We start from the raw sequence: 59,681 nt of genomic DNA, 5'->3' as shown, positions 1-59,681 counted from the left end.
AAAGCTCATTTTTACTAAGCAGCGTCTCCTTCATTATAAGGCCCAGATATGTTTTGCAGCACCTTTTTTTGAGCAAAAACTGTTTATAAATCACTGTCTTCACTGTAAAAGTCGCTCTAAGGAGATTCAACACAGTTCTTTAAATTAAGCTTCGGGCTCTGGCCAGCAGTCATTTCGCTTAGCTTAGCAGCAAGAGTGGAAACAGAGCAAAGAGCTTACCTAGTAATGCTGAAAGGGTGTTTTAATTAACCTTTAATGTGATGCCGACCACTGTCAGTTGTAATACAAGCCATCTTTATGAAGGGAAAACACCAGTAACAGCAAAAAGAAAAAATGTCACATTTTTCCACAATTAAAAGTGAGGCAAGTGTACTTTCTGCAACAGGTTTGATTAGCAAAATCTTAACAGCACTGAAAACGGGGAAGTGACATCAATTCTGCAAATTTCTGAAATTCATAAAATTCAACTTGGATGGTTTTTGTTGTTGTTTGGGGGGTGAAAGAGCAGTACTACGCTCTAAAAACAAAGTATTCATGCCATCGTACCTACCACCATCTCAGCCTTTGGCCAAATTCTTCTTCTTTTTTTTAAGTTAAATGAAGGAGGATCAATTTCTTGGTTCATCTCCGTGTCGAAAGAAAAGTCCTTTCAGCATGATAAAACACCAAAAACTATGTTCAGCAGTTAGTCTAGGATACAATCTCCTTACTGAGTGACAGTCACCATTTTTTCTCGAGCCTGGATGATCTTCTGAGGAGAAAGGGTGCCCTTTTAAATGCTGAAACAGCCGTGTGTAGTGATTTAGAAGCTGCGGGGGTCTTAAAACTGACGTTCCGCTAAAGTCTGGAGACGCTAATCCAGCTCTGTGAGGTTTTCTCGTCCATGATGAAGACATTAAATGCCAAGGGCTGCTGTTCTTTCAGAGCAAAGTCCGAGCAACGTATCTGAGGAGCCCTCCTTGTTGGAACAAGATAACGTCTGTGTCGCTGTCAAACAGGGCGGTGACGGAGAAGGACTTTCCTTGGCTGGTCTGCAACAGAAAACACGAAACACACGTTTCACTTCACCACTCAGCAAGGAGACCCGAACATGACTGGTAAACTGCAGAGAGGGACTAATTTGTGGACAAACACATAAAGTGAGACTAAGAATTAAAATAACATTTTTCTAATCAGGATTTTAGCACAATTTGTGACTGACATGTTTCATCATTTAGTTTAGAGCTTAAAAATAACTTTGGCTTTGCAGAGGCTAAAATGCAGCAAGTGTTGCATACCTTGACGGTAAGCTCCTGCCCTGGACTCAGGCTCTCCGGCAGGGTGATGCTGAATCTTTCCTTCCCGCTGAGCTCCAGTGAGTCAGCGTTCTGGCCTGACAGGAACTGGAGCGGCATGATCCCCATTCCTACCAGCTGGTTCTTGTGCAGCTTCTCAAAGCTTTCAGCAATCACCGCACGCACCCCCTGCAACCACGGCGAAAGCAAGGAAGTAGAAACACAGTGGAACACAGTTTGCTGAACATGCACGGCCATTTCCAAATTCCACAGTGGGTCAACCTACTGTAGGGTAAACTCTGCTAAATTACAACTATAAAAACTGCAGCTTGTTTACCAGCAGGTACGGTCCTTTGGCCACCCAGTCCCTGGAGTTTCCAGAGCCGTAATCTTTGCCTGCCAGGATGATGAGGGGAATGCCGTCTCTCTGATAGCGATCAGCTGCCTCGAAGACATCCAGCTGAGCAGACACAGGAAGAGAGAGCAGTTATCTGTAGGTGCTCTGACACAGCAGAAACAACACAGTACCGAGTCTGGCTTGAGCCTGCAGCAATCAGCCGTGCTAGACACACAGATGCAGCCACCCAAAGGTCACAGACCAGCCCGGGGTAACAGCCAGCTCATGCAGCACGAGTGAGTACATCAGCAAAACCAAAACAGCCCAATATTTGTCAAAAGTTAAAAGGAAACCATTGAGGTTTTGTTGCACTTACTGTCTGGCCTGATGGAATGTGCAAAGTCTTCGGGCCTGGTTTTCCGATGAATCGATTTTGGAGCTTGATGCTGGCAAACGTGCCTCTGGTCATCACGGCGTCATTCCCTCTGCGAGCGCCATATGAATTAAATTCTCGTGGTGTCAGTCTGAGGAACAAATTCAAAGTCAACAATATTAGTCAATATCAGGTTAAAAGGCAGTTTTTCCTTCCTACTGTCGCCAACTGCTTGCTCAGAGGTTTGTCTTGATTGTTGGGGTTCTCTCTTTGTTACTGTAGAATCGTTTTCTTACAATAAAAAACACCTTGAGGGGACTGTTGCTGTGATTTTATGCTATAGAAATAAAATTAAAACAAGTTGAATTATCTTCAATTTTCAAAGTTAAAAAGATCTCACCATAATTCAGGTTTACAAGACTTTCATTTGATCGTCTCTGCAAACATTACTTTAAATTCTAAATGCTTGAGGTTCATAATCTATGAACTGTGCTGAAAGAAACCCTGGATTTCTCTCCATACTCCTATGGTTGATTCAATAATGGTGACGGCTCACCAGCTGAGCTGATTTTTGCATCTCCACACAGTTAGGTGAGAAATAAACTTGTGTTTTACGTTTGTGTGTTATGGAGGATGGATAATGCTAACACAAACAGATGCACGCTAACCTCCTCTGCTGCTCTGTGACGGCGGCGATGCCACGAGTCATGGATGATGTCACAGGGGGACCATCAGACCATGAAGCAGATAACTTAACTACAAATCCCTTTGCACCACTTATTCCTTTAGATTTTAAATATGTGCTGAAATGTTCTCATTTAGAGAGTCAAACATTTAAACCCAAGTTTTAACCATTGCCATCATCTTTGAAAACCTGACTTTGGTTGATTACAAAGCTGTCCAACTGAAGCTGCCTTGAAAGATTTAAGTGTTTGTGTCCACAAGGGCTGAAGGCTGAAACTGACCGTTTGCTCATTAGGTACTTGGCAGCAGCGCTGACCCTTGCAATGCTGCCCGCTGGTGAAATGTGGTCCGTGGTCACTTTGTCCCCAAGGAACAGTAAGGCATGTGCGCTTTCTATTGACTGAGGAGGAGGCACCTCTTTACTCTGAAAACGGAAGCATTCAAACATTTAACACTAGGGAAGTAAAAACATCTCCTCTAAGGTCCACATACAGTCAAAGGATGTGCAGCACAGAGCGCTCACCAGCTTGCTAAAGAAAGACGGTGATCGGATATATGTGGACTTGTGATCCCAGGGGAAAAGAAGAGCGTCTGAACATTCAACATTTTTCCAAAATGTGTTCCCTTTCTGAAAGACAGAAAGAAATCACATTAAAAAAAGAAAAAGCAAAGAATGTTTTCCAGTCATCCGTGTCACGCTTTTAGCAATTCAGGATCAGTTTCCACACTCTCTCTCAGATCGAAAACACAAGGAAATGTTCTACTTCAGATCTGTTCAAACTACTGAATAAAAGCATTTTTTTATGTGCATTGTTTCCAAATGTGCAGACAGACAGAAGGAGCACCGTACTGCTGCTCATGCTGTGCAGCAACTGCATTAGAAGTTGAAGAAAAGTAATAAAGCTCATATCCTGACCTCCATCCTTCCCCTTAGATCCTTAAAGATGGAGGAGAATACTGTGTCCTCTTCAATCTGTTGGACCTCCTCTCTGGACGGCCAGATATCTCGCAGATACACCTCTTTCCCATCGGATGTCAAACCTACTCAAACAAACAAGAAACCAAATTTGTAAGAATTTATTTAAGAATTTCTCAAGTTGTATTGAGAAAATGAAATAATGTAAATACAAACACGAGACCTCAAGATGTCTTTTTTATGCTTTTTGTTTAATATTTCTAGCAATAAAGGTTTTCTTTGGCTTATACAAAACATAGAATCACAACATGCCCCTTCAGTGTAATCTGCCAAATCCTCTGACGATCCTCAGCTCTGAGGTAAAACCCTTTAATAGAGCGCATTTCTTACCTAAAGGCTCCTTCTCAAAGTCGACTCCCACAGTCCCTGCAATAGCATAAGCCACCACCAGGGGAGGAGACGCCAAGTAATTGGCACGCACACAGTCGCACAGTCGCCCTTCAAAATGCCTGTTGCCAGACAGCACGCCGCAGGCCACCAGATCACCCTAGAACAAAAGAGATCATGAAGCTCTGACTGCTCTAACAGCAACAGCAGCAGCTCCTTTCAGCCCGATGAGGATCCTACCTGTTTGATTGCATCCACGACAGCTTCTGGCAATGGCGCCGTGTTCCCCACGCATGTGGCACAGCCATAACCAATCACCTCAAACCTGTCATGGAAATGACAACACAGGTCTGTTTAAAGGATATGAATCATTCCGGCGTCTTTTGCGTCACCACCTTAGCACACAAACCTTGCATCGAACAGGTAGTAATTAACACAAGCTCAAAGTTTTTACTGGTTTAGATCACAATGCTGACAAAGCTCCAAACTTTTTACTTCTAAACCATGCAGCTATCTGGTCATGAACATTAATGCAAGAACTTAAAATGAACATAAAGTCATAAATACATTTATGAAGGGCTTTCGGTAAAGTTGATGTATTGTTTGGCTCTTAAAACAGTAATTTTGGGCAGATTTGTTAAAGGTTGTGTTGTGACAGTAACATGCCTTTTAGAAGCTTATCCTTATGCTTTCATGGTGAACTCTGGATGGGTGCAAAACACCCCGGCTAGATTAAAAGTTGCTATACCCTGCAGCAGTCGGCAACAGACAAGATCAGTTCATTTAGTTATTCATATTTTATTTACATAAAAACAGCGGTTAAACTACTCGTCTAAGATGTTACAGAGCCCGGCCTACAGCACCGCTCTCTCTCACACAAGCAACGTGAACAACAGTCAAACAAATCTACAATAGTAAGTAGGTTTATTTCAGTAAACTGGTACAGAACTGCTCAAATAGAGCAATTTGCAACCACATTAATCTGAAAGGAAAGAGGCCTGCTGGTGCTAGTGCTGATAACCTTAGCCACACCCAGAAAACTACAAACTGTGCTTCACCAAAAACCTCCTTATGATTGCTTTGTTCTCTGTAGGTTCCTCTGTACTACCAGGTTCTCTGTAGTTTGCATGGACGATACCAACTGCCAAATGGTAGTGAAACTTGACAAACTGCAGCGTAGACTGGAAACGGAGACTGCTGGTTCACCCAGTGATATCCAGCAAACTTTAGCAACCACTCGCCAATCAGTTGCCAGCCAGCATTTAGGCTTGTGTGACTGAGGCTTCATGTTTACATTTCTTTTTAACTAGACAAAACAAAGTGCTTTACATAAGACATTAGACTAACTTCACACAATACATACATACACAAAAACTTTAAGTTTTTGTGGAAATACACTTTTAACCATTTAAATAGACTAATTCCTATACAGCGCTTTTCTACTCTCCTGGAGGACTCAAACCACTTTATTATGTGTTTACTACTAGCTGGGCAGTTACAGGTCATCCCTCCTCAGACCTGCAAATACCCGTTTATTCCAGGTTATTGTCTTGGTGCTAAAGAGATATTTGTGTCTGTCTGTGTTCTTGCTGTGTACATACACTTACCCCAGCTTATTAAAGTAAGGCAGGACTCCACTGGCATTGAGGTAGTGCGTGACCATGCCGCTTCCGGGAGCCAGGCTGGTCCGAATATAAGGCTTGACGAGAAGCCCGGCCTCTACAGCCTTTCTGGCCAGAAGCCCTGTCAATCACAAATAACTCTACGTTATGCAGTGCTGCAGACTGTAAAAGAGTGCCAGTGAAAACAGGCAACATGATGCTGATATGGGTGTGCAATACAGCTTAAAAATTATTTCAAGAAATTTACAATAATAATATTCATATCAATATAAAATAATGAACAACATTTTGTTGATGCTTGCAGGCAGCAGGATTTATACATTTAAATAAACAAAGGTATCCTCTACTGAGCTTGCATGAGTGATGACACACCACCTAATTCAAAGTGTGACTATTAAAATAAAGTGTCAGCAGCAGCGACAGTGACACAACAAAAGTTAAATGTAACCACAAAAGTAGCCATTGTTTCCCTAGAAGTTATAAAACATTAATAATGAAGTGTAAAATTACTGTTTACACTTTAGTTTAACATTAACTAACCTTGTAACTCATCAGGAGCTGCACAATATTCTCACGTAATAAAAGAACACGTAACTTATTTTCTGTGATGTTGCATCTTGCGTCAAACTTTCTAATCAGCTGCGCTTCGACCATCTAACCGCTTCAGTAATTTCCATCCACTGTTAGCTCTTTCTATTTGCAAAGCATGGTGCTCTCTTAGAGGGCTGAAGTAGCTCCATTTTTACTAAATATCATTAGAGACTGTCACCAGGCTCTTGTTGTCAGAACATGTCTGGGCTTGTCTTGTTGTGTTCACAAGGAAAAGTAAACACATCATGCTGCTCTGACATTGTGATGTGACACTTTGATATCCCCTAAAAAAATGATACCAACAGCTCCAAGCTTTAGAGCCTTTATGTTAGAATTGAGGGGAAAATGCACTTTTTCTGGCTCTTTCTTTGAGTCAGTCCTTTACCTGCAGTCAACATAACAGATGGATTGCAGTTGTTAGTACAGCTGATGACGGCAGCGATGACCACTGAACCATGGGACAGCTGGTACTCCTGACCACTGTGCAAGAAAGGAACACGGATCTCCTGCTTCTCCTTAGCGATGTGGAAGCCTTTAAAACCCACCTAAAGACAAACCAAAGAAAATATAATTACACTGCAAATCCTGCAGCTTAACTGAAAACCAAAATACACAAGAGTTAACTTGAAAGTTATATTGTTTAGTTTTTGCATCTTACCTTCTCATCAAGACAACTCTGAAAGTCTTCTTTCATACTGCTGACAGCCACTCTGTCCTGCGGCCTCTTCGGTCCACTCACATAGGGCACCATGGAGCTCAGGTTGAACTCAATCACCTGCACAAAGATCAGTAGTTGTAATTTCTTTCATTATGACCTCTACTTCTGACCCCTAGGGTGCTATTTGCAAACATAGCTTCTATAGGGCTTGTCAGAGTGTCATTACTACATTTTTTAACTTCATAAAAACACATTCATATCAACAGAACACCACAATCTATTACTTTTAATTCAAAATCACATATCTCCACATCTGTATTCTTGGCCTCAACTTAACTTTAAATGATTCACAGTTTTACTTTTCATACTACTACAAATATATCTTGCCCCTCGAATCACCCACTGTCTAAAACAACCAGTTTTAGTTCCTCTTCCTCTAGCCAGCCATCTTCTGATTGGCTGGCTAAAGCATGGGTGGGGCTTCTGTGCCAACAGTCAAAATTGTGTTCCTAAAACAATCATATTAGGCCTCGGTGACACAGACCTTGAAGTCAGTCAGTAAGCCCCCCCAAAGGCTCCATTTGTTCCCCAACTGGTTGGCGAGTGGTTCCCTGAGGTTCCCTGTGATTACTGTGGTCTCTGCTAGACTGCAGCTGTTCCCCATAGTTTTCATGGATGAAGCAGACTTCTCTGCTAAACACTGGCCAACTATTTGCTGAGTAATGAAACCTGAAAAGGTGAAGTAAATGTGGAAATCGAACCCGTTTACCTTTCAAGCAAAAGTTGTGCCTTATTGGCACAACCAACATGTTTCAAAAGGCGCAGCTTTAACTTTGGAGGCGGACATTCTCTGTTTCCAGTGTGCGGGGCACGTTTCACAGTTCCACTGATGCTCGGCCAGTGGTCGGCAACTGTTTGCAGACAATTTGGCGTCTTTCCTTCAGACTATGGTCAACCATGGCAAACTGCTAACTACCAAAGCAATCCCAAGGAGGTTTTCAGTGCAGCACAACATACCTCTTTGCGACCAACTTCACCTAGCAACTTGCCAACCAGTTGGAGAATACAGTGGTGGTCTGAAACTGAGTTTTTGGCTCACAAGGATCATTTGCAAAAACAATGACCTCATTATTTCAACCTTTGGCAATGTACTGTAAAGTTATTAAGAAAATTAAATCTCTAAAAGTCTGGACTTTTCAAAAGAGACTTTTAGAGATCACATCTTGGACAAATTACCTCAGAGTACTGGGGGTCTTCTGAAGGGTCATCGTAGCTCCGGAAAAGTTTTACAGCCTTCATGTAAGACTCCAACAATTCAAGTTTTTCCTGGGTAAAATCTGGAATGGTGTAAAATTACATGTTGGCCTGGGAAACTAAAAAATAAAATAAAATAAACAGTAAATAATAAAAATAAACAGAAGCTGTGACTAACTCACTCGTCTTTTTAAAGTGCTTGAGTGTGACTTGGTCGACAGGGAAGAAGCTGACAGTAGCATTGTACTCTGGGCACATGTTGGCAATGGTGGTTCGGTCGGGGACTGACAGCTGGGAGACTCCAGGTCCAAAAAACTCAACGAACTTCCCAGCGATCCCAGCCTGCCGTAAGTGCTGGACAAAAAATTTTTAGAAAAAGAAAGCACAAGAAATAATTACACATAAAGAAACAAGATGACTTTTATACAACAGAATCATCCTTCAGTTTTTTTGTTGATTTCTATAGTTTACAATGATAAAATTACACTTTTACAAACACCTGCCTCTTACAAAGTAAATATGCACCAAACCAGTGTCGAAACATATTCTTGCCTTTAGGCGTCTTACAAAGTACTGACCAATACCAGTGTTATACTGATTAATTGTGTTTGTCACGCTGTATCTCAATGTCAGGTGGCACCTAAATATCACCCTCTTGCTTCATAAAACAAATAAAAGAATACACCATTTTTATTTAGTAAATTAGATAAAGTAAAACATTTATTTAGTTGGTCATATTTTATTTCAGATTTTATTTCATTACTATTTATATATAATCAAATCTGATTGGCCTGTTGCCATTGAAGGTCGACCTTGCTTTGTGAGTCAGGGTCAGAGTTATAGGTGATCCGAGCAGCAGATCGGTGCATCCTCATACCACAGCTCTGCTCTCTCAACACATAAAGAAACATAAGAGAAGACTGACCTTTGTGATACCGAGGACGATGTCTATGGATGTGGTCAACGGGTTAATGGAGCCCACCAGCTTACAGCCCACTACTTGAGGGAGAGTCAGAGATATTGGTTGGCCCAGCATTATGGCTTCAGACTCAATTCCCCCGACTCCTGAGAGAGAAATATGGTAAAAATTGTAGAGTTTTTATCTTAGTTTTTATTTCACTTTGTCTGCACCAGCGGAAAAAAACTCTTCTGATGTTAAAAAGCTCCAGTCAATATTTCCTATAAGGGCGTAGCGTCAATATTGTGAGTGAAAAGTGTGGATATGGATGTTCTTTTAGTGTTTTTAGTTACATTTGTAACTACATTTAGTTACAAAAATTGTTCCACATTGAATACGTCTCTGCATGTCTTTTCTCAGCAGTGCACACACATAGAACAACTTTTATTTTTTAAGTGTGTTAGATTATTGTCTGAATCCTACTTTACACACATGGTACATTAATAATTCTGTGCATATGGATCAGAATCTGACAGAAAATATTTTGTCTTCTTCTTCTGCACAATTGTCAACTGAGATTTGAGAAGATTTAAAGTTTACACAGTGGAACAGTCTAGAATAAAGCAGCACTCCACTAAATCCTCCTAAACAGTCAGATCACACACAGTCTTCAGCAGTTCCTTACAGACAACGTTCAACTTTTTTTAAATCTGAAATGTTGTAATGTTTCTAAAACACAGTGCATGCATAAAAACACACACGTACACTTGATTATTTAGGTTAGCATGTTGCTATATCCCTTAATGCATCTGCTCATTTTTGACCTGCTAATTTGTGCTGCTTTCATTAGTATGCTGGTCATTACCTAAATGAACTAACTGCTTCTGTTTTATGTAAATCAGTGCATCATCAGCTGGAGAACTTTACCCTCCCATCGGCACATGGCTACGATTACAACATCATACCAGTTTGACCTGCTTGCAAAACCTAATCTTTATATAATTTATTATCTTTATATTATTCATTAATCATTTCTCTAAGTGAGAGTCTCCATGGGCTTTCTCAGCCAAAATATTACACGGTGAAGAATCAGGTTTAAACCATCTAAGTGGTGCCATTAATTGTTACATTATCCCTAGAAAATGTTGTATTATTTGAGTCAAAACTTCCACAGATTTCTGACCACGGAATTGTTTAAGTGCCTTAAATACATCCTCCAAAAATATGTTTGGTTTAAGGCAATGTGCCCCACAATTTCTCCAAGAATCATTTCACAGTGCTTAATTTACCCATTATTCCAGGATTTTCTAAAATGTCATAACTACCTTCTGTTTGAATTCCCTACATGTACTGCATACTGATGCACCACTTATCCTCTGTGGTGGATATATCTGTAATACATCTGTATTCATATCAGTGTCCCATTTTGTTTTTATCTAGAGTGTAAATTTAGAAGCAGAGAAGTTTGCATTGCAAAGTTACCGTCTTGGACATAATCCGTTTTTTGTATTTGCTGCCCTTTTAGTATGTGACTTATTTGTGTCTCTTTATCGCCTCCTCTCATTTCTCAGAATAGCTATTCAAACACAGGTGTACATTACAGCCACTGAGCATTTTCTCATGTTTACAAAATTTCAACAACTGTCAAAATATTGGAAAATCTCTTACCCCAGCCAAGGATGCCCAAGCCATTAATCATGGTGGTGTGAGAGTCGGTTCCCACTACACTGTCAGGGTAGATGAAACCGTCACTGACTTGCACCACTCGGGACAGATACTCCAAGTTCAACTGGTGGACTGCACCAACATCCGGAGGAACCACGTTCACATTCTTAAATGCTTTTGAACACCACTGTTTGGAAACAGTATCAAATATTTTACCATTCATTCATTTAAAAATTGTTTCGCTACATAACCCATAACTGTGACTTCTTTTTTACTCGGTTATAAAAACTACTTATCATATAAAAACTGCAGCAGCAGCAGTCATTTTTCTTGTTTTACCTTAAAGAACTGAAGCCTCTCTTTGTTTCTGATCAGTTCCATTTCCTGATTTCTCAAAGCTGTTTCAACTCTGCAGAAAAAAAAGGAATAAGTCATCAGCAAACATGCGAAAGGAAGAATTCAACTTCTACTGACGTATGTCAACTCATGATAATCAAATGTTCTCATGCTCTTTAGGTCAATTTGCAAACAGAAATGCCACATCTGCAAGAATTTCAAAGGCTGCACAATTTTCTCAGCCAGTAAAATCATCTGATCTAATGTATTATCAACACATAAACATAACTGCACAACAGCTCAGTTACTGTATTCATCTGCTGTTTTCATTTAATCATCCTCATGGTGCATATTAGCCCCTCCCCCCAGCATCCTTTAAACTTACTCAGAGACGGGCTGCAGGTGGAAAGGGCAGAGGAGAGGTGTATTCTCAATCTGTTGGACAGAGGCTGGAGATCCACCTGGGGAGGCTCGGGGGTCGCTGCAGGCCACTTTACTGCAGGAGCCCCGCTGGCCTCCACACTGTGCGCCCCCTCTGGACGGAGGCCTGGAGTGTACTGAGCGAGAGGGCCCCTGGCTTGGACCCTCCCCTCCACCAGGGTTGGGAGCATTTTGTATGGCACTGTGAGTAAAAATGTAAAAAGAAACATTAAATTCATGAGGCAAAGCAGCTCAATTATGGCGAGAATATATTTTTACCAATCTGACTTTCCATGATAATCAACAGAGAATTCACATTCACAAAAACTGTTCATATAAACACAAACATACCATTTGCTATAATCAATCTGTAATGAGTGATCTACTATGAGGTCTGTAGGGCATTTAGGATTGACCAGGCTAGGATCCACACCATGTTTGGCCACAGCGTCTCTCATGGCTGCCAGGTCCACCATTGCAGGAATACCACTGTAAAGGGACATAAATGGAAATGTATATAAACACACACACACACACATATATATATATATATATACTTGTTTATGGCAGAAAACAAAGAAAGATGACAAAGGATCTGATAAGCTAATTGCTGGTGGGTCACCTGCGTCACCAACATCTTATCACTCATCTATCCATTCTGCTTTCTCCAACTGATGATAAAGTGATTTCATCTCATGTTTTCCCAACACACAGACCACAGCGCTGATGCAAAGAAAGCCCTGTGAAACTCACGTAAAGTCCTGCAGGAGGACCCGAGCGGGAGAAAATGGCACCTCGGCTTTATTCTGCTCCTGCTGCCAGTGCAAGATGTTCTGGACGTCTTCTTGTTTTGTGTAAAAGCCATCACAGTTACGAATTGCTGCCTCCAGTAAGACACGGATGGATAGAGGCAGCTTGTCTGCACAGAGCAAACAAAACAGTTATTTCCCACAGCAAACAGTGGGTAATTAGGCTTAACACTTTATTAACCGCCCCTGTTAGATAACTGTTAACTGTCGAGATGTGCTCTGAGAATTTGTTGACAAATGAAAGCTCCAACACACCGATGCCTCTTAAGTGTTACTTCAAGACAATCCTTTTACCTTACACAACTATCCTGAGACCCAAAAGAGTTTGCAGTGTCTTTAAAAACATCATATCCTTTAAAAACATTTCAGTCAGAGGGCCTGAACTCACCATATCGGGGATCGTTTAATTTGTATGGATTGAAGAACTTGATCTGGCCATCTTTCAGTGTGTCGATTAGATGGCTGTACGGGTGCTCTGCAGCAAGAAAGGAAAAGAAATAAAAATACACTCATGAAAATAAAACTGATGCCTGAGAAATATACAAATAGTCAAGTAAACTTAACTACCTGCTGACTCGCATGAAATACTCCATCTGCTCTAACCCCATGTTATGAAGGCAAGAAAATTGATTTTTATCTAAACAATAGTTTCAGTTAGTTTTAGTTTGTTTTTGTTTTTTTAACTTAGAAAATTACATCTAATACTTTGATCAGGTTAGGCTTTAGAGTACTTAAGGGACCACTAAGGTTGAAGAACAGTCCCATGCAGAGCTTTGATGACCATCATCAACATGTTTGAGCTGCAAACTCATCAAAGGGGCCGCGTGAAAAACCAGTTGAAAAACCAGTTTGTTGGCTACTATTGTTTCTCGGTCCCTTAGCTTAGCTCCTGCCGGCATGGGAACCAAAAAAAGTGAAGTGTTACAAACAATGAAAATTCTCCACTGAAGCCATTGTCTGTGCTTCTTGTGCTGCTTTTTTGATCTCGTTTTTTCCTATGCTTCCCCACTTAACAGTCATCTCCACTGTTGCTTTCTTTCTTTCAAGCCCACTTTTTAACCAATAAACATCTGCGCATTTATCATTTATATGATGAGTTATTTAAGGACAAGGACACACTCTTTCCTCTCTGGACGTCATATTTCAGACCTTTTTCTAGAACAAAATGACTGTGTGTGACTGTGTGCACAGTAGTTGGAGTAATGTGTACCTACACTGCTTACTCGGGCTACCCTTGTAAAAACCTGGAACTTATTGAATGTTTGTCAGACCACAACTTTATTGACATATACTGTCAAAAATTATCATTAAGAGTACAGGGGAGGTCACCTTTATGAGGGAAAGAATTAAGACACCTGACTGGCAGGAGGCTTACAATTGTGTTTTTACATGTCATGTGATATTAGTGGTCATTAGGCGAGGGGCTGTAGCATACCAATTGCAACATTGTGCAACATACTGATACTGAATTCTCTCCAACGTGTTCATCTAAGTAAATGAGTGTGGTATAAAGTGCTTTGAGTGCTCGAATTGAAAAGGGCTTCAAAAGAACCAGTCCATTCACAGTAGCTGTGTATTCAAACTTCACTTTAGATCAGAGGTGTCAAATTCTTTACATACAAAAAATAACATATTTCTTTTTTGTTTAGAGTAAAGAAATGCAGCCTCAAAATGTTCCCATTTAATGAACCATGAACAACCGGCCTGATGTGTCTTTAGAGCAGTAGTCTTGGGTTTTCCACATGCTGCCAGTCTACTGTCATGAGAAATAAAACATGTGAGCACAGCTCTTTGGTTTAACCATTTACCTTTAATGTGGTATAAAAGGTCATGGCTATAAAAGTGCTTTAATCAATTTTTCACAATTTACAACACTAAGCTTCCTGGCATCATACTTTAGAAAGTGGATCCAGTGGGTCTTGCCCTCTAGCTATATGTTTTACACCCCTGCGTGAAGTGATATTTTACATATGTTTCTTGGTTAGTCTATGACTGAAAAGCCACAGAATGCATGCTACAAATGAACTACATGAAAATGCAGTACAGAAAAAGAGAAGCAGACGATATACATTTAGTTTCAATACTTCTTTTCTCGTCTTTGAGCATAGTAAAAATGACCCCTGTAGAATGTAGTTAGCTGAACCTAAACTAAGAATAAGCCCATTTGCACTTCATGACATGACAAGTTGGGATCAAAATCTTGAGGGCTGTCCACCCTGGATTTACCTGTTAAATATTGATTGAATTTGTGAAAAAATTAAGCTGAACGAGTGGTAAACCTCTACACAGAGAGCATTCTTGGCACAGGATTGCTCAATGGTCACTCAACAGGACATCATGCTGTAACTTTAACGCTCAGATTTCTAACTTTGAAAGCAACATTCTTTTTTTTTTCTTTTTAAAAAAAAAAAAGTTATTCAACACAGCAGAACTACCTCAAAACGATCCACCTTTAACATAAAGACTCCCTTGTAGAATTTGATTCCTAAATTTAAAGAGTATATTTAAGGAATCCTAAAAGGAGTAAAAGGCCCGGCACTTATTTTAAAATTAAATGTAAATAAACACATATAAAACCATTCAGTGAAATCCTACAAATCTGTTTATATACATCAGTGGCATACTGGGGGTTTCTTATCGGGCTTATCTGCAATATTTCCTCTAAATGCATCCAATTGCTCCCGTTGCAGCAAACAAACAAGACGTAACTTAGCTCAGTTTTATCCATGCAGATATTAAAATACTAACACAAGAACAACGGATGGCCATCTCCAACTCCAGGAGGAAGGAAACAAATGAAAATATGTCTAAATATGAAACCCAAATGATTTGAACATCTGTGCTATATCTATCATTTTCATCACAGTTTATTTTTCTTTTTATGCACCAGTTCAGTTCTTAACCTCTAAAATTCCCCTAACAAATGAAAGATCCCTGGGTCGAGCCCAAGAGCAGACACAAATCCCTTGGAGGGGTTGCGTCAGGAAGGGCATCCGGTGTAAAAAACAATAAGCCATATCAAATATGCGGACCCCAACCGTATGTGATTACTGGAGCAGGTCAAACTAGCTTCACTTTTCAGGCCCAGCAGGTATTCTCATCTCTTACAAACTGTATGCAAAAACTGTGAGGATGGAAAATATAAAGAACATATTACAGACTATTAAACTCAAACACTGGCTCATTATGAAATCCTGAGAAGTGGAGACAGATCCTTTTGTAGACTTGTATCCACCGATAAAAGCAGCGGGCTTCCTGAAAGAAATATATTACTGCTACGCAGACTACATAATTACTGCAAAATCAGCCCAAGCTAAATCATCGTCTGGATTTTTTTTTTCTTTAATTGTTTTTTTTTTTTCCATAGGGGGTGTTTGCCGGTCGGTGTCACTGCATTGTATCGTATTGTATTGTATTTATAAAGTCGTTTTCAAAAGATCTCAGCCAAAGAGCTCGCACTGATAATATACCGTGAAATCACACTTTGTAATGATATTATTTTGATGCTAATGTTAATTACTAACGACATAACAATAATGTCTCCGTACATTATGTCACCTTTGCATGCCTCTTGATGACAAGCAGAGCAAGACGGCTTCAATGCTAACAGGCTGCTAACGCTGCCTCTTATCGTGAAGCACACACTTCCCTAACCAACTACTTATCGCTCTACCGGGTGAACATCTTAAAGCGATAAGAAAATGCAAGGTACTTGACACAAACTCTACTGTTATATAGTGCACGCTACAGCTGTTACAAAACGAAAAGAAGAGAAAGACAACACTGGTTTGCGGTATGAGCTAATTTCCCTGTTTAGTTATACACTGAGCATCAACGAGCTAGCTAACGTTAGCTTTTATGTCTCTGACAGTGTGACGCCGCGTACACTGAATATAATCTTAAAAAGCTAACGACAGCAGTTTTCAGTACATGGACGTGTTTATAAAAGCGGCATGTGTGTCTTAGGCTAAACGGTGGATCGGATATCAGCTCTAACGGAAGGTTAAGAGAAGAAATCCCTTTACCTTTGACTGGGGAAGTGTGCGCCATGATGACTTCTGAAATCAACACGACTCGTTCTCACTACTGAGCAGGCAGCACGGAGCCGACCAATCAGATCACAGAGATATATGGCCACGCCCATCGGTCGACTACTGACAAAATTAAAACATTTTTACAGCAAAATCTTATTGTTTGTTTGTTTCTTTTAATCTCATACACTGGTCATTTTTAAAATGTTTGCTATTTTTCTTCCATAGCATGTTTTACAGACAATTGGGAAGCAAGCATTCAAAATATATATTTAGTTCACTGTTTTTCAGTGTTTTTCAATGAGATCCTTTTGCAAATTTGCACTTAATCAATGAGGTCTCATTTGCAAACTTTAACCGTAATTTTAGAAACATACGAACGACTTGTGTTAATGTAAGCACTGAACAGACAGGTTTCACACAGTCTTTTAAGCTACAACATAGTGGTTTTTGAGTTATATCAACATTTATAAAACATATTGTATAGCTTATTAAGTGAGGGTTGTTAACAAGAACATCGTTTTTCACCCATGCAGTGATAACTAATAAATCTGCTTGTAGAGTAATTAAAATAAAACATCCGTAATATATATTTGGTGAATGGTTTTTGGTGTTTACCAATTAAACTGTTGTGTAAATTATGTCATAATTAGTTGCATCATTTGCAAATTTAAACATAACATTTTAGAAAACCTGAAACATAAACAAGTAATTACCTCAATGTTAGTTGTTTCATTGTAATATCTGCTAATTTTATTAGCTCCCAAATAGTTGTATCCAATTAACAGAACAGCAGAACAGATATAGTGAAGATCTCTTTATTTAGATCATACTGTACACAGAACACCTGTGTATGGACTACAGGAAAGCAAGCTTAAGAAAACTTCATGTAACACATAATGACACCATGAGATTGTTGTTGAAGAGACTAAGGTGGCTCAGAGATGTTATACTGCTGAAGCCAGTATATTTAAAGCTTATCAAGAAATGTCATGTATAAATATAACTCCAAGCTTGGCCCTTCTGAGAATGTAATCAATGTGAGCTTAACAGATATAAAGTTTGTCCCTGCATGTTATCAGTCTTCACTGAGACAACAGTAATTTGGGTGTGTTTTATTTGTTATCTTCTTTATTGTATTTTATGTGATTTTCTTCCTATCCACCATCAGTCTGGAATAAACACTGCCTGACTGATTTACTTATATGCGGACATAAACAAGAATCTTGTTAACCATATTCTAATCTTATTATGATCAGCAGCTAAGACAGAGATGAAGGCCATAAAGTTATTATTTAATAAATTTCAATATAGGGAGTGTGTGTGAGAAAGGTGTGGCTCTTTGTGCATGTTTTAACATGGTCCATAAAGTCTTTCCAAATTATCTTAAATGTATCAGGAGCATCGCATACTCTAAATATTCTAAAAGTTGAGATGCTGTTACCTGCCTCAGCCACTGATTCCAGCTCAGTAAGTCAGGGTCAGTAAGAGCATACACTATAAATATTTTATGGCATCATTTTTTTTAATCCCATGCATGTGCATGTGTAAGATGTCAGACAAACTTTTATTTGATGACATGTTTATACACTATAGAAAAAACAAAGAAACTATAAAAATATATATTACTGTGACTGTTTTACAGTGAGCTGCGATAGGTTGCACCCCGGTTGGATGAATCTTTTATAAGCAGTTTTTGTGTAAATTAGCACATAATGATTCATATTGTAAATATTGTAATAATATTATAATGTAATATTGTAATTGCAGTGTAAAAATTAAGGGTGAATTAGCTTATGATTGGCAGACTGCCTATTTCTATCTATATTCTAAAGCATTTTACCTTTTTTAAAAAGGCCCTGTCATTTGATTTGTTTAATATTTCAAGATTATCCCAACTGGGTTTTCCGTTGGGCTGAGGTCATACTTATTAAACAGTTCGGTGAAAACCTCGTGCTTTTTTCCCACTGGAGCAAATTATACAACATAAACTGATATCAATATATTTGTGAAATATATCAATTGTGCTCTAAATTAGTATAAGGTGGGATTTGCGACGGCTTAAAACAAAGAAAAAATGTCCCATATGTCCAACATTAATTATTCAAAATGTATTTCATAGTTAGTTTATATACATGAACTAATGAGGAATTCATTTGTGCACACAGAAGCACTAATATGAGTCACTGTGACTTTAAAAAGCACAGGCCCCACGTGACAGTATAGCGCCACCGTCTCTGTGCCTGCGACCTTCAATGCGCCTCGGACTATGCAAGGATAAAGTTTTAACTGTCAGTTACAGGTGAAAACTTTATTGTGCATTTATAGACTGCCACCGGTTAACACAACAAACAAACAATAAACCACGTTTATGGATTCATTTTGATTGAGTAAAAACTTCTACATTATTAAAATTTTCTCATTGGTTGTGTGTGATTTGTTGGAATTCTAACGCTTTTTTCAGGACCTAAAGGCACCATTATCGTCGTACAAGCAGGTAACTACGTAAACATACCAGGGGTCACCTGAAAGAGCAAACAACTCTCCGTCCCCTGATTTCTTTAGCAGAGGTTTAAGCAGATTTGTAAGAACAGTTTGCGGAAGAACACAGGTCATGACCTATCACGTTTAAGGACATTTGTTCGCAGCACTGATGGACGGAAGATATGACCCTTCTTGTAGCAGAGCAGGCCGTGCGAGTTTAAGAAAACAACTCAGGTTTGCAGCAGTGGCAACGGAAAAGAAGCTTCGTGACCGCCTGCAAGGTTAGTTGGTGTGTTTGTGGGTGATTATGTTTAATCCTTGTTTCTTTAAAAAGGACGAATTCGCACAGCATGGGATCAGTAGCGTTGTTTGCTAGCTAACGAACTGCAAGTGCACACTGCCTTTGCACGTGCTTCCGCTTTTCTCGACCAGCCTTTTTGAAGGAGTTAAAGTTAGATTAGACGTTCACACAGGGCAGTGCTGCGACTCTTGTTGTGGAGGTCGTGTTAGGTCTTAGTGTACATGGCGCAAATAGGTCTATTTAGTTTAACTACCCCCCTCCCCGCCGTCACATAACAGAAAAGCGACGTTATGTACAGGGGCGTTCCCACGTTTTTCTTTCTTAGAGGTTGCACCAGAACAGGGGTGGGCACCATTTGTTTTTCTTAGTGTCAGACTCCTTGAATACTATAATATATGTGATTAATTTGTGTCTTGTCTGGGTTGTGTTTGTTTATTTGTTTAGATTTTGTATGTGTCTGCTGAAATTTTTAGTTTAATGTAACCTGCCCAGATGATATAAATTAGTTATTTTGCCAAAAATCTTTGCATGTTTAAATTTTAGATTTGTTTGCTGATGTGCAACAAGTAAAGTCGATATTAAATAAACATAAATAATTAAAAAAATAACTGTCACCTCAGAGTAATTACACTGCTGCTGTAGAGATCTTTCTCTTATGTAAGCTTCAAAAGGAGTTGAGTTTACCTATGATGAGAATTTAGGTCCCATCAAAGTTTTCAATGGAAAAAGTTGCTTCATCTTTTGTTACTGAGTGAAAGAGATTACTCTTGGTCTTATCTGACAAAATGGCATTATGTTACTGCAGGTTTGAGTCTTGTTGTTGTTATTTTTTTCCTTGGATGGCATCCAAATAGGTGTGATTTACAGTGTTTTTTGTTTTCCCTTTTACACTTTATCAGCTATCACCGAAAATTCTGTGAAAAAACCTCTGCTCTGAAGCAACTACCCCCCCGCCCCCCCACCCCCAGAGCTAGATTGCGTAAGATTGTGCAGCTTACACAAGTTGTGTAAGTTGTGTAAGACTGTGTAAATTAGAACTCATATGTAAATTGTTTTACATTTTTTATTTTTTTAAAAATTTGTCAGAAGGTTTCTTAAGCCTTCCAGTTTAAAAAGAAAAAAAAGAACTCTCTGGCAATTATTTCAATGGTTCAGGCTTTGCAGGGATTAAATGATATAGTTTTGATTTACTGACATTTATGTCCTGGTGCAGAAGGTGCGCTCGCTTATTTTGTGTAGCTTGCTCACTTATAATACAAAAAAGAAACTGCAGCACGCGACAATAAGATGATAGAAGAAAACTCCCAGAGCATTAAAAGTCAGCATTTTATTTTTTAAAGGAAATCACCATTAACCTGTATACAACCTTTTGTGGCGGAGGGGGTACTGCGTTCACCCTGCCAGTCGGGGGGCGTGAACACCCAACTTTATGAACATAATAACTCAAGATAAAAGGATTTTAATATTATAGCTGCACGTAGTAAACATCTTGGTGGGGTTCGAATACTGGTGACCTCAATTTCTAGGTCAAGGTCAGAGGTCAAATTTTCTGAAAATCTCGTGAACACAAAACTCAAGAAAAATGTACATAGATGCATCTGCCAGTAGGCTGAGGGGTTGCACTGGCATCTGCCAGTATTTTTATTTTGGAACTCTTCTGATTGGTTGCCTGTTGGAGGTGAAAGGTTAGAACAGCACGTCAGTGGGATAGCTGCTTTCACAGCCAGAGGCACGTGGCTAAAAGTAGAATAGGTCTCCTTTTAAAGGAAAAAAGTACCTGATAGTCACTTGTTCGAGCTCTTCTCAGTTGATTTTCAGTGGAAGTGTATGAAACAGTCACACTAAAAGTAACGTCCCAAAATGCAGTTGCAGCTTTTGTTACTTTTTGGGGTTTTTTCCCATGAAATTGTGAGGAAATGGTTATGTCTCCTATCAGTAATCTGGGGTCTAAATTCTGAATGAACAAATACGTGTGTTCTTATCTGACTGCAGGACTTTTAATGGTGAGTGGTTCTGGTTCTTGCAGGCAGGATGGTGATCAGTGCTGTTCTGCAGCTTTAGTGGTGCGTCGCTGCCCAGGCCGGCACCATGCAGCAGAAAGGTGCAATCCAGATTATCGAATGGGAGGACCTGGACAAGAGGAAGTTCTACTCCCTGGGTGTCTTCATGACCTTGACCACCAGGGCCACCGTCTACCCAGCCAGCGTCATCCGCACCCGCCTGCAAGTACAGAAGGGAAAGAGCCTCTACTCAGGGACCTTCGATGCCTTCTGCAAGATTCTCCGAGCGGAGGGTGTGCGCGGCCTTTATCGTGGCTTCATGGTCAACACGCTAACCCTGATCGCGGGACAGGGTTACATCACCACCTACGAGTTGGTGCGCAAGTATGTGAACCAGTACTCGCCCAGCAACACAGTGAAGTCTGTGGTGGCAGGAGGGATGGCGTCCCTGGTGGCTCAGACCATCACTGTGCCCATAGACATAGTGTCACAGCATCTAATGATGCAAGGACAAGGGGAGCACCTGACACGCTTCAAGGCCAAACCCAAAGTGGGTCTTGCAACCAGGAAGCACAAACTGAGTTTCGGACAGAGCCGTGACATTACGGTACAGATATTTTCTGCCGATGGCTTCAGAGGATTTTACCGGGGCTACGTGGCATCGCTGCTCACGTACATCCCGAACAGTGCTCTCTGGTGGCCTTTTTATCATTTCTATGCAGGTAGGTCACTTTTTAAGCATCATGTAAAATACTCAGTATGCAAAATAAAAACAAAACCATACAAGAGAGTCAGAAGGATGTCTTCAGTGGGCAGGAAGCTGCTAATGAAGATCGTAGCTTCAACAGTTGGATCAGGAAAACCTGTGGATATGAACCGCTTTGACCTTACGCTGTTTACTTTGTATCTTTTGTGTTCCCAGAGCAGTTATCCCTATTAGCACCAAGTGAGTGCCCCCACCTGATTCTGCAGGCTGTTGCAGGACCGATGGCAGCAGTAACCGCCTCTACTATCACCAACCCCATGGATGTTGTTCGTGCAAGAGTCCAGGTAAACTCAGATAACCCACAGCTGTGCGTGACACTAAAGCTAAAAGCTGTTTCACAGGTCCTTTGCATCCATGAGCTTTTCAAGACATTACCTCCCAGAGCTGTATGCAAGAACACAAATATGCATTTAAGTGTGATCCAAATAAAATGGATTTTACGCTGCCAGCTCATTAGTGCATGGTCTTTGTAATGCCTGAGGCTATGTGGAAATGGTGCACAGTGAGTGAGTGACCAAACTGAGTTTTTCTAGTAGTGAGCGAAGAAAAAGTATGATAAATATGTAACCAGAATCCTTAATTTTTCTCTACTAAATGCTACAAAGACTAGTAAACATTATGGGGTGACTGGTTGAGTGTTCAATGTGGACCAGACTAACATAAAGATTTTGTGTGACACGTTTGTTTGAACTTGTCAGCAAACTCTATGTAGAACTTCATTTTTCTATGGACATGCCTAAAGCACCTCACTAGGAGGTATCCAGGAGGCATCCTTAGGCTTCCTAGTTAGATGCCTAAACCACCTCGACTGGCTTCTTTTTATATGAAGGAGCAGCAGCTCTACTCTGAGACAAAATCTGTGAAATTTCTTTGCGTCTTGTTCCAAAGTTTTCTCCAGAAAGTTGTTAAAGCATGTTCCTCTGTATAGTCTGGGAGTCTGTGAGCTCCTGTACTGATAAATCAGTAATTCTGACACAGTCCATACTGCAGCAGCAAGCATAAATTAGGCATTAATAATGTTTTGTTGTTGTTTTTTTTTTGGAGAGTTTAACCCTCACGATAAGTTTTATTTGCACTTAGCAAAGGTGATGTGTCCTGTCTGTTTAAGGTGGAGGGACGAACGTCTGTTATTGGGACATTCAAGCAGCTGCTGGTGGAGGAGGGGGCGTACGGGCTGACCAAGGGGCTGTCTGCCCGCGTCATTTCCTCCACGCCCACGTCAGTGCTCATTGTGGTCGGATACGAGACTCTGAAGAGACTGAGCCTGCGAGCTGACCTGATCGAGTCCAGACACTGGTGATAACAGACGGGAGGGACGCAGGTCCGCCTCGCAGCAGCCAACAGCTCAGAGATTCAACAGGCGCCACATGGAGCCGTGTCATTTTAAAAGTGCACATGTTGATGTTTGTCTGTAGGTATGCCAGGGAACTACAGCTTTTCTTGTCTTTTTTTCTGTTTGCTGCTGCGGAATGTAAAGTTACAAGTGAAACCAATATTTCTGCCAAAACTAAACTCTCTTTTTCAAAAAGGAAATCATGGTTACTTTTAGAAAATCCACTGAAACGTGAAAATGCTACATTCAATTGCTCCTATATGGCCTGTCTTTGTTTTTTATGATTACATATGCAGAAAAATCAGGGTTTTTACTTGTTCCTTAGCTGGAGTATGGTGGCTGAATTCATATTTTAAAACTGAGCTGCTCAACAAAACAAATATATTTCTGCTGGGGGATTTCAGCGTGCCAAAGTCTGGAGACAAATGGCCTAGTTTCTCTACTAAAAAGCGTAAGAGAGCTTGTAACCAGAGCGCATTCCAGTGACAACAACAGTGTAAAGGATCTCTCCGGAGTTTAAGCCTAAATAACATGCAAATGTCATTAGATTATACACAAGAGTGGAAATTCAAGCTAGAATTCCCAAACTATAATGTGCTCAGTGTCCTGTTACAGTTATATTGATGTCTAGAGGTCCTTGTGAAACCTGGCCTATTATAATTATGTGCAGCTTACTTTTAACTCCTTTCAGTAAGCTGACATTTATGTGCCAGCGGTCTGTGGAGTCAGTCGTGCAGGTTTCATTTTGAATTTTATGCGTGTTTATGTTGATTGGGCCAATCAGGAAGGTGAAAAGAGTTTCTGCTTCTTTTGGTTTCTTGTAGGTTGACTCTAGGAAGCAAAAGTGGGTGTGAAGGGAGCTTTAGACCAACATTAGAGATGGAAATCTGGTAGTTCCTTTGTGGTAATCCTGTATGTGATTTATACGGAGCTAATCTGCTGCTGTTCAGTTACAGAAGGTGGTATTTTGCTGTTGGGTAAATGAGAGCAGTCAGTAAAGGCATTGGCACCACACCAGCAAACAAAAACTAAACTATGTAAATGCCTTCAGAGTTCACGGGTTATTTAATGAGTGTGAGGTAAGCTGTGATGCTCCGGTTAAAGCTGCAATGTTTTGAATTGACTTAACTACTGCCCCAAAACTCATCTCAGCGACACCTGATACTGTGTACCCTTATCTTATTTTTTTAAAATAAACTCTTTCAGCATTTGCAAACATTGTTTTTCAGTGTAAATATGGTGTTCCTGTGAATAAGTGGACTCAACATGTCCTTCAGTATCACAAAAGCACATAAAGTGGACTTTTACCTGTATGGAAGATATTTACCTTCTACCTGCCAAATATGAATAGTAAAAAAAAAAAACTTTGAGTACCTGTGGACATTTGGTGAAAAGTAATAAAGGACTTGGATTCACCGGAGTGGCTGGTGAGGCTCAGTGTTTTGTGGTTGTAGTACACAATTTCTCCCACTAGAGGGAGCTTTATAACCTCCTGTCGGCTCGCCATCCAAACGTGTTTCTTTTTGCCTTTGCCAGAAGGTTCTCTGACGTCAGAGCTGCAGGATAAAGGATCAAGATGAATGATGAATGGTGGTCCATGAAGCATAGAGTTCATCCACTAATTTCAGTGAGCAACCAGCCGCAGAACTGGGGAGCTTAACAAAAACAACGATTTTGACATGAAGCTGCCAAACTCATTGAGCAATGAGTAAATTTCCACACATGAATAATGGAATTGAATGAATGAAAAAAAGTTTTATTTCATCATAAAGAGTTGAATTTTATCTATATATACTATTTTAAGTAAAGGATATCTAAAAGGTGGATGTAGCTCCTGGGTGAGAAAACAGCTGTTTGGGAGCTAATACTTAAGTTCATGGTCTCTTTCAAGCCTTACTGAACACAACAATTTTGTACATTTTTAGTCAAAAAGAACAATAAAAGCAGGTTATTCTTTAGGTATACCTATATCGTGATTTACAAGTCCTTACTGAAGTGTTGCAGTTGGTTTCAAATGCCCTGAGATGATGAAAGAAGAAAATGCTCAGCTCAAGGCTTCACAACTGGATTTGACTAACAAATAAGGTGACGTCATCTTTTATGTATAATCTATCGATGGATTGTTTAAGGTCATCAATTGCACTGTTGCCTATTTTCCCTTTCAAAATTCTGGTTTCATATATGAATAAAAATATCACATCAAATCGGACACTGCCATGAAACTAACTCATGACAGAGAGCGCTCGGTTCTGAAAGAAATGCGATGAACGCCAAAATACAAAAACAACCCTTTTATTTGACCGCACTCGGCCGGTGCAAAACAGTCCATCACATTTACAGCTTTAATCTCTCCCTCCCTTCATTATCAATTTCTATAAGTGATTTGAGTTGACAGCTGTGGAGGTCCTCTCTCAGCCTGGATGTGTCTCGTCACATGGGACAGTCGTAGATGTGGATGGCACGGTCGTCCCCAGCTGAGATGATCTTTGAGCCGGTGCTGTTGTACTTTACACTCCACACCTGTGGAGAGGAGGATTGATCAAAACGGGCAGCTCTGAGCACCTTCACTGAATATGTATGACAACGCACACCACCACAGCCCTGTATACTATAATTTAACACTACTTCAGTATTCCTAACCGTTTTTAAGCTGAAGTGCATGCGTGTGTACGCAAGCTTTAAAAATATCTAAAAAATGCAGCCTGACCCTAACTGAGCAGTGCAGAAGGCAGAAATTAATCAGAAGAGAGCAAACAGTTAATCTGACCAATGTCTAAGCAGAGAACAAAGTGAAGCTGAGCAGTTAATTGGCTGCAAACTGTCCCTGTAGATTTTCTGGTTTTGCCGTCACAAAAACAATAATGGCAGCTGCCTCTGACGTCGTCCCTGAGGACACGTGCTACTTTATTAAAGGCTTTGTTGGAAAACAGATCAAACTGCCCACAGGCGTCAACCAGAGATCTAATGACAGCCAAGCTTATTGGTTTTCCCCTCAGCTCAACCATCAGACAGAGGTCACGTGACGGGCCGCTGGATGACACCAGGCATATTGATTTAACTGACAGTAACAGGATTTTCTTACTTTGAATTTGATTGTTAACACGTTAAAGGAAAAAACGCAGTCACCTGATCTTGATGGTCGAAGAATGTGTTGATGCATGCTCTGGAGCCGGCGTCCCACACCTTCACGCTCTTGTCAGACGAGCTGAAAAGGGGGGGAGAAATTAGAAGATCTTACAGATTTTATCTTGGCCAGCTCAGTTTGACTCGGCATTGTGAGCTGGAAACTGAAAAACAGCTTTCACTGACTAAAGTTTCACACGAGGAGAGCAAAGCATGAGAAAGCAGAATGAGGAAACAGACTTTGAAATCCCTGACATACAACTGATGAGGGTGGATCTGCCATTATATTCAAACACATGCACAACAGCATCGTGTTTCAAGTCTCTTTCCTGAATAGTATCGTCACTTTATTTGTCCTGTGTGAACATGAAGCAGAAATATTGACCTGGAGGCAGAACTTCTAAATCACACGATGTCTCCAAGTAATAACAGATGTGATTTTTCCATCCATTTTATACCAAAGTGCAGCTTTTAACTATCAGGATATAAACTAGCACTGTGTTACTATCTGAGGAGCTTCATGTTACCTTGAGACAAAATGAGTGTCATCAGGAGAGAAGGCGACACTGAGAACCCAGGACCCGTGGCCGCTTAGTGTGCCGGCCAGGTTGGCGTGTTGCCTGTGAAGTGATTCCAGCAAAGTTAATTAAGCAAACAGAATGCATTGTAATCTTTATTATACCATAACTTTGCTGTGTAATAGTAGCGCTAGCTTTAACTCCATGTCCTTCAGGATCAATGAACTCATATATTATGTACAGAGTTAAAGCTGCTGTCTGGAAGAAGCTCCCGAACTCACACGTCATATATTTTGATGTAGCCGTCGTCTGAAGCTGTCACCAGGAGCTGGGAGTCCGGGGAGAACGTGAGGGACCTGATGGGCATGGCATGACCTGAGGAGACGGTAAACACTCTGTAAGAGTCCCCACACATGTTGGTGATCTTTGTGACGTGCATTTAAAAACTTTGAAGCCCTTTTTATTCTTAAGACTATGCTGTCTGCATTTCCTTCACTGTTTAGCCACAATTTAAAAAAATATTTAATCATGTTTAGCTTTTAAATTTTAAACTGTGTTTAGTTATTTATCATCCAGAAAGAACAGAAAATTCCTTGTGCCAGCGTTTCTATACGAGATATCCTGCTTTCCTGTGTTTTCTATCATTGTTTTAAGTGCTGACAATCAACAAAGACAAACTGAATATTCATTTCGTTCACTGGTTGGCTTCCCGGCATTGACCTCGCTTATAATGCTGCTTTTAGTCCACAAATTTTAAATATGGCTGAGGTCGGGGCTTTGGGAAGACCAATCCAGAGGCTTAATGTTAGCCTGCCTTATCCATCCCAAAACCAGTACTGATGTGTGTTTGGGATCATTGTCCTGTTGGAACACCCGGTTGTGTCCAACTTTTGACCATACAGATGTTAAATTGAGATGTAAATTAATAATTTGGAGGTATTCCTCCTCCTCATTTATTATTCCATCCACTTTGTGCAATGTACCAGTGCCACTGGCAGCAAAACAGCCCCAGAGCATGATGCCACCACTGCCATGCTTTGAAAGAAAGCAACAGGGACATATATAGCCTCACTGTCTCTACTATAAATTAGGCCCATACCTGTGAGGTCTAAGTACCCCTAACCCTAATGCAGTATGAATATGTCATTTCTGGCTTCTGAAACTTATTTTGCAATTTCTTAGCAATAAAAGGGCCAAACAGGAAAGTAAATCAATAAATAAACACTTATTTTTCACCAGATAACCTGATTAGTGTTAGTCATCATAATCAATGATGACTCACAGAGTTCATCCAAAATGAGTAACGAGATGAAATGAAAATAATTGGTCGTTACTTTTAAAATGAATTCTGATGACTGAACCAACCTTCCAGCGTGTGGAGTAGCTTTCCAGTGGCGATGTCAAAGATGTTAATGATTCCATCGATAGCTCCGCTGGCCAAATACTTGCCATCTGGGCTCTGAGAAGCAAGGATCAGTAAACTGATTACTTTACATGTAACAACTGTAGCAAAATGAGACTGGATCACATATAACCTTTGGCCCTGGAAAGAATGAGTTAAGAGGTAAAACAAAGGGATACACTGTGGTGAATGAGCAAATCAAGATGAGTTACTGGAAAACTAAAGCGGTGACATCTCGTCCCTCAGAGACTGAGCTTGACAAAACACCACGAGCTGACCAAAACCAGAATTTACAGCTCCTTACATAAGCTATGCTCAGGATGAATTTTCCTCGCGTGTCCAAAGAATATTCCTTCTTTCCGCTGTCTACACCAAAGATGTTGACCTTGCCAAGATGGCTTCCTGTGGCAATGTACTTGGAGTCTGGTGAGAAGGCCACCGTCCATGCATCCACTACAGAGGAGAGCAAAGAGAGATTAAAACCAAAAAAAAAAAGCTTAAATCTGGGCATCACCACAATGCTCTTTGTTTGCCATTTCCACAAATGAACTACAACCCTGATTTTTTCACACATCATCAAAGTGAAAATACAAAAGCAGCAGATTAAACATTAGCCTAGCAAAGTGCATCTTAATGTGTGATACACTGTTAACCCAGGAACTAAGATTATACCGAGTATTCCCAAACTGCAAATGTGGTCAAACTATTTCCTGCTCCGGGGCTACGTGTGAGAAAAACTGCCCAAAGCTTTATCAAACCTTTGATAAAGGGAGAACTTTATCAAAGTGGTGGAGGAAGAACCAATTGTGTTGGCGCCTGGATTACTTTTATTAAAATGATATGGGAAAAAGCTCTAATAGTACTCTTGCAGTTTCTAAACCTTCACACTATCTGTACAGGACCTGAATGGATGAGTGCAGAGATGGATGCGAGCATCAAGGGAGCTGGAGACAGAGATGGCCCCGTTGTGTCACAGGTTCAGGTGTTTTCACAAGTCTACTTTTAACCAAACAAGCCCTTTGTTCACTAATGTAAAGATGATTAAAGAATCCGATCAATATAACATCAATTCATAAAAATAGCAAGGAAACAAAGAGTTTGAACAGTAAAATAAATTGTCTTAAGGAGGGAATAAAGAAAAAGTCTGCAATAGAACCGCCTGCTGAGTGAAACAGAGTGTCACTAATGTAAAGTGACATGAAGAACAGCTGGGCTGAAGATACACAACAGAGCGGACATTTCTGGGTGTAAGTGTTCCTGGAAGGTGAGTGTACAAAAAAATGAAACAAGTGTGTATAGACTGCACAGCAGAGCAGGCAAGCTACCATCCTCTGCACGTTTGTTGAATATAAACTGGGCAACAATTTGCTCTGTAGTGACCTCACTTAAGTGCTAAGTGGTAAAAAAGGCAGCAGCAAACAAAGTGTGTGAGGTCGGGTCTTACCTGGTCCAGCGTCCATCGACTTTATCTGTTTCCCGGACTCGAGGTCCCAGAGACGGATGTGTGCGTCGAGGGAGCTGGAGGCAGCGATGGCCCCATTGTGACTGATGTCTACTGACACCACCCCCAGCTGGTGGCCCTCCAGCGTCCACTGCAGCTCCAGCTTCTCATCTGACCTGCACGGACAGCACGACGAGAGATGACATGTGCCAAAGTCAGGGGTTAAGTGGGTGGTGGGTTTTTTTTGGCACAACACCAAAACTTCAGGTGTCCATAAGTTTGTGGTTGGGGTAATTCGGCATCTAGCTAGCCCTACAGAAGAGGAGCATAAAAGAGACTGACTTTTTTTTTAAGTGTCAGGTAATTTCAAATGCAGCGTTTCTATCAGCTCAACAAACATCAGCAAACACACAAACTGTTTGTGTGCAGTTTCTCTCATAGTGTGTTGCAGCTAAAGGTCCAGCTGCTGTACTTCACAGGGACTGAATGAGAGCCAACTTCACTCAGAGATGGAGAAAATAAGAAAGACAAGACAGGAGAGGAAGAAGAGAGGTCAGATTTAAATGTAAGGGCTGCTCATTTAAAGCTTAAGACCTTGTGCTTTTAAATCACATTTAGAGTTTGCACATGTGACATCATGTTTTTTCATATTGTGAAATGTGCTGCAAAACAAACTGAAGTAGACTAACTGTGCTATTTAAAGGTTGCATGAAAATCTTCTGCAGGTTAATGCAGGATAAACAGGTCTGTTTACTGTACAGTGACGATTTAAAGTGTGTGTCTGGTGCACAGTGGCTTTGGTTTCATGGTGACCTTATGTATATCTCTGCTACAAAGGGCAGCAGAGATTAATCTGAAGTTAAACTGACGATGCTGAGACTCCTTCACTGAATTCTACCTTCATACCAACTTTATACAGTCTAATGTAAAGACAGTAAACGGTGTTGTGTCAGTGTAGAGGATGGAAATCAGCCAGAAAAACTCTTGAAACATCTGCTGACATCTTGTTGAACTTAGCTGTGTACAGCCACAAACAGCAGTAAACCACAGAGGACTAATAGCACAGATCAGCTGATCACAGCCTGTACACTAAGAAAATCTACTGGAGCTCTCAACAGAAATTATTTTGAGTTGTGATTCTTTTCCCCAATTTTAGGGTTCCTCCTCCTGCTAAAACCCCACTTTAACCCCTGACTGTGCTAATTTGCCTGTTTAGAGGCAAAGTCACCCTCTACAAAGCACCAACAGAAAACAGAGCTATTTTTTTTTAAATTCCCTTCTTTTTCTTCTATTTCAAACTGAGCACAATTAGAATTAAAAACCATGCTAAAGTTTGTATTCCCATCTTCTATTTTATTATTAAATTAATAGAGTACAAGGCTCACTTAGCTTTGCATAAAAATATGTGGTAGAAACATCTGCCAAAGAGCAACTTTTTACTTTGAAAGAAGAAAAGAAGAAATTTAATCAGTACTTCAACCTTTCCTGGAGTCTTGTGTAACACAAATATCTTAAGTACAGAATGTCTCTACTTTTTCCACCTCTGATTATTAGATCTTGTCAAGTCAAATAAACTCCAGAGAAGCTCTTAAAGTGATGAGCAGAAAAAGTGAATTTAAGCAAACTGGAAACTGGCTTTTAAATGTCTTCTGATTTTTTATTTTTTTTTTAAAGGTTAGTACAGTGTTTTACGTGTGATCAGCAATAGTATTGTCTAAATAAAATGCATACCATTTCCAGACTTTCACCATGTCATCGAGTGAGCCTGTGACGATGGTTTCTGAGCCGTCTGCTTCACTTTTACCCCACGCTGCTGTCCAGATGGCATCATCGTGTGCTGAGAGGAAACAAATGCAGAAAAAATTAAATAAATGTGAACAAAGGGGTGCTTTATCACGGTGACAACATGTGCGTGTGTCACTGCAATCACTCTTAGAGAGCTTGTTGAAGAATTGCAAATAGCTGGGATCTGATTTATCAATGCAGACAGACTCTCAGCATGTTGCCATCAGTCTGAATGAGTCTTTGTCAATATGCACAAATCGAAGGAGTGGTATTCTGTTGGAGGAAGGTTGCCAAATGTGAATTTCTATCTATACAGAAAGCAACAGATGTGTAATTTTCCTTATTTATCACAGTTAATCATCGTAATATAAGAAACTGATTGCATGCAATTACCAACATGATCCCATTGAACCATTCAGCAGATATTCAATTCAATATTATTTACATAGTGCTCAATCACAACAGCAGCTTAGCATTGTAAGATAGAGACAATAATAAGATATCAGACTGCTGCAGACTGACTGTCTTCTGGCAAAATTTATGTAAGATTTTAGTGACATTGTTGATAGGCTTGACAATCTCATTTTCATGACATGACTATATCCTATTGGATAAAACAGACAATTTTCAGTTTAAAAAAACGTGATAAAGACTGCAACACTGTAAAGAAAGAACAAAAACCACTCATTTTTATATTATAACTCATAACGTAGTGGGACCCAGCATGTTTACTCACCGTGTTCTTGCTTGAACAAAATGCTGTACTGAAATCAAAACACAAATTTAGAGTTACTCTAATTGCGGAGAAAAACAACAAGAAAACATGAATATATGAGGCTGGTTGTATTTACTGCTTACTTGAGTGCTCATTGTTTTGGTCCTGGATATCCAGTTACACTCACTTCAACCTAAGATTAAATGAGAGTCAGTGGCAGCAACCCAAAATAACCTCTGAAATAATGGACTCTGGCAATGAATTTAACCTCCAACGCACACACTGGACGCCGGGACAGTCGAAAATTAAAGTCCTACTACTTTAACCCAATTCTGAAGACCTAGAAAAACGAACTTAGTGGGGGAAAACTGATGCTAACGCCTTTATCACTGCGGCTTAACGATGCGATGAAATGCAGCTTCCTGTCAGCTACAGCTGAGTAAACTGAGCTAAATGTGCTAACTGTGTAAACCTGCTAACCGCGGCAATATAAGCGATAATACGTACCTCAGAAATCCCTTATACAATGTTTTATTAAATTTTAGAGGCTAGGAGAGCTACATGTGAGACGCCATAACAACATTTGATGTAACTTCCGCTTTCAGCCGACTTCTTCTTCTGCATGATTTTTCCCTCCTAACTTTTTTCTACCTTAAGAGCTCGCTATCGCCGCTAGCGGAGAAGAAACTCATACAATTAAAAAAAAAAAACAGTGGGTATTATTTTCATATTGAATATGAATTTAAACGCAAAGGGGATTTATATTTTAAAATTTACACAATAATAGGTAATTTGTGGTCATAGGATAACAGTTTTTTTTTTTCTTTTGAGACAAAGTCAGAAAAATTGATACTCCAAATCTGATTTGTGACTTTGTATCCAGTTTTTCATTTCCTGGTAAAAACTGAAATTAAAGTTAATTTAAATAGTGTTTGGAGTAAAAGCGTGGTGAGACCTGCTTACAATAATGTGGCTTTGCATGTAAGTTGTAGAAGATGTCAGATTTGCATTGGGATCACAAGGACGATATTAGAAATGAGCACATCAAATAGACAGCTCGGGTTGGAGACAAAATTAGAGAGGCAAAGCTCAGATAATTTGGAAATGTGCAGACGAAGGAAAGTGGATATATTTGGCAAAGGATGTTTTTTTTTCTTGAATAAACTCAGACTGTAGCTATAGGATGTAGCAGCTCTGATATCAAGTCCTTTTTTGAATTCTTTACTTGAGCATTTTAGCAATTGCCATATTAGTCCTGATTTATCTGTCCTTTTGCACAGTAATGGGGACCATAATGGACTAAAGGAACAACATGTTTTATTCAGTAAGACTCTAATTTGGTAATGGAGCCCATTGGAAAAGCTGTTTAAGAGGTCATAGGTCACAGGAGTAGTAGGTTTGTTTCCCAGTAAACTTCTATGAACTCCTTCTGGTCTGATCACAGAGTCACCCCTAGTGGCTATTATAAAGTATGCAGGTTTAAAGCTCTTCTGCATTGGTTTTAGTTTTCAGACAGAGGATATTTCCATCTTTAATGTACAGTTAAGTGTGGGCTCCTATAAGGTTCATGTATGAATAAATGACAACATGGTAAAATACAAATGTAATGATATAATGTTATAACTTACTTTTCACTAATGCAGAATAAGTAAATTAAAAATCTCTTTGCCAGTCACAGTTACTTCATTGTTTGTTCAACCATATTTAAAATGTTGGACATTTGTGACGATGACAACTGGAAACACAGACATAGACTTATAGGACAGTCTCTTATTGTAGGGGGGCTTCATCATACATGCAGAAGAAGGGGAAAGCAAACATTGGCAATCCGTGCCTTCAGTCTTAAACCTGAAACACGCTGCATACAGTACAACGTGTGGACCTGGATTCTTTTCTCTCAGCCTCGACTGGAACGCACGCATGTATTTTTCTTCAGGCACTTGATGCAGCAACAATAATGATGCAGCTATTTTCAGCATAGATGGGAAGTAATAATGGCGGGTAATGAACCTGTTGTTTCGGCAATGGCTGCATGTGGCGTACTGGAAGGAGGACAGCGATGTTGTCATTATGTTTGACATGACAAAACGAAGCACTGTAAGAGCAGAGCAGCATAAAACACTCATTCATCCGTCTATTGAATTTACTATTAACCCTGTTTGTAGGTGAGATCAAGATTCTCTTAGATGAAGACAGGAGTTTCTATTTTAGTCTCGAGGAAAGAACAAACTGCTATTAATTCTTAAGGACTGAAAACAGAGAATAAAATTAGTGGCATTTACATGCACGCTCAGTGAATACCTGTCAGGGTTCCTGGGTCGTTGACCCAGTGCTTTCAGTTTTGTTCATGTTCAGTTTATTTTGCCACTTCCATGTTCTCACTTCCTGCTTTTCCTGTGTCAGCTCGTCTCGTGTCATTAGCCAGATTATGTTCAGCTGTGTACTCACCGGTCTCTCATTATCATCCTCATCAGTCTGTGTATTTAAGTCTTCTGTTTCTACTCGTTCACTGTCGTGTCATTAATGTTACGTTGTCGTTTGTTCAGCCAGCCAGCCATTCAGTCAGTCCTTCATTCATTCAGTCATCCAGCCAGCCATTTCCTACCTCTGTTCTGTTTGTTCACTCCATCGCAATAAACACCAACCTTCACCTAACTATCCACGAGTCCTGCGTTTGGGTCACTTCCTCGGCCTCCACTCAGCAACCCCTGACAGAATGACACGACCCCGCGTTGTGGACCCAGCGGACTCGGACCTCTACGAGCGGCAGGAGGCAGCGCTTTCCCGTTGGGCAGAGGAGCTCAGGGGAAAACAGCGGCTCTTCGCGGAGAGAGAGCACGTCTTCGAGGGGACTCGCCTGGCTCTGGGCGGGCCTCGGAGACGCCGCGTTCCCCCACCTGCTGCCTCACCTGTACCGGAGCATTTGCCGCGGAGAGTGGGCGTTTCACGCCGCGCTTCGGCCGCTCCCTCTCTCGCCGCTCCGCTCCTCGCTCATACACCCGCCGCCTCATTCGCCGGACCTTCCACTTCGCCACGGCACAGCGGCTATGCCTCCAACCTCGGCTCAACGGAGGTTCCCGCGCCAGAGGCTCAGTTGTTTACCCCGCCCGCTTCCTCTTCCCGGAGAAAGCGGCGCACACGCCGTCATGAATTGGACTGTTTTCAGCAACTCCCGGTGGTGAGTTCCAGTGACTGTTTTTCGCACTCGTCATCTGACGCCTCACTTAAAACAAAGAACAGATTCACCTCCGATTCATGGGGAGTTTCCCTCCTAGATGATGTAGACTGGGAAGATTTCTTCCGCTCTGCTACCCCAAAGACTGTAAATAGTGGTGGCAGACAGACCAGACCAATCCCTGATAAACCTGCCAGTAGCACACACCCAGTCACTATTTCCACACCCATTACTCAGCCATTTCCCACCAGCACTGCGGCCCAGATTTGGCCTTCCTCTTCAGCCATTTCACCTCCTCAGATGACTAGGGCCCGGCCTACACCCACACCAGTGCCAGCTCCCAGGAGGAAGGCAGCTGCGACGCAGTCTACCTCCACATCCGCTCTTGTTTCCCGGGTGGGGGTAACTGGTGTCCAGCCACCTCCCGTGCCTGTCCCAGCGCCCAGGCTGAGGGCAGCCTCAACCCAGCCTGACCTCCCTAGAGGCTTGGAAGAGCTAACCAGTCCACCTGCTACTTCACCACTTCCTCCACCTCCTGACCCAGCCTTTCACGCCCTCCCACTGTCCCTAGTTAGATTAGCTGACCTGTCCCCTGCTTAGGCACCAGCTTTACTAGCCCAGGCTGTAGCTCTATCTCCTTCGCTAGCTCAGTCTGTAGCTCAGCCATTAGCCTCCTCCGTCCAATCAGTTCACAATCCTGCTCCAGTCCAGTCTGCTCCAGTCTCACCTGCTGTTCAGCCTCCTCTCCACTCAGTCCACTCACCTGCTGTTCAGCCTTCACTCCAGTCCCCTGTAGTTCAGTCTCCCCCTGCCCTCCAGTCTCCTGTCGTCCAGTCGCCCCCTGTCCAGTCGCCTCCTGCCTCCCGGTCGCCCGTCCTCCAGTCTGTCCAGTCTGTTGTCCAGTCTTCTGTAGTTCAGTCACTCATCCACCACCCTGTTCAGTTCCCGGACCTGCAGCCACAGCACCCAGAGCCAGCTGTGCGCCCACCGGACCTGCTCAGCGGCCGCCGCAGTCTTCCTCGCGGCCGCCCACCAGACCTGCTCAGCGGCCGCCGCCGCCGCAGTCTTCCTCGCGGCCGCCCACCAGACCTGCTCAGCGGCCGCCGCCGCCGCAGTCTTCCTCGCGGCCGCCCACCGGACCTGCTCAGCGGCCGCCGCTGCCGCAGTCTTCCTCGCGGCCGCCCACCGGACCTGCTCAGCGGCCGCCGCTGCCGCAGTCTTCCTCGCGGCCGCCCACCGGACCTGCTCAGCGGCCGCCGCTGCCGCAGTCTTCCTCGCGGCCGCCCACCGGACCTGCTCAGCGGCCGCCGCTGCCGCAGTCTTCCTCGCGGCCGCCCACCGGACCTGCTCAGTGGCCGCCGCCGCCGTCTTCCTCGCGACCGCGGCCGCCGCCGCCGTCTTCCTCGCGGCCGCCCACCGGACCTGCTCAGCGGCCGCCGCCGCCGTCTTCCTCGCGTCTTCCTTCCTGTCTCGTCCCGGCCGCCGGCCTCGTGGCCGCCCACCTGAACTGTTTTTGTTTTGGACTCCGTCCTTCCGTCCTGGGCCCCCTCCGCCCGCCCTGTTCTGGTTTTTCTTTCTTTTGGCCGTCGGGTGCCGGCCTTTGAAGGGGGGGGGGTACTGTCAGGGTTCCTGGGTCGTTGACCCAGTGCTTTCAGTTTTGTTCATGTTCAGTTTATTTTGCCATTTCCATGTTCTCACTTCCTGCTTTTCCTGTGTCAGCTCGTCTCGTGTCATTAGCCAGATTATGTTCAGCTGTGTACTCACCGGTCTCTCATTATCATCCTCATCAGTCTGTGTATTTAAGTCTTCTGTTTCCACTTGTTCACTGTCGTGTCATTGATGTTACGTTGTCGTTTGTTCAGCCAGCCAGCCATTCAGTCAGTCAGTCCTTCATTCATTCAGTCGTCCAGCCAGCCATTTCCTACCTCTGTTCTGTTTGTTCACTCCATCGCAATAAACACCAACCTTCACCTAACTATCCACGAGTCCTGCGTTTGGGTCACTTCCTCGCCTCCACTCAGCAACCCCTGACAATACCTCAGGCAGCAGAAACCCAAGAAAGAGGAGGAACCATGATGAAAGGACAAGCCCCTGCACAGTATGTACCACCAGCAGATAGAGGAAGTGGCTGACATCCAGAAGTCCTATTCGTTGCTAACAAAGCTGGACTGAAAGACAGCGCAGAGGCACTAATCATGGCAGCACAGGAACAAAATGGGAGACGCCTCCTAGGGTAGTCGAATGACTGAGCTAAGATCCTGTGGGACTTCAGATACAGACGAACAAAATGGTGATGGCTAACCAACCAGACGTAGTAGTAGTAGTAGTAGTAGTAGTAGTAGTAGTAGTAGTAGTAGTAGTAGTAGACAAACTGAAGAAGACGGCCATAATGATAGACATAGCAATACCGAATGACAGCAACATCAGGAAGAAGAGAAGCTGGAGAAATACCAAGGACTAAAAGAAGAACTTGAGAAGATGTGGAGGGTGAAGGTAACAGTGGTCCCAGTGGTAACCGGAGCACTAGATGTGGTGACACCCAAACTAGGCGAGTGGTTCCAGCAGATCCCGGGAACAACATTTTTACTTTTGCTCTTTGGTTAGGTTTAGACAACAAAACTAATTGGTACATGATCTCATGCTGTCCCTTTCAGACACTGAGGGGTCTATGAAAGGACCACTCATGACTCAGCTGATCATTAACACATATCTAATCAGCCAATCACATGAGAGCAACTGAGTGCATTTAGGTGTGTTGGCATGGTCAAGACAACCTGCTGAAGTTCAAACAGAGCATCAGAATGGGAAGAAAGAAGATTTAGGTGACTTGAAATATGGCATGGCTGTTGGTGATATATGGACAGGTCTGAGTTTTGCAAAACCTCCAATCGACTAGTGTTTTCCCACATAAACACCTCTAGAAAAGGATCTGGAACAGGGAAATATCCAGTAAACAATGCGTCAGTTGCACTAGAGAAAATGCTTCGTTGATGTCAGAGGTAAAAGGAGAATGGCAAGACACCTTTGAGTCTTTCTCAACAATCACTTGTTAACAGCAAAGTATTTTTACAGTCAGAATATTTTTATTCACTAGCAACAATTTATATGGGCTCACCAAAAATGCCCAGCAGACAATTGGAGAAATGTTGAGAGTCGATGTCTGCTGAATTTTTCCCGGTTCCTTGTTGAACCTGTGCCATGGAAGAATTTAAAGTTTTAAAGGTAATCACAAGGTGTTACTAATGAAGTGGCGGGTCGGTATACATACATGCATGAAAATGGGACACAGTCACATCCTGACCAAAATTTTGTATATGATTGGCTGAGAGAGAGACTTGCATTTATGCGGGCAGCATTTGCCTGGGAAGCATATTACAGCCTTTTGGCCTTTCATGATCCGGCACTCTCTCCGCACCCTGACAATTTCCACTCACTCCCTCGTGTTATTTAGTTTATATCATTAGCACGAGTGAGACACACAGACATCTGTTTTCATCAACTTTCACTTTTAGTCAATTTTGGGGTTGTTCTACTTCCTCATGTAAGCAGATTTCTCACAGCAACACATTTCTGACTGGAAAAGGCAAAAGTTCAAAAGCTAATACATAATTAATGCAATACAATAGAATGCATAATGAACAGTGTTGGGGAGTAACGGAATACATGTACCGCTGTTACGTATTTAAAATACAAAATATGAGTAACTGTATTCCGTTACAGTTACCGTTTAAAAAGGTGGTATTTAGAATACAGTTACTTTGTTGAAATAAATGGATTACACAGCGGTACTTCCCTGTTTCATATTGTGGCGGGTCAGGCCTGTTTGGGTTTTGTTTGACAGCTATGTTCTGTTTGTTCTGTTGTTCCAGGTGGCAGCGTTACGGTTGCCATGGTTACAGGGTGACGCTCTCTCTCTCTCTTTAGCTAGCAAAGTTGACCCGGACAACAAAGTAAAGCTAGTTTTCGGCTACAAGCCCGACATGAACACGACATATTAGTCAGAGGTTCCTTTATTATGGTTCGGACCTTCAGTAACAGTAATAAATCACAGCAATAGTACATTCACGTAGTTGTAAACAGCATGATAATATATTAAGTAATCCAAAGTATTCAGAATACGTTACTCTCATTGAGTAACGTAACGGAATACGTTACAGAATACATTTTGGGACATGTATTCTGTATTCTGTAATGGAATACATTTTAAAAGTAACCTTCCCAACACTGATAATGAATACATCTTTGATCTGTGTTTGTGGTTCACGATGTGTTTTAAGCTCATTCGGTTTAATCTAACATCTCACAGGATCTGTAGAAATGCACAAAAATCTCTTCAAAATCAATAAAACCTGTGACCTGATATATTTTCTGCCTTTGGATGCGGTTGTCAATTACTATGAAAGCAAACTTTCACACTATGGCTACTCGTAAAGCAGCTGTTGACAAACTGCTGGTCTATAAATACCCTTTAAAAGAATGAATTTAGTCTTCCTGATCCCCAGAGAGAGCAGACGTGTCAGTCTTGTTCTCCTGTATTAATGGGACAGAGCGTCCGGGCGGTGGGTGGAGGGGGGGAGGGACCTGCACTGCCTCTCATTAAAGACAGTTGCTAAAAAGGAGCTGAAGACATCCAGCATCCAGCACACCGAGACGCACGGATGAAAAAAGCGGCAGGAGTGTGTGTGTGTATGTGTGTGTGAGTGAGCGTCTGTCTGTGTGAATAAAGAAACAGAAACAATTGGGTGTTAACAGTGTGAGCGGGAGGCTGAGCCCAGAACAGAGGACACGGGAGCGCAGCGAAAGAGAAGGAGGGTGAGAAAGAGTCAAAGAGAGACAGAGGAGAGAGCAAAGAGCGAGGAGAGATCATCAGAGCGTGGAACAGGTTCTTTCTGGAGCTCTCAGCCTCAGCAGACATGCCTAACTTTGCTGGCACCTGGAAGATGAAGAAGAGCGAGAATTTTGATGAACTTCTCAAAGCTCTAGGTAAGCCCTCTCTATCCTTCCCTCGGTCTCCTCCACAGCCAGAGCCACATCCCTGTGCAAGGCTGACTATCCATCATGCCCATATAGGAAAAGGGCTTTTCTTGTTCTTTGGGAATGGCATTCCTGACTTCCGACAACATCATATTGTTCGGAGAAGCTCCCTGGGAACAGGAGGCAGAGAACGGAGAGATGCTGCCGCAGGGAAATCCCTTGGCTTTAAGGGAGATAAGAAACAGTGGATGCTAAATTCCACCCTAAACAGACGTTGTATTGTTACATGGGGAGGAAAACGGGGGGTGCACAACATTATTCATGTTAAGCATTTAAGTAGGGCATGCATTAATGCCAGGGGAGGTCTCTGGAGCCCAGTGTTTTCTCTCGCCTCTGTTCTTTTTTCTTTTTTTTTTCACCCTTCTTAAAACTGATGGTTGTGATGGTTTAGGTTCAGACCAGTTTAACTGGGTCATTCAATTGTGTTGCAGTGTTTAGTCACGCTGGCAGCGCCGAGGCAGGCAGGGCACGGCAAAGGGCCGCCTGTCTTTAGAATAATGCAGAACCCTTCAGGGAGAAGTTCCACTGTGAGAGGTTCCAGGAACTCTCCCGAACTGCTAACACCAAAGACTGGATTAAGATTCAAAATGTTAATGGACACTTCTGGTTTTAGCATAAAAAAAATCATCCAGGTTTAATCTATGTCATTTAATATCAATATGGATGCTGGTCGTATCTACTGTGTCTGGTCTCCTGACATGTTTGAAAAATGTCTTCTGGTTTGAACCTATAGCCTTAGTTGGAGATCACCGAGGCAAAGACTGAAACAATGCTGGTTTCAGTTTTTATGGATAAATAAATTAACATCACACTTCTTTCATTTCCAGCCTCTATTTATATGGAGTCATTAAGGAGTTTGGAAAGTTCACTAAAGTAGTTCAGCACCTCTCCAGCAACCCCCCCCCCCTCCCCATTTTGCGTTTGACATTCACCAGGCAGCAGCTGATCTGGCCTTAACTCTAATGGGGAAATCAGTCACTCTGCTAGTTTAGCACCTCATCCATTCAGGAACACATTAACATCTGCCACGTCAGATCACCCGGTAGCTCTTACATAAGGACCCCATCAATGAGAATGAGAGAGGGCAGTGATGGGCAACTGACGTGGATGCCAGTGCTGCGGCCTCCACTTTCCATCAACATCTTTATAATTATTTCTTGGCTCAGAGGTTTCCCCTGCAGAAAGAGGGGACAATATGCAGAACAAAAAGACCTGATGTGTGCAAACCTGCATCCAAAGCATGTTGTAAATACTCAATAGAAACTTTAGTCAAGTTGTTAGCACCGTTAGCACCGTTTATAGACCTTGAGACATGCATGCAAATTAAATTCAAAGGAAATGCAGCCTTTTTAGACATGAGGACAGCCTGCTGGTCGCACTGATCCTCATGCATATTTAATGCTAAAAAAAAAACCCCAAACCACTCTGTGATCTCCTTAGACCATGGGTGGGGTCAAGTAAACTGTCAAATGTGTTTTGAATCCTGACTGTTAACACAGCGGTTTGGGGATAGAATGATCTGAGCTAATTAGGGATTGGGAAATGAAACACTTGATGTTGTTTGCAAGCTTATAAACTGTCTATGGATGGAACTGTAAGTCGGCTGTTGGTAGGAGAAGGGCACTGAGACATAAAAGAGCCAGGGTTTTGGCAGGACGCAAGGCCAGATGGTCTTGCGGACTCAAACCAGGCATGCCAAACACTTGTCACACGCCTGCATGGAGCCACGTGCAGGATCACCACTTTTGCACCCGTCAAACAAAAGGAGAAAGTCAACGCTGACCTGACCTGACATCCTCAACAGTTTGTTTCCTTTCCTTGCAGACATGGCTGAATAATCCCTCACAGTGAGTTTAGTGCCAAAAATTGCACACATTTCTCCAAGTTTTGTGAAATAGTTGTGGGCTCTGCCCGAGCCACAGAGTATTTATTGTGTTTTTACTCACAAATGCGTCGCTGTCATTCTTGGTTAATATTCAAACATGTTTGGATGCAAACACAAACCAATACAAGGAAACCTGCAGTCAGCTTGTCTCACTATATTTAAGGTCCTGAGCTGATAGAAACTGGCATGCAAGCCCAGAGAAGACTATCTGGGTGGGGCTGAGGGTATATTGATGGCTGGTTTTCTACATCTCGTATCAGCAGAACGATATTTCTCTTTGTCACATGTAGAATTTTGTTAGTTAATGTACAGAATAAACAGCATGTCCCACTTTTTCTCATAACGTGTCAAAATTAAAAAAAAAAAATCAAACACTATATCTTTACTAAAACAGACTAAAAAGACTTTTTGTTTTTGGAAATCTCTATTTGACTTCTTTTCAACTACAAGTCAATCTTCCTGTCCATGTTAAATTCAATTTTATTTTATTTATATAATGCCAAATAAAAACAGCCGTCACCTTGAGGTGTCTTGTGTTATAAGGAAAATAATAATAATAATAAAACCCAACATTTAAATGTTCTCCTTTGAGCAAGCACTTGGTGACAGTGGGAAGGAAAAACTCCTTTTTAACAGGAAGAAACCTCCAGCAGAACCAGGTTCAGGGAGGGGGCATCTGCCATGACTGGTTGGGGGAGGGAGACAGGACAAAAGACACAATGATTAAGAGAGCTAGAGATGAATAATAACTAATAGTTAAATGCAGAGTGGTGTATAAACACAGAGTGAAAAGAGCTGAAGAAGAAACACTTGGTGCATCATGGGAAGCCCCCAGACCCCCAGAGGCCTATTGCAGCAAAACTAAGGGATGATTCAGGTTCACCTGATCTATCTCTCACTATAAGCTTTATCAAAAAGGAAAGTTTTAAGTCTAATGTGAAAAGTAAAGAGAAAGTCTGTCTCCTGAATCCAAACTGGGAGCAGGTTCCACAGAAGAGCGGCTGAAAGCTAAAAGGCTCTTCCTCCCACTCTACTTTTGAATATCAGAGAAACCACAAGTAACCACACTGGCAGGCGTGTGGGGTGGCTCATTCCTTGGAAATGAAGACCATGCAAGACCATTTCTGACATCCATATTTCTGCCCTTGCTGGCTGCTGACCAACTTATTTAAGAGCTGACTGATGGTCAGTCTCATGCGCTGAGTCAGACTATGAATTGAAGATGCTGGTGTAGCTGATCTAGTTGAGCAGGTGACCCAAGTATTAAAGGCTGAAGTCCTTGTTTGTGGGATCTAGGCTCGAGTCTGATCCAGACCATTTCCTGTGTGTCCCTCACTCTCTCCCGTCTTTCCTGCCAACTGTCTGCCTTGCACTATCCAGTAAAGCCAAAAGGTCTCACAATCTGAAAACTATTTCAAATCCTTCTCTCTTCTAAAATCTGAGCAGAGAGAATTTTTGCCATCTTGATCATGTGACTGGAACCTTAACATGTTTTAATTTTTGCTTTTAATGGAAAATGAGCCAAAGCCAAAAAGCCCAACATTGAAATATTAATAAAACAAAAGAAATTTGGTTTTGGTGAACACCAAAAATGGGTCCCAGAGACAACAAGAGCAAACATAAGGGATAATATTGTGACTCCAAGCACATACCACTGAGTCTGGGTAGAAAAGCCACACCCAACCATTATTCAAACCTTCTGTTTGTGAAGGGCAACCAGTCAGAAGAAAGATTGCATAAGGGGAGAGGAAGTAAAAGGTTTTTTAGACAGTGAAGAATTTAAACAACTTTAAAACATCATAAAGGATATTTTGAAACGATAAATTAGTGAAACCCAGCTACAATCGTGAGACCGACCTTTGTTTCTCCCTCTTGTTGACCTGGTTCGGGTCGTGTCCATCCAGGAGTGAATGCCATGCTGAGGAAGGTGGCCGTGGCAGCGGCCTCCAACCCTCATGTGGAGATCCGTCAGGACGGGGAGAAGTTCTACATCAAAACCTCCACCAGTGTGCGCACCACTGAAATCAACTTCCACATCGGTGAAGAGTTTGACGAGGAGACGGTGGATGGACGGAAATGCAAGGTAAATTTGGTGAGAAGTAAAAAAATCAAGTGGTAACCTTAAGTTAAATGTGGTCCAGAATAAAGGCTAAAACTAACTAAGTCTATTTTTCTTTTTGCTTAGTTTGGTTTAGTTTAAAGGTATGTTTTAGGCCCTTCTAGCAGGCTCAATTTTGTCTCTCAGGTTCTTGAAAATGTTAAGTTTGCATAATTATTTGGCAAATTAAAAACAGAATATAATGGGACGGTCTGGAATACAAGAGCACCACTGTCAAAATGATTTTGTTTTCATTTATTGTCAAAATAAATAAAAAATCAGCAGAACTGGCTCTTTGAAAACAGTCCAGTTACTTAAAAAGAAAAATCCACAAACCGATCACTTAATGCAGAACTTATTGTCTTTCTGCTTTCTAAAACCACCTATGTCGGTGGTTTTAGAGACACAAAGGTGTCATAAATATTTATACCCTGTCACTAGCACAAGCCCCTTGAGGTCCGCATGTCCTTCTGTAAAGTGGTACAAGAGGCAGGTGTAGCTCTGTAGAGAGAAAGAGATTTCAAAACAAAATGTGTGGATTTTACTGAGCAATCGGGTCCTAATTTCTGCATGGAAAAAAAAGACACGGCTGTTGAGATTTTTCAATTATATTTGTGGTGCTTATGAGAACCACATTGCTTTACTCCCCTTCGCTTTCCCTTTCCCCCACCCTCATTTAAATGTTAAGCTCTATCTTTTTCTTTTTTTTTCAAACACAAAAATTTTTGTGCTGTTTTTCTGTGAAGCAAATAAGATGCAAAGCAGATGGTTTATGTTACAGTCACCCATGTGTTAGGATAAGCTTGATTAATGGTGTGACTGTGGGACCACAAACCCACTGTGGGGACTCGCCTCCCATGTGCTGCAACAGAAGTCCCCTGAAGGTGGACATAGAAACTTTAAAAAAAAAAATCAGAATTAGTTTAAGTGTAAGGGTTAGGATGTGGTGGGTATTGCCCCTGAACTGCTGACAAAGTGCCTTAGAGTTCATTAAAGTTGGCTTAAGCATTTTATACAAATCATTGCAGCTGTTTGAAAAAAGCAAAAAAGCATGCTCTAATGTGAGGTTTAAATCACCAGGCATCCTTCAACACATTTATTTCATGAAAAGATGTGACATATAAGCACAATGTTGTAATCTTTGGTACGTCTCAAATAGTTGTCTTTGGTCTTCTTTTCCAGCAGATATTACACGCAATTGGCTTCATGCTTTAAACCGTCTGCATTGTTTGTACTCCTGGTAATTCTTTCTGTCTTCAAGAACTTCAAAGCTGTTTCAAAGGCCCGAATGAGAAATTAATACCTCCTCACAGTCCCATCTATTGGTATCATGCTCACGTCAGAGCAGAGAGATTAAGGGCACTGGTGAGAATTTCTCTCTGAACCTCTGCAGTCCCCGAGGGAGGACTCATTCATCCTCAAAAGCAGCTAAAGTTTTGACACAGACATACATATACATATACGTATGTGTGTGTGTGTGTGTGTGTGTGTGTGCGTGCCCCAGGGGGAGCAGAGTGGACTAAGGATTTAATAAAATTGTTCATTTAATAACAAATCCCAGTAAAGCAACAGTCACTCAATGTGTAATTCATAATTACAACAATCTGCACATCTGAGGGGAGGAAATGTAGACATCCTGAACTAACAGCTGTACTCTGTTGCTTGTGATGATAGTGAGCTCGTCTCTTAGAGACATCTCTCGATACGATCTGAACAACAAGGCATTTACATCATCCGTAAAGTGAATATGCAGGCTGCACAATTAAATAAAGAGGAAGCGAGGATTGATTAAGCCTGATAAGGCCCATGTGAAAACTGACCTTCTTAGAGCTGAGCGCCACCTGTGTCTGCATATCAACGAATAAAATGATCTCATATGATCAGTTGCACTCCTCTAAAGTTGACCTAATAGAAAATTAATCACTTTACTTTTGTCACTTACATCATCTGCATTCAGTCATTTCCTGATATTACAGAGATAATATTTATGTACTGTAAATGGAGACGTGGACGTTTTTCTACTTTATATTTGTTACTGTAATATCATTAGTTACTGTGTTTATGTAGTTTATACGTGATGTCATATTGTTTATTGCTATAAATGTCAAATCTGTGTGAAAGAAGGAAGAAAAATGAACTTAGAGTATTTAAACATTTGAACATTGATTTAAACCTTCCCAAAGTGTGGGGCCCGCAGGGGGGGGCGCAGAGCCATTGCAGGGGGGGGGGGGGGGGGGGGGGTGAAAAGGGGGGAAAGAAACAAAACGCTTGGACACTGCTAGCACCTCGCCTACAGAAACGCAAAGCAGGAGATGAAGCATCGCTGAATATGTTTCCAAACCAACTTCATTCTAAGCCAAAGACTAGAAAATATGGTGAAGCATATCTTCCCCTTGGCTTCACCTGCACAAGTGCAGAGGTAGGTCTCCCCTGCAAAATTGGTTTTCCCTGTGTCGGGAGCAGCGCTGGGCTGTTCAAATCACGGACAAACAGTATCCCACAGTTGTTTATGTTTTTAAACCCATTTTGCACAGAGAGGCATTTTTTGAAAAATGTATTGATGCAATGTTGAATATTATAGCACATGAAAAAAAACAACTACATGTAAAATAATCACACCGTGATGCCTCTGCCTTTCTAAATGGAGGGACAGTAACTGCGTGTAAAACCTGCAGATAGTCAGATTAACAGTATTTTGTCTCTATCTGCCATTCTGCAATTCATCTCATGTAAACAATAATGTGGTGCACAGCATGACGTGAAAAAACGCACATACCTTTGACGTTGAGTGACGAACTCTGTATTCCTCGTCCACACCTAAACGCAAAAAAGGATTTTTAAATAACCTCAGTTTTCAGTGTTTGTTTACGTGTGGACGAAAAAGCTGGTTTTCAAAAATACCCGTGTAGGTGTGGACATAGCCTAAAAGAGTTGGTAGTTTATTTTATCACTACCTGTAATTTATTGCAGATTAGTTGTATTTGGGAGCCACTGATTTAAACATCTGTCTTTCTGGGCCTATAATTGATATAAAAATTATTGTATGTAAGAGGGAAAAACATATCTCGTCTTAATTTGGGTTGTGGTACTTAGAGGAGACATACAACTGAGCATAAAAGTTAACATGACTAAATTGAGGATTTTATTTCCACACATGCGGATTTGCAATGAGCATTTTAAAAGCAAGATAGTCACTTTTACATTTGCCTGTGTTCAACAAGAATATGGAGCTGCACAGCAGAAATCCTGCAGCTGGGAGGGATTCTGTATCTAGCAGTAAGCTGTCACCCTGCTATATGTGCCAGGAGAAAAGTAGCTTGGAATAAGTGAGAGCTGTGCTGCAGTATATTCACCTATGTGAATATAGAAAGTGCAGTGCAGAGAGTTACATAACAGATGTGCGAATGAGAATCTTGTCGACCTTCTCAAACCTATATGAATTTGGAGATCAGTCATATTTTTAAAAAACTTTGATAAGATATTGTCAAATATTTGTCAAATATTTGAACTTTTAGCTCCTTTCCTCTGATTGGCTGCCCCTCTTAGAAGATTTAAACAACAGGTGGGTGGGGCATCTGCACCTGACATCACTATATTGGGAATACTGCCACTCTTTAACATCATACAGAGATTAGTCTTATCCACTGGCTCACTGGGTTTACTTGTACAGTACACACATGAACCTACATGAACTCCATATCTAAAACTCTGTTAATGGTAATATTAGCAACCATCATTAAAACATAAAGAGGTTCCCTTTTAATGTTAATCTACTTCATTGCAAAAAATGATCAAAAAACACGCTATACCTTTATCATCTATTCGTGAGGGACTGAAGTCGTTTAGAGGCCTTTTTTCTTTTTATTAGAATTGGGCATTGACATTCAGTAGCATCTTTCACAGTTTTCTAGCTGCTTTTCTTTATCCTGTATTACGTAATTTCCCCGCCAGCTTGCTCTTCCAAAAAGCTAGACAGTTGTCTGGTTCCATTTTCAAATCTGTAATGGAAAAGTTAACATACCGAAATATTCCTGGGCAACAGGACGGAGTGAAATTCCTGCTTGTGGAGAAGAAATTCTGCACACGGAAAGGAAAATGTGTAATTGCATGCATGCCTGAGAAATTGGAGATACAGTGTGTATTTATCCCAAACCACAGCGTCCCTGTGGGTATTTGGACTGAACTCATTAACAGTTTGAGCCTTGTATCTCTCTCTCTGTAGCACTGCAGATAATACGTGAATGCTTTAGCTGCACTCACCGGATAACATGTGACACACAGACTTGTTGTCTTTACCTTTTGTTTTATGGTTTGATCTACATGTTGCAGCCAGGGGGAGCAGACATGACCCATTTTATATGACAGCGTTGGCTCCTTCTGTCTGAGCCCTGGGGCTGGGCTACACAGCTCTCAGCATCTCTGCTAGGAAGGTGACAAGTCAAGTTACCGTCACACATTTCTCACCTCTTGTTGCTTGGGTTAGCGCATCAGCGTCACTGCTTTTAGGGGCAAAAGGCTTTATGAGAGACAAAAGGTACAGGCAGAGGTGTGCCTGACCCTGGATTTGAATGTAAAATTGTCTTTAAATTAAAGTGGCTGTCGGGCCACTTTAAATAGGGGTTTATATTTATTCTGTTTGGCTTAATCAAATTTGTGTTATAGCATGTACAGTACGGGAAATAATTATTCAATCCACTTCTGAATTTGTTTGTTCACTCACGAAGAAATGAACAGTACATATTTTTATGGCAGCTTCATTTTACTGGAGACAGAATAACAACAAAAAGATGGAGGATAAGAACCTCCTTCCCTCAGCCCGAACACTGAAAATGGGTCATGGATGGGTCTTCCAGCAAGACAAAGACCCAAAACAGCCATTTCAACAAAGGAGCGGCTAAAGAAGAACACATTAAGGTCATGGAGTGGCCTAGCCAGTCTCCAGACTTCAGTCCTTCAAGTTGTTGAGCAGCAGCCAAGAAACCTAAAGGAGTCCACCCTGAGATGTCTGCAAACTGACCAACTTCAAGAAATGTCTTACCACCAACAAGGGCTTGTCCAAAAATTTGATAATGTTCACGTCTTTGCAAGACTCAGCAGGGGACCAAATATTTTAAATTATAATATGAATAATAATAACAAAAAAAGTCTTCTAGCTAGTTTTGATGTGCAGCAAATTCTTCTCGTTCTGGATTCTGACTGATCCCATGTTTCTCTCCTGAGACCACAGAGTGTCTGAAACAAGTGAAAAAAGAGGAGATGGTTGCAAAACAGCAGGACATTTTCACAGAAAAGAAAATGACAACAACCTCAGTGTTGTACTGAGTTCAGCCACTAATTAAGGGTTATGCAAACAGTGCTGAACAAATACCGGACACTCACGGGAGGCTGAAACTGAAAACACTGTATAGCATTGATGGTTCAACATTACAAGGAGAATTATTTTTAGCAGTTGCCAATTTACAGATAAAGCAACACTATTATTTATTTGAAGCCGGTCTTTCATGCACCCAATCTTAAGCTTATTTGACCACTTACTGTGTATTAAACTACTAAATAGACCATTATTACCACTGAGCTCCCTGCAGGTTGTTGCTGGCAAGGCTTTAATGCCCCCCTTTGTCTTAAAACAGCTGTTTAGCTTAAGGCTTTAAATCAAAACAGTAAAGCTGCAGGGAGATGAAAGGTGATGAAATGCCCCACATAATCACGATTTTATTTTAAACACAATTAAAAATACTGCTGCACATTTCAAGGTAAAAATGAAGCAATGGTGGTCAGGAGCAAGCCTGCTGTTCCCTTGTGTGGCGATTATTACACAATCCTAGAGCAAAACCTGCAGAAGGCAGGACCCGCTGACCCTGGCACATGTGCCACAGGGGCGAGAGGGAGTGCGCGGGTGTTGGCGAGGTCTCAGGTGGATGAGGTTGGCAGAGAAGCCCTAAGTGGGTTTTAGCCTTCAGGCTTGGCTGCACCAGTGGTTAAAAGGATTACAAACTGATCTGCACCTTGTGAAGAGCAGAGGGCTTATTAACACCACCACAAGGTTAAAAAGCTCCGGTTAATCTGTGCAAGTGTGGTAAATGATAAGGTGCTTCCTGTCAATGCCAGAGGTGACAGCGAAAGTTAAGGGAGATACGCTTTAGTGGAGAGAGGTGGTTATTATTAGGTAATTTACTACCTGCAATTGTGTTTTTTGCATTTGTAAATGTAAAAAATCATCTGGGCACAACATAGCAAAGAGCACTTTCTTCATTTATGCTGATGGGCAGCACTGATGACGGTGGTGTCCTTTTTGCAAACAAACCACTGTAACACCGGCTAATGATAAAAATTTCTTTCTAAGGGCAGACCGTTTACCTTTTGCTTAGTCAAGTTTCACATGACCTCGATGTACATCTTAGAAAAATACTGCTGTGTCTAACGCTTTAATAAATACCCACACAACATTAGGTGGAATTGTGAAAATCATTCACAATTCCACTTAATGTTGTGTGTAGCACTTCAACCTAAAGAGCGATGCTTTCAATGACAAAAAAAAAAAAAAAAAAAAAAAAATTATAGGAAATGATGCAATAATTATGATATCTTAATCTGATTCATTGGTATTGTTCGTACACCATCGTAATAATGCTGGTACAAGATCAGCAGTACAACTGACCAATCGTGTTGTTCAATTAGCACTAGCCTTAAAGCTAGCTAACGCTCGGATGTCAGATTGGATATGCTGCTTGGTAAAGTGTTTATTACATTGTATAAATTAATAAAGAAAAGAGTAGAAGTGTTTACCATTTTTTACCACAAGGGAGTTTTGTATAATCAATCACATTTTTTTTCTTTTTTCCCCACATCGCAAAGCTATGACATTACAACAACATGATTGGTCAATTGCGATGTTGATCCTTGCTCAACATTATTATGATAATGGCGGAAGAACACCAACTCTGGGGTCTGAGACGCACCACAGTTACACAGGTTTACACTGAGATATTCATTGATGGATAATAATCTAAAGATTTTAACAGCCAACAGTAGCTTTTCTTCTCTATTTTCTCCTGTAATGTGAATACATTTACATTGTTTCAACGGAGCTCATATGAAATTATTATGGGATACTGAAAAATGTGCCCCCAAAAGCCATTTTGAAACAATGAAAAAATTGCAAAGATGCATATTAGATAAACGAAATGACCATTTGTGACCATTTGTGACCATAAGTTCCCGTGGGAATCTATCACTAAAGATGTTGCGATTTTCTTTTTAAATATCTGTCATCTTTTTGTAGGAGTCAGTTTTAAACGTTTCTTAGAAAAAACTGTGCATCTGCCCTCTCTTTACCAGTCTGACACGTCATTTGTCTTCTGGCAGCTGCAAGGAAAGGCGAAGGATAAACACTGCCGTTAGAGAGATAATGTGATCAAACTGTGGGAGGAAGCTGAGCGAGAGTGTTATTTTGGGCTCTGAAAGAAAGCTTGAAAAATCCAACATAAAACTTTAAACCTTAACAGGAAATTAGATGTTTTCCCTCCACTTCCCATCATACTATTTGCATCTGGTAAAACATGAGAGACTAAAAGAAAAGCAAAGACAGGGGATTTTCTGATAAGTAAAACACTACAGACAACACTGGAAAAGGTAAAACACGTGCTGCAGACATTGGTCTTGGCCTCAAATGTGTGTACATAAGCACTTAGGATGCATGAGAATTTATCTGTGACTGGGAAAGCAAAAGAAAGATCAAATGAATAAAAAAGAAAAAAAGGCAAAGAGTGGAAAAAAGAGCTAAAGAAAGAAAGTATTAGATGATCTGGCAGGAATATCCTCAGCTGACTTTGAATTTGACCATTATTTTTTATGACAGTTGCACAGCTGTTACTGTATGTGACGTTTGGTAAAATCTGTCCACAGATATATAAATATGAGCACCTTATGAAGTCTTTGTGGTATAGTTCCTGCTACAGGGAATCTCACTAAGACTTGCTACTGATACACACAGAGTTACAAAGTGAAAAACCATATCAGCCTTGCTGTCGTGGCTGATAAACAGAGGGAACGCTGGAAGAAAGCCCTGCTGTTCTTCAGCTTGGCAAAGACTGTGGACGGCAGCCCGCGGGGATCTGTGATGGCTTTGGCTACCTTTGATATGGTGATTAACATTTGCCTCTGAGAAACCGAGGTGGCTGCTGAATTCAAATCAGAGGAATGGTGCTTTTTTCGAATTACAAAATAGAAGAAACTATCAAACAAATGATCAGAAATCAAAACACAAAGACTCCACCATGTGAGAGTTTTTATTGTAGAGAATTTTTTTTAGGGTTTTTTAAGCTTAAATGCAGTCTTGGATAATGCTTTGACAGCTTTGATCAGTTCCAGGCTTTGGAGTGAGATCACTTAGCTAATTAGGATGCAATGCTGAAATGAAAAATGCAGCTGGTTGTATGGAGACGAAGCAAACTTCAACTGTGGGAAATCAGAGTCAGAGAAGAATAAGGCAGTGTTTTTATTCTTGAGTGACAACCTAGCCACCAGTTACACTCTGATATTTTGTTAAATTCAATAAAATAATGGATTAACAAAATAAAATATTTGGTGTTATAGTAGAGCTGGTGGTACACTGAGTTTCCAGTCTTTGCGCTAAACTGCATACCTCCCTGCTTCACTCTGTTAAACCGGTAGATGCCAGTGACACTGATTAAACTAGAAAAAAAGTTCTCTAATTCTGAATTCTTCTCTCATTTTTAAATATATGAAATCTGAGTAAAATTACAACAAAGAGTAAATTAACATGTATGATGTAAAATAACTCCTCAATCAATTCGTATCCAGAAAGAGAAGCACATTTCCTAAAATATCATACAGTTCATTTAACAGAACAGCTGTGGAAACAGTGGACAGCTGAAATGAATTACAAGGGCAGTTTATGGGTCCCACACCGTCTAAATGATATACGCTGATCTTTTTGGGGGGGTTTTCTCTCAAGTAGGCTGTGTTGGATTTTTTAGCAAATGTGAAGCCAATGGAGGTCTGCCAGGACTGGCTGTAATGTGTTACATGCATCAAGTGTTTGTAAGCAGCTTTGCTTGTTGTTCTAATTCATGTGTGGCCGAATAAAAGTTGTTCAGTCAAGTTATTGGCGAATACGTCCACTGAACCAGTACATGGCTAGACTGAAGATACATTAATGCTGGCAGACGAGTTTAAAATAGGTAAATCTGTAAATGTTCTACAAATCGTTGCTATATTGATATTTTAAATACACAGTCAGTAAAACATCAAGGTTGGGAACTATATATCAACCAAATGTGAAACTTTCTTGTTCTGCTGTATGAACACACTACCCTTACATTACTGTAACTCATCAACCATTTTGGTCATTTTTGGTAATCCTGTAATTTTGGTCATTTTACAGCCAAAATTTGAAAATAAGTCCATGTGGCCTGTGAGCTGTCTGGGTGATAAAAGGTTAAATCCTGCATTTCTTTCTAATGGCGATTTCTCAGAAGTTTCTCAGAAGTCTTTCTCGTGTTCTCTGATTTATGAGCTCGGTAAAGATTTTCCTTGTTTATTTATGATTTCAGGTACTATTTTTAGTTATTGTTCAGCGTAGCTTAATGTTCATGTTTGAAATTATTGCTCCCATTTAGAATGAAACTCATGTTAAAGCTGGACATGTTTTAGGGTGTGCTACCTTGTGATTGGCAAGTCAGCAGTCTCTGAACACACAGCACTCTTCGGTTTCTCATAATGCGTAGTTTAAAAAAACAAAACAAGATGGCAGCGGTCAAAATGCTGAATTCGAGGACTTAAAAAAGGGAGTCCACGCACCAGCCATCTTTGACATGCAGTCTGTGAGCAAAACTCACTTCTGGCTAAAACAACTTAGTGCTGATGCTGATATGCATTAAGGGTAAAATTCAAAAAGCCCATTTGGGAAATGATCACATTGCACACCCTGAAACAGTGTAAAAGTGCAACATGAATATATATCTTCTAGATAATCGTGCTGACCCTCGTGCCTTTTTGTCCCTGTCTTCCCAGAGCCTCGCCACCTGGGAGTCAGAGAACAAAATTCACTGTCAGCAGACTCTGGTGGATGGTGACGGCCCCAAGACCTTCTGGACCCGAGAGCTGAATGGAGATGAGCTCACACTGGTGAGCGCACACTAATAACTCATCTTCTCACTGAAAGCCTCTTAATAGATGACCGCTGTTGCTTAGAAAAAACCCCAAAACAACTTTACCAACACAAAAGCAGAAAAGTCTAGGCTAAATGAAGAGAAAGACAAAGAATGAATGCTTGCCTAAAAATGTTATTTTACACGGATCGAGAGCAGGATCTGTAAAGTTTTTTCTGTAAGGCATCACGGCTTGGACCCAGAAGACATCAGATGCATTAAGATGTGCCTCTTGAGCAACTAGTGTACTCTGTTTGAGAAATGGTTAATAAAACTCAGGCAGTGAGTGTATGAAGTCACCCTGGAGATTCATACATAAAGGAAATGAGAGAGGCTGTTTCCCAAGGAGGCAAGCTTTCATCCACCCCGCAGAGAGATGTGAAAAGAGAACAAGAGGGGCTGCTACGCTGACATTGCAGTAATACCCCCTGTATTTATCCAGATTAATATGGGCAGGAGTCAATGGGTCTAAAGCCCCTCAAATGACGTGCAGGGGAGCAAAGCAACGCATCAGAAGACCAGTTCTCAGGGCCTCAACAGCTTTCTATTCTCAATGTTCAGCGCTCCCACACTCATTTCTGTTGTTCTTATGAGATGAATATCCAAAAGGCCGAAGCCTGAAACAATATGGAAGGTTTAGATGCTGAAAATAAGTCATCACAGAATGTTTGTATAGCTCTATATTACAGGCCAGAATCAAGCAAGAAACAGCTTAAATCAAATCCTCAGTGCCTAAATAGTATTTTGCTCGAAGCTCCTCGTTGTTCAAACTGACAAGCTGAGGAGGCTGAACATGTGAATTCTTCTCGAGGCAATAAAAGCAAAATGTGTTACAGAGCTTGCCCCTCTGGTGGCCATGCTGCTGTGGAGGAGCTGAAGCATTCACACACTTACGGAGCGTGATCCTGCTGAACTGTGACAGAAGCTCATTCTCTGTGCTTCTCAGCTCTCCTCACTGTTATTATCCATGTACGTCGCTACACAGTCAGAGAAGCTTGAAGCCACATTTGTCCATGCTACTGTAGAGTTTAAAGAATAATATGCAATGTCATTTAAACTGTCCATCCATGACAATACGAAGGAGTAGTGTGCCATTGCCTTGCCATTAACCTCTGGGTTGCAAAGGGGCTTGCAGAGAAGCAGCACCTGTGCACAAGCTGAAGCTGATTAAACAGCATGGGGGATGTTTACAGGATAGGACTCATGCAAGGCTGTCAGCTGAGGCATCATCTGATCTGCCAAGCTGATGTCTAACCTTGACTCAGTGGTCTACGCTCTGGTCTATAGATTACTAAAATGACTTTGGAGTGGCAAACATAATCGCTGCCTGGATTACATTCGGAGCCATCTGTGGATAGGTTTAGGCAATTAATGCACTATACTCTGATAGGTCTCTGATAGGCTCCTTTGGTTTGCATTTCATCTCATTGGACAGATTATAAGAGTTCTTAACCAAATGTTAAACTTTAAAAAACATTTTTTTTAAAAACCCTCCAGACTTTTTATCTCCCTAATTTGTTATAAAATTGCACAGACCAAATGCAAGACAGGAGGCAGATGAAATGTAAGGGAAATAAATGCATAAACACTACTGGGAACACTGGGAAAATAAGACTATTAGAAACACGAAACAAGAAATTCAACAAACAGAAACAGAAACACACCACACACTAAACAAGCAGGTTAACATGGTTTATGTTTTTTTAAACTCATTGAAGCGGAAAGCCAACACTCTTGATTGCTTTATTTCTAAATCACTGAACGAACAGAGGCATCATTTACTAATTGTTCAGCACGTCATTAAGCACCATTACGAGAACGAGAGAACCACAAGTCATCTTCACACCCAGATGCCTTTCTGTCAGACAAGGAGCTGCAAAACCCAAAAGAAATATTGTGTGAATCTAATTTAAAGCTATCTGCTTTAAAAAAAAGAAGAAAAGACTAACAATAGCAGAGCTTCAGCTCCTGACTCAAAGGAAGACTCAAGATCACACAGCAATGGTCTGAATGTGGCACATAACTAGGGCACATTTCCATATGATTTGCATGATCCGTTTAATTGGTTTAAGTACTTGAGGGATAAAGTTGTTGTGTGGACGTCTTTTTGCAGCTGCATCATCTCGAAATGAAATCAGAGAACAGAAGGCTGGGCTCGAGCTGTGCATAAATCAGTCATTCAGAAGTTTCCTTTGGTTTCATCATCGGCAGTGTGAGGTAGACCCAGACTGATGAGCATAAATGTGATGCTGATGTAGTGGCACATACTTCACTATTAAAAGGAGAAAAGTTTTCTTCTTCAGCCCCCACAATCTTATTCTCTTGACATTATCCTAAAGAAAAAAGCAGATTGTTGTTTGGTTCAGAATTCAAAGCAAGGATACTTTCCAAGGAGAAAGTAAGTAGATTTGAAAGTATCTTTCAATCACTCTGATTGACGACTAAATGGCCAAAAATAAAATGGGAAACCTATTAATATGAGTCTAAAACCATTATAATACGTGTCGCAGCCCAGAACCTTTCTACATGTTATTCGATGGAGGCGTGTGTGGACAGGCACAGACATCGGATATTTTTATTCTGCCAGCTCTCTAGTATGAAATCTATACAACGCAATTCAAATCCCAGTGGGTGGGAGTCATGTGCACTGTTACCTGCACCTTTAACTTTAACTTTCAGGCCCCTCTTCAGTGGAACCATCTCCCAGTTTGGATTTGGGAGACAGTCACTATCTCTACTTTTAAGATGAGGCTCAAAACCTTCCTTTTTGATCAAGCATATAGGTTTTTTGGGGGCCTTTTTCAGCTTTATTTGATAGGCTCAGTGAAGAAAGGACAGGAAAGCAGGGGCAGACTCAAACCACTCTCAGCCGTATGACATGTGGTCGCCGCTCAATGCACTGAGCTAAACCAGCACCGGATAAAGTGTATAGTTAGGGCTGGATCATGTGACCCTGAATCCTTCCTTAGTTATGGTGCAATAGGCCTCGGCTGCTGGGGGCTTCCCGTGATGCACTCTGCGTTTATACAGCACTTTGCATTTATTATTAGTTATTATTAATCTCTGTCTCTCTTCCACGGTGTGTCTTTTGTCCTGTCTCCCTCACTTCCAACCCGTCGCACGGCAGATGGCTGCCTCTCTCTGAGCCTTTGTTCTGCTGTAGGTTTTCTTCCTGTTAAAAGGTCTGTGAAGGTCCTCAGTCATCCAGGTGATCGTAGTCTAATGAGCTTGGAAAGAAAAGCATCTGGACTTCTTTAAGTTTCTTGAAATCAAGAAGTAAAGAAATCAATCAAATCAAGAAACCTAAAGAAGTCCAGACGCTTTTCTTTTCAAGTTCCTTGGACTTCCTGTCAAAAGGGAGTTTTTCCTTCCCACTGTCACCAAGTGTTTGCTCAAAGAGGTTCTCTGACTGTTGGTGTTTTCTCTGTATTATTGTAGGGTTGGTCTTTATCTTAAAATATAAAACGCCTTGTTATGATTGATGCTATATAAATTTAATCAAATTGAACTGAACTGAACACCCATTTAAAGTTTAACAGTGAACAACTGCTAGTATGATTTTTGACCAAAGAATTCAGCAGCTATCATCAGATTCTGGATGTGAGCAAGGGGGAAACTGAGAAACTAGAATCTTTTTGTCACTTTTGGCACAGATTTTTGGTTCTGTAGACAATTTCTTTGAGGACACCACCCCTGATTCCCCCTCAGATACCTCATTGTTGTTTAAATGGTTTAAGAGAACATTTTTAAATTCCTGTCTTAGGCCCACCTGTGCCACTCTATTTAAAGAAAGAAAAATCTTGGAAATGCTCCTGTATATACAACAGAAATTTATATATATTAAAAAAAGCATATAAACTTTAAATTTATAAAGAAAACAGTGGAGAACAAATGAAATTCAATTTCATAGCAAACGAAGGACATATTCAGAAACAGACATAAGCCATTTCCAAATGAGCCCATTGCACTTCAACAGTAATAAGACTACAGGAAACACATCAGTACTCTCATGTGAAATACAAAACCTGTTTATGATCAGTCCTGGGAGATCGGTTGAGAACACATATTTTCTGGTATTTTGTAGTCCTGCATGTCAACACAAACTATGCTGCGGTGTCTGTGTCTTTGTGCAAAGGGGGAAAAAAATGTTTGCATTAGCTCAAGGCTGGGCTTTTGTCATCTCAGTGTGTTTAGAACAGAGGATAAAGTCACATTCTTTCAGAAAGATTTATTGTGCACTTATTTGCACACTCAAAAACTGAAAAAGTCCAAGTGCCTTAGGACTTTTAGGCAGGTTTGTTGAAGTTTCAAAATGTGACCATTATAAGCGATAATCACTATCACATGGATGAAATTATCTTTTTGTCCCCTCCAGATTTTTGGTGCGGATGACGTAGTGTGCACAAGGATTTATGTCCGGGAGTGAAGCGCTACGACCTTCATCAGACCGAGGCAGACGCCCATTTGGGCCACAGCTCATTTAAACCCAACAACACATCATGCTAACATGCTAACACATTTGCAACGTATCCTGTATTATCTCTCAGCATCAGCCTGCTTAGTATCCCATAGCAATGTCTCTGTAATCTGGTTATTAATAGTGAATATTGTGTCAGCAGTACAGTAGCTGGGTATCTCCATATCCATACGTACAATCCTGGTGTCGGCTGTTTAAGTAGGAGTTAGTCATCAGTTGCATCGATTAAATACTCATGTTCAATGAGAACACACAATAAAAAATGGAAACAAATAGTCTCTGCGCTCATTTCTCGATTACATGAATTTAAAGTGAAGGTGCCCTGGGCATCACAACATCATTTGAAAGGAATAGTTTGGTGAAAGCACCACAAAGAGAGAAACAGCGTTCACATGTATGAGTTGCTTCAGTGACAATGGTAAACGGAGTAGTTTTTATATAGCGCCTTTCTACTGTACCTGCGCACTCAAAACGCTTGCATCACCCAACATGCATCATTCACCCATTGCCTCACATTCATACAAGCACTTTTTTACTATCGGAACATTCACACTCTGATGGATGCAGGATCAAACCACCACCCTTCTGGCTAGTAGATGTCCTGCTCTACGTCCTGAGCTACAGCCACCCTATGAGCATGCAGTGCAGTCACTCACGAGACAAAGCAACTACTGGCATCATCTTGATCAACTAGCCTTACCAAGACCCTTCCCCAGT

The 59,681-nt window shown here is 41.2% G+C and overlaps 4 protein-coding genes across 4 annotated transcripts; 2 read left to right on the top strand and 2 right to left on the bottom strand.

Moving 5' to 3' along the window:
* Positions 1 to 277: 277 nt before the first annotated feature.
* On the bottom strand, positions 278 to 16,301 carry ireb2 (iron-responsive element binding protein 2). The gene is made up of 22 exons (XM_006782433.3): positions 16,250 to 16,301; positions 12,613 to 12,699; positions 12,169 to 12,334; positions 11,767 to 11,904; positions 11,381 to 11,617; positions 10,999 to 11,068; positions 10,663 to 10,846; positions 9,022 to 9,161; positions 8,279 to 8,450; positions 8,079 to 8,179; positions 6,843 to 6,959; positions 6,570 to 6,729; positions 5,579 to 5,714; positions 4,212 to 4,296; positions 3,975 to 4,131; positions 3,585 to 3,709; positions 3,192 to 3,296; positions 2,950 to 3,092; positions 1,988 to 2,135; positions 1,612 to 1,734; positions 1,278 to 1,463; positions 278 to 1,031 (listed from the first exon to the last, which is right to left on the bottom strand). Exons 1-22 carry the CDS (start codon positions 16,272 to 16,274, stop codon positions 921 to 923), a joined length of 2,916 nt encoding a protein of 971 aa, XP_006782496.1. The 5' UTR covers positions 16,275 to 16,301; the 3' UTR covers positions 278 to 920.
* Positions 16,302 to 18,500: 2,199 nt separating this feature from the next.
* Positions 18,501 to 24,559, top strand: slc25a44a (solute carrier family 25 member 44a). The gene is made up of 5 exons (XM_006782434.3): positions 18,501 to 18,557; positions 18,720 to 19,020; positions 21,067 to 21,762; positions 21,963 to 22,090; positions 22,915 to 24,559. The coding sequence occupies exons 3-5, from the start codon at positions 21,129 to 21,131 to the stop codon at positions 23,104 to 23,106; spliced, it is 954 nt and encodes a 317-aa protein (XP_006782497.1). The 5' UTR covers positions 18,501 to 18,557; positions 18,720 to 19,020; positions 21,067 to 21,128; the 3' UTR covers positions 23,107 to 24,559.
* Positions 24,560 to 25,415: 856 nt separating this feature from the next.
* skic8 (SKI8 subunit of superkiller complex) lies at positions 25,416 to 32,772 on the bottom strand. The gene is made up of 11 exons (XM_006782436.3): positions 32,631 to 32,772; positions 32,267 to 32,316; positions 32,145 to 32,172; positions 31,355 to 31,460; positions 29,627 to 29,799; positions 28,487 to 28,635; positions 28,146 to 28,239; positions 27,062 to 27,155; positions 26,790 to 26,882; positions 26,266 to 26,344; positions 25,416 to 25,659 (listed from the first exon to the last, which is right to left on the bottom strand). Exons 2-11 carry the CDS (start codon positions 32,276 to 32,278, stop codon positions 25,570 to 25,572), a joined length of 918 nt encoding a protein of 305 aa, XP_006782499.1. The 5' UTR covers positions 32,279 to 32,316; positions 32,631 to 32,772; the 3' UTR covers positions 25,416 to 25,569.
* A 7,125-nt stretch (positions 32,773 to 39,897) lies between these two features.
* Positions 39,898 to 59,237, top strand: crabp1a (cellular retinoic acid binding protein 1a). Its single transcript, XM_006782437.3, has 4 exons — positions 39,898 to 40,281; positions 44,122 to 44,300; positions 54,351 to 54,464; positions 58,863 to 59,237. Exons 1-4 carry the CDS (start codon positions 40,212 to 40,214, stop codon positions 58,911 to 58,913), a joined length of 414 nt encoding a protein of 137 aa, XP_006782500.1. The 5' UTR covers positions 39,898 to 40,211; the 3' UTR covers positions 58,914 to 59,237.
* The last annotated feature ends 444 nt before the right edge of the window (positions 59,238 to 59,681 follow it).

Source organism: Neolamprologus brichardi, chromosome 7 (assembly GCF_056152115.1).
Source record: "Neolamprologus brichardi isolate AB-2024 chromosome 7, ASM5615211v1, whole genome shotgun sequence".
Lineage (NCBI taxonomy): Eukaryota > Metazoa > Chordata > Actinopteri > Cichliformes > Cichlidae > Neolamprologus > Neolamprologus brichardi.
The sequence above is the reverse complement of the archived record's forward strand: the minus strand, read 5'-3'. Positions and strand labels throughout refer to the sequence as shown.

What these genes read in the sequence shown, in the direction of transcription:
- ireb2 (XM_006782433.3), bottom strand. Translation starts at nt 16,274, where the DNA reads ATGGCGCACACTTCCCCAGTCAAAG. An exon ending in CTTTGAGAAGGAGCCTTTAG is followed by an intron (nt 3,710 to 3,974) that starts GTAAGAAATGCG and finishes TTGTTTGAGTAG; the next exon opens with GTTTGACATCCGATGGGAAA. An exon ending in CGTCTTTCTTTAGCAAGCTG is followed by an intron (nt 3,093 to 3,191) that starts GTGAGCGCTCTG and finishes TTCCGTTTTCAG; the next exon opens with AGTAAAGAGGTGCCTCCTCC.
- slc25a44a (XM_006782434.3), top strand. Translation starts at nt 21,129, where the DNA reads ATGCAGCAGAAAGGTGCAATCCAGATTATCGAATGGGAGGACCTGGAC. An exon ending in TTTTTATCATTTCTATGCAG is followed by an intron (nt 21,763 to 21,962) that starts GTAGGTCACTTT and finishes TTGTGTTCCCAG; the next exon opens with AGCAGTTATCCCTATTAGCA. An exon ending in TTGTTCGTGCAAGAGTCCAG is followed by an intron (nt 22,091 to 22,914) that starts GTAAACTCAGAT and finishes TGTCTGTTTAAG; the next exon opens with GTGGAGGGACGAACGTCTGT.
- skic8 (XM_006782436.3), bottom strand. An exon ending in ATGGTGAAAGTCTGGAAATG is followed by an intron (nt 29,800 to 31,354) that starts GTATGCATTTTA and finishes CTGTCCGTGCAG; the next exon opens with GTCAGATGAGAAGCTGGAGC. An exon ending in GACACTCATTTTGTCTCAAG is followed by an intron (nt 26,345 to 26,789) that starts GTAACATGAAGC and finishes CCCCCTTTTCAG; the next exon opens with CTCGTCTGACAAGAGCGTGA.
- crabp1a (XM_006782437.3), top strand. Translation starts at nt 40,212, where the DNA reads ATGCCTAACTTTGCTGGCACCTGGAAGATGAAGAAGAGCGAGAATTTT. An exon ending in TGGATGGACGGAAATGCAAG is followed by an intron (nt 44,301 to 54,350) that starts GTAAATTTGGTG and finishes CTGTCTTCCCAG; the next exon opens with AGCCTCGCCACCTGGGAGTC. An exon ending in ATGGAGATGAGCTCACACTG is followed by an intron (nt 54,465 to 58,862) that starts GTGAGCGCACAC and finishes TGTCCCCTCCAG; the next exon opens with ATTTTTGGTGCGGATGACGT.